This window comes from Sabethes cyaneus, chromosome 3 (genome assembly GCF_943734655.1).
Source record: "Sabethes cyaneus chromosome 3, idSabCyanKW18_F2, whole genome shotgun sequence".
In the NCBI taxonomy this organism is placed as follows: domain Eukaryota; kingdom Metazoa; phylum Arthropoda; class Insecta; order Diptera; family Culicidae; genus Sabethes; species Sabethes cyaneus.
Window position 1 is genome coordinate 81820160 of NC_071355.1, and position 71001 is coordinate 81891160.

Here is a 71001-nt window from a genome sequence, read left to right on the forward strand (position 1 = left end):
CAAAGCCGACAATCGCCACCCCTACCGGAAACTTTAGCTTCAACACCTCGTCATACATGACGTTCCACAACACCGGGCCCAGTATGGAACCTTGCGGAACCCCTGAGGTGATTGGAACGCATTTCTGACCCTCCTCCGTGTTGTAGCATAGCACACGATTCTGGAAATAATTTTCCAGAATTCTGTACAGCGACACCGGCACTTGGACGTTCCGAAGCGAGCTGGCTATGGAGTCCCAGCTAGCGCTATTAAACGCATTTCTCACGTCGAGCGTGACAACTGCGCAATAACGAATACCTGTCCTCTTGGGCTGGATTGCCACCTCGGCTGTCTTAGTGACAGACAAGATGGCATCCACCGTAGATTTGCCTTTTCGGAAGCCGAATTGGTTCCTTGACAGACCGTTTGTACCCTCCGTGTACTGTACGAGTCTGTTAAGGATAACCCTCTCCAGCACCTTGCCGGCGGTATCGAGTAGACAGATCGGCCTATATGACGAGGGGACACCCGGAGGTTTTCCCGGCTTCGGCAATAGGACCAGGTTCTGTCGCTTCCATCTGTCCGGGAAGTGGCCAGCTTCCAGGCATCTATTCATTACTGCCCCGAATAATTCGGGAGCCTCTAAAATAGCCGCTTTAATGGCCATATTCGGGATACCGTCTGGCCCCGGTGCCTTGCTCACCTTTAGGGATTTAGCGATATCAATGAGTTCCTCGTTCGTAACCGTCACTTCCTCCCCGACCTCCAAACCGCCGTCGCCCACGTTACTTTGGATGTTCGGCTGGGAGGCCGACCATCCTACGCTATGGTCTGAGATACTGGAACGTCGGCCGTGGGACGACTCAGCGGCCTGGGGCCAGGGCCTTGGCTCGTGGCGCGGAAAGAGGCCCTCGATGATCCGCTCCAGCATCTCTGGCGATTGCTCAGCGGGCGCCATCACACCCTTAGTCTTTGCCATTACGACTCTGTAGGCATCACCCCACGGGTTCGCATTGGCACTAGCACATAACCTTTCAAAGCAGTCTCGTTTACTAGCTTTTATCCCGCTCTTAAGCGCTGCGCGTGCAGCAACAAGTGCTACTCGACATTTAGCCCTGCTTTCATCCGAACGAGCTCTTTGCATAATTCTCCTCGCACGAAAGCACGCTCCGCGGAGTTCCGCAATTTCATCTGTCCACCAGTAAGCCGGTGACCTGCCATACCTAGGACGACCTTTCCTAGGCATGGTAGCGTCACATGCTCGCGACAGTACCTCAACCAAATGATCAGCGTTCGGATCGGGCATACCGCGATCACCGCACTCTCTCCGGATCGCTTCCACAAATACTTCGGGATCGAAGTATGATGTCTTCCATCCACGGGTGGTTGGAGTGTTGGCCCTACTCGCTGCTTGCCGCCTCGTTATCTGACCGACACCATAGCGGACCGCCTGGTGGTCACTGTGAGTGTAGCCATTATCTACCCGCCAGTCTCCTATCAGACCAGGACTGCCGAAAGTCACGTCGATGATAGACTCCGCACCGTTCCTACTGAAGGTACTTGTGTTGCCGACGTTGGCCAGATCTACGTTGAGCTTTGCCAGAGCTTCAAGCAAAATCCGACCCCTATGGTTCGTGTGACGACTTCCCCACTCTACCGCCCAAGCGTTAAAGTCGCCCGCCACAACCACCGGCCTTAAACCAGTCAGCACAACTGATACTCGGTCTACCATCCGCGTAAACTGCTCGATAGACCAACTCGGCGGAGCATAACAACTGCAGTAGAACACTCCACCCACTTTGGCAACCGCAAATCCCTCGTCTGCAGTTGACACAACCTCCTGAACCGGGAACCTGCTTGTTGTCCATATAGCCGCCGTCGCAGACCTATCCGAGACCCAGTTGCCGTTTCCGGCAGGGACGCGATATGGATCCGAGACTATGGCAATGTCCATTGCTGACTCAGAAACTGCTTGGTGTAACAGCTGCTGAGCTGTGCTGCAGTGGTTCAGGTTGAGTTGTGTCACTTGCACTATGAACGTGGCTTAGTCGCCGGCACACCGGCCGGGCACCTTGGACCTCCCGTTACGTGCTTTGCGTCCCGTTTACCGGTACAGATCAGGCACTTAGGAGGCTCCGCGCAGTCCTTTGCTTTATGGCTAGCACTGCCACATCTCCTGCACAACTGGCTCCTATCTGGCCCCTTGCAGTTCCAGGCTTTATGTCCGTGCTCGAAACACCGGAAGCAAGCTTCCGACTGCTTGGACACGCTCAGTGGGCATACCGACCACCCCACTTTTAGCCTAGCAGCTTTCAGGGCTTTGTTTCCGTCAATCAGCGGAAGTCGTATGGTGGCTACCTGGGTCCCGGCCGGACCCTTGCGTAGGCGAACCGCCTCGGTTGCCACCACCACTCCACTTTGCTCTTCTTCTTTTTCTGTTGGGTACTCTCACCACTGCGTCCATTATTTTGAACCACTTTGCTCTTTGAGAGCTTGTACGACCTCACGCACTTCGGTGATCTCGTCCAGGTTCTTAAGCTGGAGAGTCACTTCTGGTGTACGTACCTTCACTCCGTCCCCGAGCACTCCTTCCGCTATGGGCTTGTATGCGGAACTCTTCTTTGTGGCGTCCTTCTTTAACTCGAGGATCATATCGCCCGTGCGTGAGCGGCGGATGCTCCGTACGTCCGTAGGTACAGTGTCTCTATTTTTCTCCATCGCCCTGATAAGCGCTGGGCCGTTCATCGCTGTGTCCGGCGTGGTAGGCATACCGCTGCCTTTGCCACCGACACTAGCGCTCCTAGTTGCATCCTTCTCCACCCTTGGTGGAGAACGCTGGATGCCTCCTCTAGCGAACGGGTTTTCCACCGTATCCACACTTGTTGTATTTTTGATTTTGTCTTCCATAAGAATCCCACGAGTTGAGGGGAAAGAAAAGTCCGCCACATCAGAGCCCCTCATGATGCGGTAAGGGCTGATTACTGTGGAGGGCGCTCTGGTACTCCACAAGCTCCGTTTGAGGCTGAGTATTTATAGAACCCCCCCCCCCCCCCCATTCATCCCTCGGCACGGGTCGCATGACACCTTGGATTAGAAGTTTATCCATTCATGTTTTTACTTTTAGCCATGGATAATAGCTATTAAAACCATCCTCCTTTGGGGGCTTTGGACCCTCTGCTCAGGTTCTCGGTATTTTCGGGTTCATCGAACATGCTTCTACCGAGATCCGTCATTTGCGGGCGGAGAGTTTACACTCAGCCTTCGCATGAGTGCCCCCTTCTCTGTCCGCATACGACCCTAGTTTCCACCGGTTGTCCGATTTCCACTAAGGAGCGTATCCCGGATGGTACCACGAGGAGGTAGAGATAGGAGTTGCTAAATAAGAGGCTGTGGAACTTCGTGATAGTTCTGGAGCGCATTATTCAACCATTTACCATCCAGGGGGGTGTGTGTGTGTGGGGGGGTGTGTGTGTGGGTGTGTGTGTGGGTGTGTGTGTGGGTGTGTGTGTGGGTGTGTGTGTGGGTGTGTGTGTGGGTGTGTGTGTGGGTGTGTGTGTGGGTGTGTGTGTGGGTGTGTGTGTGGGTGTGTGTGTGGGTGTGTGTGTGGGTGTGTGTGTGGGTGTGTGTGTGTGTGTGTGTGTGTGTGTGTGTGTGTGTGTGTGTGTGTGTGTGTGTGTGTGTGTGTGTGTGTGTGTGTGTGTGTGTGTGTGTGTGTGTGTGTGTGTGTGTGTGTGTGTGTGTGTGTGTGTGTGTGTGTGTGTGTGTGTGTGTGTGTGTGTGTGTGTGTGTGTGTGTGTGTGTGTGTGTGTGTGTGTGTGTGTGTGTGTGTGTGTGTGTGTGTGTGTGTGTGTGCGTGTGCAAGGTTTCGGAAAACTCATGATTTTATCCGGAGCCTACCCCAATGTTGTGTGGGACTTTTGGCCACCAAAACCTCAACCTTGCCCTCTGCCTGGATCCCCACGGTACCACAATGAAGTATTACTTCAGGGGGAGGCTGTGCTCCTGCGCGTTACTCCTTCAGGCATATCAAGCGTATGCTGCGCTCATGCACTTTGCAGTTATCAACGCAGGCTAACGTTGCTGGTCATTTGCGCAGCTAGCTCGCAGTACCCTTCGAGACGTGTACCGATTAGAAAGTGTCGATAGTCATAACGTGCACCCCGTCACAGCCACCCTCGCGAGATTTCTTGACCTTACGAGACGTATACCGGTTAGGAAGTGCCCTCCAACATGACGCGCACTCCGTCACAGCTACCCTCGCAGGGTTTCTTAGCTATGCCTATTTGAACAAGGACCGATCTGAGTATTGGGACTATTTCGAAATAAATCCCAGCCCCACACATATGAATCCAGTCTAGGGTTTTACCACGCCCCGGATCGCGTTGCTTTGAGGCGTCATATGCGGCTCAGAAACGTTTGTTCCCTAGACCACTTTTCATCCAAAAAAAACTTAATTGACGGTGCTAGCTCGCTGTTCAGCTCTCCACTTACGCTGCAGATGAGACATGATGCGTGCGATTGCGCTATTGAAGGCATATGGAATTCAATATTCCACGAGAGCAATATTCCAAATGCTCTCTGGGACAGTCAAAAACCACATGCTCTGCTGTTTCTTCCACGCTCCCACATTTCGGGCATAAAGGCGACCTGGCGTGCCCGAACAGGTATAGTCTGAAGCAACCATGACCAGACAGGAACTGCATTAGGTAAATGTTCACCTCCCCGTGCTTCCTATTCACCCAAGCCGAGAGAGTCGATATGAGCCTGTAGGTCCATCTACCTTTCTGTGTCGTGTTGCACTACTGTTGCCACTTAGCCATTGATTCTGCTCTCATCAGTTTTCTGATTCCTCTGACCTCCTTTTGCCTATAGCACTCGTAGTCTTCCATCAGGGTGATGTCGATGGAAATCATCCCAGCGATTAGGCACGCAGCTTCTGATGAGATAGTCTTATATGCGCTCACGCACGACTTTAATGACCAGGAGTCGGACCGTACTTCTCAGTTTCGCTCTGATGCGCTGGGTTTGGAGCGCTGTAATCCAGGCTGGTCCGCCATATTGCAGTATCGACAATGATACATTGGCTAAGAGTCACCTCTTGCTACTGGTTAGTCCAGTTATTCGGCATGATCCTAGACAGTGCACTAATGACTTTCGCTGCCTTTTCGCATGCGTAGTCAACAATGCTGTTGAATTTTAGCCGGTTGTCGATTATCACACCCAGTTGGTTCAACTCGCGTTTTGAGGTTATGGTATGTTCTCCGACGGTAATCCCCACATGTTAGATTACTGACCAGTAGTATCTCCGTTTTATGGTGTGCTATTTGCAGTTTCGCGTTCTGCATCCAACTCTTCACCTTGCGGATTGACTCAGTCGCCAATGCCTCTGCTTCCTCTAGCGATTCGCCCGTAACCGTCATCACGGTGTCGTCCGCGAAGCCGACGATTTCAACACCCGTTGGTAGCTCTAGGGTTGGCACGCCGTCGTACATACCGTTCCAGAGAGATGGACCGAGTATTGACCTTTGTGGAACGCCCGCCGTGATCACGTCCGGTATACTAGCACCCGATTCGTGAAGTAGCTCTTCAGAACACGGCACAGATAGTCGGGAACTCTCATTCTATGGAGCGCTGCTGAGATGGCTTCCCAGCTAGCGCTGGTGAATGCATTCTTTACGTCGATAGTGACCACTGCGCAGTAGCGGTTTCCTCTGTGTTTCTGCTTGGACGCCTTCTCTGCTGTCTCGACGACAGTCTGGATCGCATTTAGCGTGGACCTTCCCTTCCGGAACTTAAACTGCCTTTGTGTCAGTCTGAAAAGTGTCCCTCGATTAGGCAGTTTTGCATCACCATGCGGAACATGTCCGGGAATGCATGGATTGCCGCCTTAAGAGCTGCGTTGGGGATCCGGGCCCGGCGCCTTCTTCATCTTCAGGTCTTTCGCGATTCTAACTAGTTCGTCATTGGAGATTCTTCTCTCGTCGGCGTTCTCAACCTTTAGCGCCCGGCAGGTGGTAGGGGACCAGGACGTTGGCTCGTGTTTCCGGAAGAGTCCTTCAATTATGCATTTTAGCTTATCTGGTCATCCTTCGACTGGCGTTGCTGGGACCCTGGTCTTTGCCATCACTACCTGCTCAAGGGTTGGAACCGACTTCTCTACAAAGCTCCTTAAAGGAATTTGTCTTGCTCTACCTAATCGCGTATTTCAGTGCCGCCATGTGAGGATGAGTGTCATCGATTCGGCCGTTTTGAGATTCAGTACCATTTCACCTTAAGGATTCAACGGAAATTTTACTACTTGTTTATTTTTTATTAGGAGCGATCAACGTGGAATAAAAAGCAAAATTTATTGCATAGAACGCACAAATTAATTTTAATGGCGGATATTTCAAACAAACAAATTTGTATGTTTGATGGCGTTGTTAATGCAATATTCTATCCGAATAAATTTCACTTATTTTTTACGACTATATCCAAGTAAGCTTTTTGTTGTATGATAGCTTATTAAACCCTTGTACAGATAATTCTCGTGGAACAAGTGCTTGATAAGCTATTATAAAACAAAAATATAACTTGAGTATTCTGGGGTGGTGCCTGGTGGTCTGCTAACCGCATATTCAACGAGGAACTCCATCGTCGATGTCATCGATTCGAAAACGTAGGTGGAAGTGGACCGAATACACCTTGAGAAGTTCTTGAGTGGAATCCGCAAGGACAATGAAGACGGGGCAGACGTAGAGGCTCATGGCGACGCAGCTTAGCCAACGGCATCCAGGCTGTTAACGATAGCCTGTCCTGGCGACAGGTCAGAGTCATGGCGGGTAACTATCTGCAGTGGAGTAAGTAACTGTCGGTCAATAAGTAAGTCTTAATGTAAAAGCCATCTGCCAAGCCGTTCCTCTGATTTTAATTGCCGTACAGGACAGTCCCTTGCCGAAATCCATTTCCTTGCGGTAACCTTCTGCGCGATTCGAAAGGACTAGAGAGTGCCCCGAAACACGCACTTAGCACATTACTAGCATCAGTTTGTCCCCAAAACCATTTTTATTCATTGTCTGCCATAGCTGTTCACGCTCGACGGAAATATGATGCGTTTGCACGTTAAACCTCCGATATAGTGTTTGCTAATGTCAATGCAGTCAATCAATGCGATGTAATTCAACCACCTGAAGCCATTATCAAAATCGATCCGTTACATCCTCCAATTCTTGTCACTCTTAGCTGTCCACCTCTCATTCGATACGAAGAGGTACTTGACGAACGAGAGTTTGATTTCGCACCAATTTTTCTGGCCTGAACGAAGCTCTGCATTCAACGGATTGGTCGTTCCTGGGTGGGGTTGATGTGAATATGGCTGTATCCCTTTTTAACCAACTGCTTCTATCATTCTTTCGTGACTTCGTCCCTCGACCCAGGCCTAAGCGGAAACCACCCTGGTCAAATTCATGGCTTCGTCGTTTAAAACGTAAGAGATCTGCAGCACTGAAGAAGTACTCCCGTTTACGGAACGAGATCACCAAACAAGAGTTTGTTAGAGCCAGTCGTCGATACAGAACACATAACCGCCATCTTTACTCGAGATATGTTTTTTTACATTAAATCCCAAACGTTTTTGGTCATTCGTTAACGAGAAGCGCAAGGAAACTGGACTTCCTGCCCAAATGTCACTAGGGGATCTATCTGCCAGCAATACTGAAGACATCTGTAATCTTTTTGCTCAGCAATTCTCTAGCGTATTCGTCAGCAGCAGTACTTCAGCCCTTGACGTCCAGGAAGCTCTAAAGTTCGTTCCTGCAAACGTGTGCGATATAAACATAACTAGTTTCACGCGAAATGAAGTTGAAGCTGCCTTGAAACAGTTGAAATCATCGGTGTCTCCCGGGCCGGATGGAATACCGTCGATTATACTGAAAAATTGTGCATCTACTCTTTCGAAACCTCTACAGTTTATTATTAACCAATCGCTTCTTCAGGAAACATTTCCAGTATGCTGGAATAAATCCTATATGTTTCCCGTATTCAAAAAGGGAAACAAAAACGATATTGCCAATTACCGCGGAATTACGTCGCTTTGCGCTGGCTCGAAATTATTTGAAATCCTCATTGGTGACTCGCTGCACAGAAGTTTTGCACAATACATCTCAACTGATCAGCATGGCTTTTTTCCTGGTCGCTCGATCAGCACAAATCTGGTGGAATTCAGCTCATTTTGTCTACAACATATGGAAGGTGGAGCACAAGTCGACACGGTGTATACTGACATCAAAGCTGCGTTCGATCGAGTTGACCACACCATTCTGCTTGCTAAGATAAAGCATCTCGGTGCCTCTGCTGCTTTTGTCCGGTGGTTGAAATCTTTTCTTGAAAACCGCTGTCTTTCTGTGAAATTGGGAAGTACTGAGTCTTGCGGCTTCCGGAGTACCTCAGGTGTCCCTCAGGGCAGCAACGTCGGACCCTTGCTATTTTCGCTGTATTACAACGATGTCTGCATTATACTCCCCCCAGGATGCAGGTGTATGCTGATAACCTCAAAATCTACCTTGTAGTTCGGTCAATCGCTGATTGCATCGAATTACAGAAGCTAATCGATTTGTTTTATGGTTGGTGTGTATGTAACCGGCTCAGTATCAGTGTCTCCAAGTGCTCTGTAATCAGCTACAGCCGACAGAAGGCTCCAATCCAATACAGTTATTCCATAAACGGCCAGAATATTGAACGCGTAACTGTCGTCAAGGATCTTGGTGTTCTGTTGGATACCGAGCTTACGTTTCAGGACCACTACAGTAGCATCATTTACAAAGCAAACAGGAACCTGGGGTTCATAATGAGAATTACAAAAGAGTTTCGTGATCCATACTGCTTGAGAGCCTTGTATTATGCACTTGTACGCTCATCATTGGAGACGGCAGCAGTTGTTTGGAGCCCTTACACCGGCCTTTGGACTGCACGGATCGAATCTGTACAAAAAAGGTTTATCAGATACGCGCTTCGGGATCTGCCCTGGACGGATCCAGTCGAACTTCCTCCATATGAACACAGGTGTAAGCTGCTGGACATGGACACATTGGAGAAGAAAAGGGATGATATGCGTGCTGAATTTGTTGGAAATATTTTATGTGGAAGAATTGATGCCCCTTGGATTCTGGCAAGGGTCAATATGAACGCGCCCTCGAGAGTTCTTCATTCTACTAACTTCCTCAGAATTCCATTTCATCGGACATTATATGGACAAAATGAACCTGTTACCGCTATGTGTGCAGTTTTTAACTCTGTGTTCTACTTGTTTGATTTTAATATTAGCAGTGAAACGTTCAAGTGTCGTTTACGTAATCGTAGTTCATTTTAATTTGTTAGTTAGTAGTTTTTTTATCTCAAGTAGACCTTGTTGTCAGATGATCCGAAGAATAAATAAATATTGGTGAAAGATTTGTCGGAGTGTAGAAATTTGATCTGTAATAGTATGGGCCCTCATGAAGCCCACCTGTTATTGTCCTACAAAATCTCTTGTTATGACAAAGATGACGAATAGGAACAGACGACGCAATAAGATTTGGCAGAGCACCTTATAGGCAGCGGTGATCGACGTAAGCAATCAAGCGGACTGCCTTTGTTGTAGATAGGAAGAATTATACCTTCCATCCATTTCTCGAAAGTTTCTCCTTGTCTCAAGTTCTGGAAATTATGCAATGCAGTGCCGTTTCTAGTGGTTCCTTACCATTTTTGCGGTTTTCTTCTGGAAGTCGGTCGTTCTCGTTCTCGTTGCACATTTGACATACCGTCAAGTCAAGTTTTGAGCGTACCTGTTAGGGTTGCCAAGTCTGAAAATTACAAAAACCGGCCGGTCGGTCCTGCCTTCAAAATGCGAGGGGGGGAGGGGTGGTAGCATATTAGTCGTTTTGCCTAGAATGTGTAATATGCGTTAATGACATATTATTTGAGTATTCGTATTCGACGAAAGTCGCTTGACAGTTTCCAGTATGGGACAGTAAATGGGATGAGAAGTCAGTTGTGGCAGTCGCAACCATAACGAACATTGAGTGGATTATTGAAAATAGCTAGTTATAGAGTTACAACTACTTGCTTGTGGCGTTAGTGGACAATTTAATGTATATTACCGCAAGAAGCAAAGTAATGTCACTGCAAAACTGGCTGTCTTCAATGATCTACTGCTCTGGATTGCTAATAAATGTATCCGAAAATTTAACAAATCAGGTAAAAAATACAGATCCGGCTTCATATGTCGAAAAACCGGCCTTTTTGCAGGATTGACCGGCCGCCGGCTTTGCAAGCAAAAAACCGGTCGGGCCGGCCAAAAACCGGCCAGTTGGCAACCCTAGTACCTGTAGTACTACCAGGTAATGGTCCGAGGCGAGGTCCGCATCCCATAGGGAGCGTATGTTGGAGACGCTCGAGAAAACCTACTTATCGATGAGAATGTTATCAGGGAGGCTCCATAGCCGCAAGGTTATCGAGTCTGCTTTGACAAGCGAGTGGTCGTAGGTTCGAATCGTAGTAGAATCAAGCCATTCGATGTCAAGTGACTTTAGCATGGGTTTATTCTCAGGCCCCTCCATATACCCTTCCTGGATGCTGAATTCTATATTTACCCTCTGAAGCCTCTTGACAGTGCAAATGCCCCTCCTATAGTTAAGTGTACGTACTGGTCAGAGATACGAATGAGTCCTCGCCAGGGGACAGCTATAATATGGGACAGTACTGGCAGCTAGGAATAAGTGGGTAAAGTTGATCAAGCTTTGAAGGAAGGGTAAACCCCAATACACACAAGCACGCATAAAATTTAATAGGCATATCGCTCATTCAATAGCGATTATGGTAAAAAGAAATACAGTGCAGGTCATACAGCAAACACCCGGGCGATATCACAATAGATCAACCATACTGGTCGCAGTGATAAGTCCACACATGGGAAAAAATGTTATTAATCTGGTTGAATGTACGTCGGTCAGATGATCACCAGGTTTCAAGAAACTGTAAAATTAATACATCACTGGCTGTTATCGTTTGTGTCGATGTAGAGGCTATAGGGGTATTCATATTGCGAAAGAACAAAAAAGAATCGCACAGGTCTCTAAGATTTCTCCCATAGGAATCGTGTAGTGTACAGCATTTCGGCCTATTTATTTTATATTGAGTCTTTTTGTATTTGAAGCTCACCAACAATAACTTGTGACAAAATTATTATATTTTACCAGATTTTTGAAAGGCTTCGGAATATAAAGATACCAAATATTTTTGATTTTTTTATTGAATGATTCACTTGATTTTGCTAAGCTTTAAAGTATTGTTGAAATTCAGTAAAACATAGTTAAAGCATTAGACAGTAAATGGAATAAAATAATCTGAGATTTAACACAAGCTAACTATTTTCGGAAAATTTGAATTACTTATAAATCTACTTCTTCAATTTTTAGATTGTAAACGTGCTCAGCAGTTTAGTATGCTACTTGCTCTATTCGTTATCTTCTGCTATTGAGCAAATCACAGCATGTTTGTGCTACCGGTTGAAAGTAACTCGTAATTTCAACAACACAACTAAAAGTACGTCAAGCCTTTGGTAAAACAACTCTAAACATTTAACCGCGGTTTTCCTCCTGCTGCATCAGCCAGGTGCCTTCGTCTGATGCTTTTCATTCTATGATTACAGTATACTCTTAAAAATATGGCTACAAACACAATCAGAACACCAAAGACTCCCAAATTCGAGATGCTATGCTTGTAAATCAAGCAAGACAGTAAAATGGCAATAGCTTGACGAAGTGTCATGATAATCGTGAAAACCACCGCTCCGAAAGTAGCGATAGTGTAGAATATAAACAATTGGCCAATAGCGGACGATATGGAAAGGACGACACAGTCTACAACAAACTTCGGATGTTCAGCAGCAAAATGCAGCGAACTGTAGAAGCCGCCTTGCATGGAAAGGGACGCTGCAGTGAAAAGCGTGCTGAATAGATTAACACCACACATCATTTGAATCGAAGACATTGAGTAGGTTTTGAAGAGTTCGCCCTGCCAGTTTGAAGTAAAGCTATCAAATATCATATAGAACGTCAGCAACAACACTCCTGTCAGTGTCGTTATTGCGGTCGTTTTGGATTCATCCGTTGAACCGGTGAGGAAAAAGATCATACCTACTGAAATCATAATGGCAGTTATATACTCATAGAATTCGTACTTATTGCGAGATACAATTTTGCCCATAATCATCACGGGTATTATTTTACATGATTTGGCCAACACTTGAGTCGGAAAATTTACGAACTTGAGCGCCTCATACTGAAACCATGCACTCATGATGTTAGAAAATGAAGCGTACGAGTATTTGTATAAAGGAGCACGCTGTCGCAGTTGACTTTTGACAGTTAGATAAACTGCTGTTATCAGAAATCCTAAAACACGATTAGTAAATACAAGGAACTGTGAGTCTTTGAAATGTGTTTTCTTCTTATCTGCGTTCACGTATTCTTGGGTCATGATTTTTTCTTGTAGCACACCCCAAGTTAAATAGGATCCCATCAATCCAAGCAAACAATAAAGCAGGAGAAAACAGTCCTGCATTGTCGTTGTTTTACCGCTTGATCCTCTATCACTTGTTCTGCCATCTAATCCACGTTCTCCTTCGGAGCCGCTTCCGAAGCATACACGTATTACATTTGCAAATAGTGATTTATCAGATCGCTCTAAATATTTGATGCGCCGCGTGTACTTGTAAATCAGTAACCCAGGAATAAATACGCAAAGATACCCTAATGTATTAACCGATAACCGCAGTAGCCAAGAGTATTCTTTCGACTTGCGATCAATCAACTGCGATAGTGTTAGCTCTTCTTGCTGTAATTGAATCTCAGTTCCGTCTGCAACGGCAATAGACGGAATTGCCGGCCCACTGCCTAGACTTTCATGAAGAATGACCGAAAACAATCTAAACACAGTTATGGTGATTATTAATACGAAGCTGAAATAAAAATATATTTGGGTACTTTCGTAAATTTTTGATCAAATCCACAGCACCTACCATATTATCAAATCCGGAACAAAATTCCTCATTTTGGAAGTTTACTGGAAATGTAAGCTCTGAATTCTAATTATTGCTTGCTCAGCGCTGCATTTTTGTCGTCCAGAAATATATTGCTTTAAGCAATGCTGAAACAATGCTGAGTTCCAAACTAATTAAAGTTAAGTCTAAAACAGATGAAAAATCATTTTTGCTTAAAACTATAAATTACTGTTTAGTAACTAACTTTGTACGCACTGTACTGTTGCAGACGTAACTTAAAAACTTCCACTAAGCAATGAAGAGCTGTAAATGAAACGTGCGCGCGTTTCTGTCAGTTTTCTGTATCGTGTCAGCACTTTGCAGCTGGTAATTCAGTTTTTAATCTTACTTCTTTTACACCAAAATATACTACTTTCCTTTGAGTACGTAATATTGCAAACATATGTTGCAAAATACATCAGAGTAAATTTTATGAACGCAACAAAACAGATGATCGCGCAGCGCTACAAATGTGTGAATGTGTGATGTGTGATGTGTGATGTGTCACTGTCACTGTCGCCTCAAAGTGTCAAGTGTCACAACAGGCAGAGATGCCAAACTTATCTAAAGTGGATCAGCTCGTAAAATTTCAAAATTTTGCCGAATTTAATAAATTTCTGTAACCAAATATGACTCCAGACATGCCCCCATAACTTTTTATGAGTGTATCAGATCTCAATGATTGTGAAAAAATAGTTAAGTACATTGTTTCACCTACTTGAACATTTCTAAAAATATTTTTTTGAATTTACTCATGAAAAATGCCATTTTTCATAAAACTGAAATGTTCGACCCCTAAATCGCGTCAACCAATGTTGACGCCATATAAAAGTTTTGTTGTGACACCCTAAGCTATCATTTGAAGGGTGAGCTCCCGGATTTTCTGACATAGTGCTATTTTGGGACACTCTACTGTATATGTATGTTCGATTGCTCTGTCGGCATTTAGCTGTGAGGTCGACTGACCTCACATTTAGCCTGAACACTAGCACCATCTATGATCGAAATTGCCAAATATCAAATAGCAACATGGGTATCCCTCGAAGTAGCAAGTATTTTTTATGGAGAATTCCCCTTCTTTCGTCAAAAAACGCCACTTTGACCAAAACGGAGACATTCCTAACTAAGCCCAAATTTGAAATGTCGGTTTACTCGGTACGAAGAATGGAAAACGAGTGTTATGTCTGTTTGTCTGTGGTGTAACATTATCACTAAGGCTGTGAACCATTCGCGAAATTTTTAACTTTTCAGTTAAAATTTGACAGTTTGATGGTTATTTCTCCTCGAGTGGTTAAAATCAGTTCAGAATGCGAACCATTTCATATTTGACGGATTGATAGTTTTTTTTTTGTTCAATGAGAGCCTATAAGGTGAGGATGAAAATATTGTTTATTCTGTCCGAGTTAAAATTGGATGAATTTTTGATGTTGATTTGCTTTTATTTGATAGATAAAATTCATCTCATTTCAACCCGGGTTGTTTGAACAAATTTATTATGCGATAAGCATCCATACCAATGCAAAAAAATTCCAACGAAAAATCAGTGAAACACGTCGAAGTTCTCTTCCTCACCTGTGCATATCTCATTGGCTCTGAAACGTACCATCGAACTGTCAAAACCTTGGTCAAAACTAACCATGCCAAGGGCATGGTGTGTTGCTATCTCTTTCTCATGTAGGAGTGAAGAGAGCAACTTTCAAATGGTCGTCGGTAAAGGGGAATTCCCAGCTAATTTTTTGGTTCTTGTCAAAATTAACATTTTGGTACCTATGCGTGGGACATCCAAAATGTATGAATTTGACAGCCACTTCACCCCGTAGAACCATGCTCCCGAGCAGGGTTATTTTCGGAAAACCTTCGAACTGTCAAATTTTAACCAAAAAGTTAAAAATTTCGCGAAATGGTTTACAGCCTAAATATATTACGTAAAAATTTATAACCGAAATTCAACATGCCACACCCCCTTCTGCGTTATGTAATATTTCACGGCTCCCGATCACTTTTGTTTTGCTGCACCTCATTTTCACAAATGGTATTATTATGTAATTTGTAGAACTTCTGTGAACTCGCCCACCAAGATTCTCACCCGAAAGAAATGAAAGATTTCAATTTCAAACTTGAAATCTTTCATTTTGTAGGGCAGTAAAACATGGTGGGCGAGATCCGCGTTTATAATAGCAGTGTGAATTCACCCACCATGAATTAACCACCAAAACTGACAATTTTTGCACAGCGGCACACATATAAGATAGCGCCTGAAATGGCTAGCACTAGAATTAAAGTTGTGAAGGCACCCACCAAAATTAAAAATATTCATGTTTACTGCAGTACAGACAGTGGATTACTAAACCAGAAAAATCAAATCAAAAACTAACAAAATAAAAAATAAGGTAAGAAACAAATTGCTGCAAAAGCATTATCCTATATGTATAATATTATGAGTACAATTTTAGGGATACCTATTTGACTCCAGCCAGGCAAATCAGAGAGTATTTAAGTTGGTCGACCCAAAGCATTATGTTAAAGGACTATAAAATAAAGGACAATAAACTAAATCAAATAAACAATAAAATAAAAACTAATTAAAATGAGGTAAGGTACAAATAGCTTATATTAATCATTTTAGGGATATTCAACCAACGTGCGCTTAATATGAAAGCAAATATATTTCGGAAAACCTAGCCATGAGAAAAGTTAAACTGAAATAGTTAGCTAGGAGCACCTAAAAGTCTAGACAAATGAGAAAATTTTATGATTCTCGGCTCAACACGCTCTAAATAACTAAAAAAGCACTCGAGGAAATATTGAAGACACCATATTCTTGATACTTAAGTCGCACATGGTGGATTATTCGTGACTGCCTACACTAAAACAAGAATCATGGTAAATGTTACCATATTAGAGGGTAAAATTAAGAGGACAAACCAGTGAATTTTTGCAGAAAAGATTTCTGTTTAGCTTAAGCAGTGCTCTGGTCAAAATTACTATGCGTTACTTTCGGCGTTACCCCGATACTCGATGTTTTTTGTTTCAGAGTACCGATATCAAGATTCGGTGAATTAGGTCTAGTAGCTGAGACCTCAAGCGACTCAGAAAATACTTAGTTGCTCGGCCTAAACGCCATCTATGAGCACTGAAGCAAAAGAGGAACATTTTCCATATACTAAGTACTTGAGTCACTCTATGGTGGATTACTCGTGACTGCCTACCGATATCAAAATTCGGTGAATTGGGTCTAGTAGCTGAGACCTCAAGCGACTCAGAAAACACTTAGTTGCTCGGCCTAAACGCCATCTATGAGCACTGAAGCAAAAGAGGAACATTTTCCATGCACTAAGTACTTGAGTCACTCTATGGTGGATTACTCGTGACTGCCTACCGATATCAAGATTCGGTGAATTGGGTATAGTAGCTGAGACCTCGAGGGACTGAGAAAATTCTTAGTTGCTCGGCCTAAATGAGTGCGAGCTACCAACAATTCACGTAAATGTTACATGAAAAGTGTGATGGATGAGAATTACCTATGTTTTCACGTAAACTTGACGTGCCGATTTTTTTTAGTGTATCCCCATGAAGGATAGGGGGAGTGTCCCTAGCCATGGCCTCCCTGCTTGCATAGATCACTATGGGATCGTAAAGGCAACTACACAAATACGAGCGGAGATAGCGGCCTAGAGTTGGGGCCCAACAGAAATGATTAATTCAACCAACCAACACGATGAAGAAGGAGATAGCGGCACGAAGGAGGGACCCAAGAGTATGAGTACACCTCAAAACAAAAACAGCAACGGCTGTACGCCACAGGAGGAGACGAACGTGTTTGCGAGAAGTGGAAGGCTACAACGATCACCAGTGCCGAACAAGGATATACTGACGAGTAGAAGCAGTAGTGTGCCTCCAGCAGAGCAGAAAGGAGGGCACATGACGCTGATTCAGATGCTCACGCAAAAGCCTGGAGCTTTCGCCCCTCGAGACGGGATGATGGAGATCAGAGCGAAAATCGACGAGCTCTACGAGTTCGTTAAGGAGAGGCATAACGTCCACACGCAGATCAAGCAGTTGGTGGCGAGCATTAAATCTGCTATGACTACAGTTGAGTGCGAGCATATGAAACTCGAGGCTAGAGCTTTTTCTGTTGAAAACGCACTTAGCTAAGCCGCGAAGAGAACGGCTGAACCATCATAGACGCCTAAAAGACCTCCAGTAGTGAATTCTCGCACGGACAAAAGGAAGAGGGAAACGTCTGTTGAAGAAGAGGAGCAAAAGAAAGCTAAGAACGAAGAGGAAGACAATCCGGACCAAAGCGAATGTAGTGGATGGCGTACCGTCGCAAGCAAGAAGGAGAAGCAGAAACAAAATGAAGTGGAGAATGGCGAGCAGAAGAAGCCCAGGCCTCGGCGGGAGAGGATTAAGGGTGATGCGCTGGTTGTCGAAGCGAACGCCAACGTTTCGTACGCAGCGATCCTCCGAAAAGTCAGAGAAGCCCCGGAGTTGAAGGAACTTGGAGAGAAAGTGGTAAGAACCAGGCGAACTCAAAAGGGAGAGATGCTTTTTGAACTGAAAAAGGATCCATCGATTAAGAGCGCGGCTTTCAAGGATCTTGTTGCCAAAGCACTTGGAGACGAAGCAAACGTGAAAGCGCTTTCCCAAGAAACCGTGATCGAGTGCAGGGACCTTCCAGAGTCCCAGTAAACATTTTCATATGCATATCAGAGTAACAAATGGGTTAAATCTACTTATATATACCCTAAAAAACCGTATCTGCTGCACAAAAGCAGCATATGCGTACTAATTTGGAGGCCATATACGTACTACAAAATATACGTTAACAATTCCACTTTATTAGTCTTTGTGTGCGATAAGATCCGACTTAAAGCGATTAGTTGCACAATGATATACAATTCTGTACTGGAAGTCGTAAGTCAATCACTTGTTGTCGTCAAATACGATAGAATATAAACTTGTGTGCGTTTCATTAGGCTATTTTTACGATCCTGAATTTATTAAAAGTCAATAACGATAATTTTCGTACATTGATATACGAGTTGGTGTTTGCTGGGCTGGAAGAGATCACGACAGAACAGGATGTAAGGAATGCGTTGAAGGTACAGTGCGAATTGGGCGACGTACCGATGGGAATCCGGCTCAGAAAGGCATATGGTGGGACGCAGACGGCGACGATTCGTTTCTCAGCGGTAGCAGCGCCCAAATTACTGATGAAGGGTAAAATTAAAGTTGGGTGGTCAGTGTGTGTTCTGAAAGCCATCCCTCGTGTGACCAAGGAAATGGAACGTTGTTTCAGGTGCTGGGGCTTCGGTCATCAGGCGCGTAACTGTGAAGGTCCGGATAGATCCAGATCGTGTCGGAAATGCGGCGAGAATGGCCATTTTGCAAGCGACTGCGCAAAGCCACCGAGGTGTATGCTGTGCAATAATTCAGAGAGAAATGACCACACGACGGGAGGCTTCCAATGCCCAGCGTATAAAAAGGCGACGGTGGGTCAGCAGTGATGGAGGTAACCCAGATTAATCTCTATCATTGCGACATAGCACAACAACTGCTGTGGCAGTCGACAACGGAGTCGTTGTGCGACGCCGCGATAATTGCAGAGCCGTACCGAATTCCTCCCGGTAACGGTAACTGGGCAGCTGATAAAGCAGCAATGGCTGCAATACACGTAATGGGCAGTTTCCCCATTGAGGAGGTGGTTTCTAGTTCGTATGAAGGTTTCGTGATTGTCAAAATCAACGGGATCTACGTATGCAGCTGTTACGCACCCTCAAGATGGACCATGGAGCAGTTCCACCAGATGCTGGACGCGCTGACCGAAAAACTCATCGGGCGAAGGCCGATCACCGTTGAGGGAGACTTTAACGCATGGGCTGTGGAGTGGGGGAGCAAATGCACCAACACCAGAGGATACAGTATGTTAGAAGCCCTGGCTAAGATGGAAATTGCACTGTTCAACGAAGGTACCGTTAGCACCTTTCGTAAAGACGGCCACGAATCCATCATTGATGTCACTTTTGGCAGTCCATCCATGATGCCGAACATAAATTGGAGGGTCTGCGAAGGGTATACCCATAGCGATCACCAGGAGATTAAATTTAGTGTCGGCCGACGAAATCCGGCGATAAGACAGAAAGCCAGAACCTACGAGCGGAAGTGGGAGACGACGGCCTTTGACAGGGATCTTTTCGTCGAGGCACTCCGGGTGGACAGTGGAAGATCGATCCTGAATGAGAACGAGTTGACAGATATATTGGTCAGGGCATGTGATGCTACCATGCCCAGAAAACAGGAACCGAGAAAAGAGCGGCGACCGGCTTATTGGTGGAATGCAGCAATTAGCAACCATCGTGCTAGTTGTCTCAGAGCCACAAGACGCGTCCAAAGATCCAGAACTGAAGCAGATCGGGAAGAACGTAGCGCTGCGTTTAGAGTGGCCAGGGCTGCATTGAAACGGGAGATAAAACAAAGTAAACGCAACTGCTTCAAGGAGCTGTGCTGAGAAATAGACGCCAACCCCTGGGGTGACGCGTACCGAATCGTTATGGCAAAAGTAAAAGGTCCTGTGACAATTAGGGAGTTGTGTCCGAATGAGCTGAAGTCTACTGTCTACTGGATACATGCGGGACTCCTGGACTCCTGGAGAGGATAATTCTGAATAGGCTTACGAGGTATACAGAAGGTGAACACGGTCTGTCAAACATGCAGTTTGGGTTCCGGAAAGGGAATTCCACGGTGGATGCAATTCGGACAGTGATCGAGCGAGCCGAGAAGTCGTCCAAACAGAGGCGAAGAGGAGATCGTTTTTGAGCCGTTGTAACGATCGACGTAAAAAACGCGTTTAACAGTGCCAGTTGGGAGGCCATTGCCGAATCGCTGCATAGAATGCATGTCCCGGGATATCTATGCAGGATACTGAGGAGTTACTTCAGGAATCGGACGCTTGTTTACGAGACCGCCGAGGGGTGCAAGACGATGAAAATTACGTCTGGAGTCCCACAAGGCTCCATCCTTGGCCCAACGCTCTGGAACGGGATGCACAACGGTGTATTGTCTCTGAAGCTGCCTAGAGGCGCGGTGATCGTCGGCTTTGCAGATGCTGGTGACAGAGGCGATTAGAACTATCGAGAACTGGATGCATGGTGCAAAGCTACAAATCGCCCACCATAAAACGGAGGTTCTGCTGGTTAGCAACTGTAAGGCTGTGCAACATGCAGTCGTCACCGTCGGAGAGCACATTATTACTTCAACGCGCGCGGTCAAGCATCTGGGAGTAATGATAGACGACCGGTTGAACTTCAACTACCACGTGGACTACGCTTGCGAGAAGGCGGCGAAGGCTATCAATGCGATAGCCAGAATCATGCCGAATTGTTACGGGCCGAGTAGTAGTAAGCGGAGACTGCTGGCTAGTGTGCCATCATCGATACTGCGGTATGGAAGTCCAGTCTGGATCGCAGCACTACAATCGAAGCTGAATTGTACCTTCCGACTCATGGCTGTAAGAGTTGCCAGTGCATATAGAACAATATCGTCGGAGGCAGTATGTGTTATCCAGCGGGGTGCTATCCCTATCTTAACGAACGACGTTCGACAGTCGACTTAACAAAGGGCGCTGTTGCAGGAAAAGCGCCCGTCTGACAGGTAAATTTGCTGCCAACCTTGTCGAGATGGTGCTGAGATGTTGACAACAAAAACATGGCACCCATCGCAAGCCCCTGGTGTTATCGCTGGAATGATCGCCATAAGCATCATGCTCGTGGAAGATAACGGCTGCTACGGACGAAGAAACATCAGAGGAGCCCGGAAGCTGGCGAGAGAAGAGTCGCTGAGCAAATGGCAGCAAGAGTGGGATAGGGCCGAGAATGGTAGATGGACGCACCGACTCATACCGGTTCTGTCAACCTGGTTGAACAGGAAACATGGAGACGTCGGGTTCCACTTGACGCAGTTTCTCTCGGGTCACGGTTGCTTCAGGCAATACCTGCATCGGTTCGGGCACGCTGCGACCCCATTCTGCCCGGAATGCAGAGAGACGGTAGAAACACCACAGGGTTTTTGAACGTCCTCGATTTGCCACGATACGAAGGGAGATGCCGCCCCTGACGGTGGAGAACATAGTAGGCGAAATGTGTCGGGAGGAGAGCGTGTGGAATGCCGTCACCGGCGTTGTAGCACAGATTATGTTGCAACTGCAACGACAGTGGAGAAACGACCAGCGAACTAGCGAAATCCCGATTAGCAGACAATCTTGACAGACGCATCGGTGGAATGACGAGCGTGACGGAGCAAACCAAGCTTGGACAGAAACACTACGAGGGCGGCCGTGAGAGGATAGATGTTATTTTAGTCGCTATCCCTGGATCGGTTCGCATCTTGATAGATGAAGTGGTAGTGTGGTAGCGAACTCGACGGAGCAGTGCTGAGCCCAACAAGAAACCCTGCGAGGGTGGCCGTGAGGAGATGGAAGTCATGACGGTCGCCATCTTTGAATCGGTATACGTCTCGACAGGTGCAAGGAAAGTGGACGGTGAAGGAGAATGTAGTAGCAACAAGAATGGCAAAACCCTGCGAGGGTGAATGTGAAGGAGTGGACGTTATGACGGTCATCTCCGGATCGGGGTGTACAGACACAGCCTCCCCCCGAACGCCCCCGATACTTAACGGTAGTTCCGGGGGGTTAAGGTCAGACGCCCGTGAGGTTTTTAGTGGGTTAGAGTCTCACACTGTGCCACGTGATGTAGCAATATATCATTAGTGTGCCTGGCATTTTACGTGAGTTTCCTCCCGTAAAAAAAACACACACACACACACACCCAAATGTGATTCAATATAAATATCGGTACATATTTCCCATTTTTCACTTTGATATACGTAAGAAAATGTTAGCTGGCAACTCAAAATGACTTTTTAATTTTCCGCTTTTTTCCCGGTTTTTTCGATATAATTTGTTTGATTTTCCCGGTTTTTTAATCGCGAGAGATAAGAAAAATATTTTTACTTTTATTTATTTTTCCCTGTTTTTAAGAATTTGTGCAAAGAAAACAATGTTCAATTTTTTAAGTCGATTTTTATCGAGCATTGCGAATTTTTTCTGTGAGAAATTTAGCTTTTTGCTTTCTATCACGGAGTGCAACTACGGGCAGTTTACCTAAGCTAAGCTAATACGTGTATCATTCAGGACGCCTCTCGTATTTTTTCGCTGCCGGCTGCCTTTTTTCGTTGTCTGCACATTTTCAAGTTTCAAATATCAGGAGACCAGCAGCGCCTATAGTTTGTTGTATTAATCGACTTAATTGAAGTAGCAGTCAAAAGTATGAAATACAATTAAGCGCCAGGGATGCACTGCATTTCAGTCGAGATGCTGACCCACCTTTATCAGTGCCCACAGATGGCGTTTAGGCCGAGCAACTAAGTATTTTCTGAGTCGCTTGAGGACTCAGCTACTAGACCCAATTCACCGAATTTTGATATCGGTAGGCAGTCTCGAGTAATCCACCATAGAGTGACTCAAGTACTTAGTATATGGAAAATGTTCTTCTTTTGCTTTAGTGCTCATAGATGGCGTTTAGGCCGAGCAACTAAGTATTTTCTGAGTTGCTTGAGGTCTCAGCTACTAGACCCAATTCACCGAATCTTGATTTCGGTAGGCAGCCACGAGTAATCCACCATACAGTGACTCAAGTACTTAGTATATGGAAAATGTCCCTTTTATGCTTCAGTGCTCATAGATGGCGTTTAGGCCGAGCAACTAAGTATTTTCTGAGTCGCTTGAGGATTCAGCTACTATACCCAATTCACCGAATCTTGATATCGGTAGGCAGTCACGAGTAATCCACCATAGTGTGACTCAAGTACTTAGTGCATGGAAAATGTTCCTCTTTTGCTTCAGTGCTCATAGATGGCGTTTAGGCCGAGCAACTAAGTATTTTCTGAGTCGCTTGAGGTCTCAGCTACTAGACCCAATTCACCGAATCTTGATATCGGTAGGCAGTCACGAGTAATCCACCAAAGAGTGACTCAAGTACTTAGTGCATGGAAAATGTTCCTCTTTTGCTTCAGTGCTCATAGATGGCGTTTAGGCCGAGCAACTAAGTATTTTCTGAGTCGCTTGAGGATTCAGCTACTATACCCAATTCACCGAATCTTGATATCGGTAGGCAGTCACGAGTAATCCACCATAGAGTGACTCAAGTACTTAGTATATGGAAAATGTTCCTTTTATGCTTCAGTGCTCATAGATGGCGTTTAGGCCGAGCAACTAAGTATTTTCTGAGTCGCTTGAGGTGTCAGCTACTAGACCCAATTCACCGAATCTTGATATCGGTAGGCAGTCACGAGTAATCCACCATAGAGTGACTCAAGTACTTAGTGCATGGAAAATGTTCCTCTTTTGCTTCAGTGCTCATAGATGGCGTTTAGGCCGAGCAACTAAGTATTTTCTGAGTCGCTTGAGGTCTCAGCTACTAGGCCCAATTCACCGAATCTTGATATCGGTAGGCAGTCACGAGTAATCCACCATAGAGTGACTCAAGTACTTAGTGCATGGAAAATGTTCCTCTTTTGCTTCAGTGCTCATAGATGGCGTTTAGGCCGAGCAACTAAGTATTTTCTGAGTCGCTTGAGGTTTCAGCTACTAGGCCCAATTCACCGAATCTTGATATCGGTAGGCAGTCACGAGCAATCCATCATAGTGTGACTCAAATATTTAGTATATTGAAAATGTTCCTCTTTTGCTTCAGTGCTCATAGATGGCGTTTAGGCCGAGCAACTAAGTATTTTCTGAGTCGCTTGAGGTCTCAGCTACTAGGCCCAATTCGCCGAATCTTGATATCGGTAGGCAGTCACGAGTAATCCACCATAGAGTGACTCAAGTACTTAGTGCATGGAAAATGTTCCTCTTTTGCTTCAGTGCTCATAGATGGCGTTTAGGCCGAGCAACTAAGTATTTTCTGAGTCGCTTGAGGTCTCAGCTACTAGGCCCAATTCGCCGAATCTTGATATCGGTAGGCAGTCACGAGTAATCCACCATAGAGTGACTCAAGTACTTAGTGCATGGAAAATGTTCCTCTTTTGCTTCAGTGCTCATAGATGGCGTTTAGGCCGAGCAACTATGTATTTTCTGAGTCGCTTGAGGTCTCAGCTACTAGGCCCAATTCACCGAATCTTGATATCGGTAGGCAGTCACGAGTAATCCACCATAGAGTGACTCAAGTACTTAGTGCATGGAAAATGTTCCTCTTTTGCTTCAGTGCTCATAGATGGCGTTTAGGCCGAGCAACTATGTATTTTCTGAGTCGCTTGAGGTCTCAGCTACTAGGCCCAATTCACCGAATCTTGATATCGGTAGGCAGTCACGAGTAATCCACCATAGAGTGACTCAAGTACTTAGTGCATGGAAAATGTTCCTCTTTTGCTTCAGTGCTCATAGATGGCGTTTAGGCCGAGCAACTAAGTATTTTCTGAGTCGCTTGAGGTTTCAGCTACTAGGCCCAATTCACCGAATTTTGATATCGGTAGGCAGTCACGAGTAATCTACCATGTGCTACTTAACCTTCTGCGGCTGTGGTGCCCTAATCTTAACGATTGTGCTGACGTGGTGTTCTACTGGACACCGCAACTTAACCTAGTAATTCTTAATCTTGAATTATGGAAATTCAGATCTTAATTATTTTAGAATTCTGTACAATTCTGTCGGGAAGACGATGCAAACTTAAAAATCAAAATACAACACTTGACGCACATGTTGCATTTTTCTGATTTCTGGTGTCTGTCGGACTACCACCTCAACCGCAGAAGATTAAGTATTAAGAATATGGTGTCTTCAATATTTCCTCGTGTGCTGCTGTAGTTATTCAGAGCGTGTTTAGCCGAGAATCATAAAATTTTCTTATTTGCCTAGACTCCTAGGTGCTCCTATTTGTTTAACTTTCCTCATGGCTAGGTTTTCCGAAATGTACATATTTGCTTTCATATTAAGCGCACGTTGGTTGAGTATCCCTAAAATGATTAATATAAGTTATTTGTATCTTACCTCATTTTAATTAGTTTTTATTTTAATTTGATTTAGTTTATTGTCCTTTAGTCACACGTAATGTTTTGGGTCGACCAACTTAAACTCTCTGATTTGCCTGGCTGGAGTCAAATAGGTATCCCTAAAATTGTATCCATATTATTTGAGGATAATGCTTTTGCAGCAATTTGTTTCTTACCTTGGTTTTTTATTTAGTGAGTTTTTGATTTCAATTTGTTTGATTTAGTGATCCACTGTCTGTTCTGCAGTAAACATAAACATTTATTTTATTTTTAATTTTGGTGGGTGCCTTCACAGCTTTAGTTCTAGTGCTAGCCATTACGGGCGCTACCTTATATGTGTGCCGCTGTGCAAAAATTGTCAGTTTTGGTGGTTAATTCATGGTGGGTGAATTCACACTGCTATTATAAACGCGGATCTCGCCCACCATGTTTTACTGCCCTCCAAAATGAAAGATTTCAAGTTTGAAATTGAAATCTTTCATTTTTTTCGGGTGAGATTCTTGGTGGGCGAATTCACAGAAGTATTTGTAGACGGTCCCCGGTAAACAAAATTGTGGTTTTTAAATTGAAACGTCATTCAAAAGTTAGTAAACAGTCATGTTATATGAAAAGTTTTTACGAAATTTCATTTAATATCATGTATATAATTCAAAATACATTACTGAGAAATTCGATATCCGTAAGATCGGTTCTGCAGTCCAGCTTTTTTCGTAGTTTATGCAGCAATGTTCCAGAATCGAGCGATAATGTGCGAGTACGTTTCGCACCCAGCCCAACCGGTATGTTTATAAGTTTCTATGTAGTGTAAATTGTTGCATCATAAGTAATCTAAATATAATTCCGTATTAAAGGTTTTATGCATTTGGGAGGGCTGCGGACCGCTCTGTTCAACTATCTTTTTGCAAAATCACATAGAGGAAAATTTATCCTTCGGATAGAAGACACAGATCAAGAACGATTAGTCGACGGAGCAACCGAAAAAATTTACCAAGATTTGAAATGGGCAGGTTTAATACCGGATGAAAGTCCATGGAACGAAGGGTCATACGGACCTTATGTACAAAGTTTAAGATATGACATATACAAACAAGAGGTCAAAAAACTAATGGAAGATGGTCGAGCTTACTACTGTTTTTGTTCGGAACGGAGATTAGATTTGCTAAGAAAGGATGCCATCCGACTGCGACAAGTACCAAAATATGACAATAAATGCAGACATCTGACGCCGGGTCAAATAGCCGAGCGACTAGCTAAAAACGATAAATTTTGCATACGATTCAAGCTGGATTCAAAAGCGGACGAATTCCAGGATTTGATATATGGCAAGATAGTCTACTTTTTAGCGCAAAACGAAGGAGATCCAGTGATTATCAAATCGGACGGTTTTCCGACCTACCATTTCGCCAATGTAGTTGATGATCATTATATGAAGATAACACACGTTTTACGCGGTGTCGAATGGCAAATATCGACTCCCAAACATATCCAAATGTTCCAGGCTTTCGGATGGAGACCACCACAATATGCTCATTTACCGTTGGTGATGAATTCTAACGGATCTAAGCTAAGTAAACGTCAAGGAGATGTACAGCTAGATCACTACAGAAACATTGGAATATTCCCTCAAGCTTTGTTGAATTTTATTACACAAAGTGGAGGCGGATTCGATCGAGATTTAATAAATATTGACGGCCCGCAGTTAAAGGATCTCGTTGAAAATTTCGATATTAAAAAAATCAATGCACACTCTAGTCGGCTCAACCCAGATTTGCTTTGGCAGTGCAATCGGGAGGAAATAGCCTACCAACTGCAGCACTCGCCGGAACAAGCGGATGCCCTGGTGAAGCAAGTGATCGGGATGCTACGAAGCGAGCACAAAGACCACCTCAAAAACTTAGATTTAGATGAAAAGCATGTTCGAGAAGTGTTGCAATGGGCCATCACAAGGATCGGTTCTCTGCAGGATTTAGTCAAGGGAAAACTTTCCTTTTTGTGGGTGCTACCTCAGCGAACAAAAGACACAACAATAGATGGCGGTGAGTGCGGAATGCCAAAGGTATCATTATCTGTAACATAACTTGTTTGATTTTTTTGCAGATGTTCTCGAAGTGCTGGCCAAAAACTTTGCAAGCGAAACGGAAATTCCGTTTACCAAAGCCGATATCAGCAACTTTCTTAAGGCATTTGCCGAACGTAATAGCATTGCGTTCGATCAGTTCATGAAATCCCTGCGTGGAAGTCTTAGCGGACTGCGGGATGGTCCCGGTGTGGCTGAGATGATGGAAATTCTCGGACGCGACAAAACCATAGAACGAATTCGTTTGGCTGCGAAAAGAAGATAGGCTTCCTTTGTTCAGGGTTGGAAATGGAACCTTTATTATCAGATTGAACGTGTTTGGATAAATATTGCATTTTATCGATTAGCATACTAGGAGACTACTTGTATGATTAGTTGTAATAGAGGTAAATTCAATCTGTTCCTACGACAGGTTTTTGTATTCGATCGATTTTGCTCTTGTTGAGAAAGTTACCTTATTGATAACAAACAGTTAAATGGGTTGATTAATCGCTAATAAAACCTTACTCTCTGGTAATTTAACACTGACTTTGGAAAGAATTACTTATATCTTGTTGGTAATTTTGCTTTAAAACATTCAGTTAAATTCACGGTCTGTTAAAACCATCGGTGCTACCAAGGTCCAGGCGTACAGTCCTACGCAGAACCAGCTCGAAATGATTTTTACCCACATAGAAGCAGCGTTGGCATTCAAAGTGTCCAACGACGAATTTGGTCTGCAAAAAGAAAATAAGTCAAATGTCGTGATTATATTACCGATACATTTCTGCGGTTTACAAGTTAGCTATACTTACTGGTACCAATTGGTGAGTGTCATCATCACATACAGAGTAGCGGTGATGAAAACGACATGGAACAGTGACCATGAATAGGCCACCGCTTCTTCCTCATTGTCGCGTACCTCATTCGAGCCACCATGATGTCCGCCGCTGCTGGATCCGCCGTCATCACTTAAGGTTGCTGCTAAGACTATACGCATTAGCAATCGTTTGAATACATAAAATGAAGTATACGGCAATTGTGTGCAAGTTCACCGGACCACCGCCGATTGGTTAGATAGAAGTAGTAGAAGAAGGTGCAGGTTGTTTGTTACAGAAGCACAAAGGAAGATATTAATCGGTAAAACATTGTTTTAGTGTGAATCAAAATGATCGGTGAGGATTCAAGAGGTTGATGTTAAAACAGCAGGAGGAAACGATAAGTTTTAATAATATTCACACTAATGTTACTCAAGAAAGTTATCTAAATTAGCAAACTCAAGCATTAAAATGTTTCAACTCATCTGTTGTAATACATGCCCAACAACAGAAATTATTAACGTCGTTTCAAGATTTGGGATTTTGATGGATAGTCGGCACTTTTCAGATATCGCCGCCAGGACCTTTTGGGGCGCTAACATTGATTCGGACCACTACCTAGTGATGGTTAAGATACGTCAAAAACTACCTATTGCGAACAATATACGATACCGGCGCTCGCCGCGGTATAATCTATCACGAATTACCTCTCGAAACCGCACTGCTGGAAGAAGGTGAACTGGACAAAGCCTCTTTTGAGGACTTTTAGCGTGCCGTGAAAACAGACAATAACAGTCTTTGGACGTGTTGCTCCGATTCGACATCACGAATGGTTTGACGAGAAGTGCCAGCAGATATTGGATGAGAAGAACGCAGCGCGGGTACAAATGCTGCGTGGAGCCACCCGTCAGAATATGAAGCGATACAAACAGAGGCGGAAACAGCAAACCCGATTCGTCCAGGAGAAGCACCACCAGGAGGACAAGGAGTGCAAAGAACTCAAGCATCTGTACCACTTTTACGACACACGACAGTTCTATCAGAGACTCAACGAATCTCGCAAAGGCTTTCTGTCGCGGGCCGAAATGTGCAGAAATAAAGATAGAGGTATTTTGACTGGCGAATGGCGTGCAGGCGAAAGACCATGATAGTGGAGAAAGTGACTTCACTGGTGCAGCAAGCGCCGGAAATGTGCCACCCCCATTGATAAGCGAAGGCAAAAAATCAGAGAGGTTGTGTACAAGACACGACCGCATATATAGGTGACGCAGGACTACGTAAGTCTCTTTGTAGTGATAGTAGTATGTATTCATGCTTGTAATCATTCGGTTCTTCATGTATACATGCTATATGCAACATGCTACATGCTTTGTATGTAACGTTTATCAAAGTAGTAACATCGCATACGTTCAATTCTCAAAAGATTGTGAATTTGAAAACAATTTAACAAAATCAAGAACAAAAACTATTACTTTCCTGCTACCTTACTGAAACTAAAGATTGTTTTTATTATCCATGGTTTCCCACATTGAAGGGATTTTACCAATTCAATCCTATTTTATTAACAGCACATCTTTTCACTACACTTCTTAATGAAATGGCAAGCATGCGTATTCATACAGAGTCGTATTATATCCGGACACTACAGCTGTAGCACATTTTTCCAACACAGATATCAAATTCGCCGAGGTTTAATCGTCTCACAGTAAAGAATTTGCGATCTGTTGGGACAACGAACTTGTGTCATTTTTTCTGGCACACTTCCCTAACACAGACATCAGATTGGACTAGGTTTAATCGCGTTCGTAAGAAATCTGTTAGCTCGAGGGGGCTTTGTCACTCTCTCTGGCGTACTTCCCAAGCAAGGATATCAAAATGGTCTAGGTTGAACCCCGGTGTTAAGAAATCTTGTTGAAATGAGGAAACTTTGTCACTTGTTTTGGCTTACTTCCCAAGCACAGATATCAAATTGGTATAGGCTTAGATCATCGTAAAGAATCTTTCAACCAATCACGAAGCGATAATTCTGGTAAAACATAGGTTCATTATTTTCAATTTTTCAATAGTTCAACATCAAGAATCCATACTTTTCTTCATTTGGGTCAATTCTTAGAAGATTTTTCGATCGATTGGTGTAAGAATATTGAAAATTGATCGGAAAATCGCTGAGCTATTAGCGCTCAAAACCTTTCATTTTTCGTGACGCTCGCATTTTTCGATTTTTTAGAATGACACCCTATCTCAAAACTTGCCGTAAGACGTAGTCCTACGTCAAAAGTCTTCCAGCGGTTGAAGAACAACAAAGCAGCAGCAAAGGATGGCGTTGGAGCGGGCCCAGAAATTTGGCTAGTAGTTTATTGATTCAAATAATCAATTCTTCGCGAATTCTCCAACCACTTCTCTACATACAAAAACCCGAATGTTTAACTCAAACGCTAAATCCGTACTGCTGTATGCCTGGGAAACGTGGTGCGTCTAAGCGGAGAGAACTCAAAAACTGCAGGTATTTATTAATTGGTGCCTGCGATATACCATTCGTGTCTGGCGACCTGACAACTGGATATCCAATGTAAAACTCCAACACCGATGCCATCCACAGCCGATAGCAAGAGAAATTCGTGAACGTAGGAGGAAGTAGATCGGACACACCTTGAGCAAACGAGCGAACGAGATCTGCAGCGTAGAAGAGGCAGACTTAGAGGCTTATGGTGCCGCAGCTTAGCCAACGGCATCTGGGATGTAGACGAGAACCTGTCCTGGCGACAGGTAAAAGGCATGGCGGCAGTGGAGATCTCTGATATCATCCCTTTGTTCTGCCGGGTCGGCGGACATGGACACATGAGTAAGTAAGCAAGGACAAGTTGACCAGCTGTTTGAATCAGTTGATTTGCAGACTAAGACGCTCCAAAAACAGTCAATCAGTTAAATGCCAACATCTGGAATACGAACGACTACCGGAACGAGTGGAAAGACAGGGTTATTTACCATATCTACAAAAAAGGCGATAAGCTGGATTGTGAGAACTATCGAGCAATCACTATCCTGAATGCCGCCTATAATGTGCTTTTCCAAGTCATCTTCCAACAACTGTTGCTAAAAACCAATTGATTTTTGGGAAGCTGTCAGGCCGGCTTCATGGAAGGTCGGTCTGCAACGGACCAAATCTTCACACTGCAGCAGATCCTCCAGAAGTGCCGCGAATTCCAAGTCCCCACGCGTCATCTGACCCATTCAGCGGGGTGCTATCCGTATCTTAACGAACGGTGTTTGACAGTCCACTTAACGAAGGGCGCTATTTCAAAAAATGCAAGAAATAGCGCCCGTCTGACAAGTAGATTTGCTGCCAACCTTTGTCGAGATGTGCTGAGATGTTGGCAACAAAAACATGGCACCCATCGCAAGCCCCTGGACCCATTCGAATCTTGCATGGGATTTCGACCAGGAGATGATTTTTCTTATCTGCTATTCAACATTGCGTTTGAAGCTGTTCTAAGACGAGGCGACGATCGAATTGCGGGGCACGATTTTCAATAAATCCAGTCAATTTATCTGCTTTGCTGACGACATGGATGCTGTCAGCAGAACATTTGAGGTGGTGAAAGTTCCGTACATCAGACTAAAACGCGAAGCAGAGATGATTGGGATTTGCGGGATCGAGCGCGATAGGGCCCGTTTAGGCAGTATTATGGTAATCGATGAGGATGAGTTTGAGTTAGTTGACGAGTTCGTATGTCTTGGGTCACTGACAACACCAGGCGTGCCTACTGCGGACTTCACAAACACTTTCGGTCAAACAATATGAGCCTCCGTACCAAGTGCACATTGTAAAGCAAAGCAAAGCCTAGGTGCAACATTCCGTTATCGAAACTTGACTTTCTGCCTTTTATACGACAGACTTCGCAGCCAGCTAGTTAGAGTGCAGGACAATTGTGGGACTAGTGCTACGATCCTATTGATTCTAGCAGCCTCTCCAAACCGGGATTCGAACATACGACAACTGGCTTGCTAGACCAACGTCGTACCTCGCCAACTGGGAGTGCATATTGTACAAAATGCTAATTAGACCGGTTGTCCTCTATGAGTATGAAACGAGGATACTGCTAGAAGAGGATCTGCGAGCACTCGGAGTTTTTGAACGGCGGGCGCTAAGAATAATCTTTGGAGTTGTGCAAGAGAACGATGCATGGAGGCGAAGAATGAACCACGAACACGTGCGTCTCTACAGTGAACCCAGCATTCAGAAAGTGGCTTATTTTCTTTATTTTACAATTCATCTGCAATCGGTTCATTGCGGCCAAATTCAGTGCGGTGAAAGCGGTTGGTCAGCAGTGAGGATGGTCGCAAAGTCCTTTGTACTGCGCGAAAATTTACTATCGATAGTATAATTGGGGCGAATTATTCTCACCGTGTAACAGTTTTGTTTCAAAGAAAGCTTGTTAGATGTTGCATCACCGTTCTAAGGTATCTAGACCAAGAAAGCGACAGCGATCGAGATACGGAGGTAGACTTTCGGGGTCACGCAAAGGCAAACTACGCAGGGCCAATCTTATGAACCTCCTCTGCACTCGTTCAATTCAGTTTTGTGGGAATTTATCAAACCGGCATCGTTGAAGAACGGCACATGCTCCAAGAAGGCCGGGAATACAAAATTCCCATGCACCATTTGTTCGTTGATTTTAAAGCTGCATATGATACCATCGACTGAAAAGTCACTGGAAGCATCATCGGCGAGGACGGCTTCTCCAAGAAGCTGATCAAACTGATCGAATCTAGGATGGATGGTACACAGTGCTGTGTTCGGATTTCGGTTTGATTGTCGAGTTTGCTCGAATCACACAAAGGGCTTCGTCAAGGTGATGCTCTCTCATACCTGCTATTCAACTTATCGCTACTAGGTAGTATGAACCGAGCGGATATCAACAAACGGGGCATAATTTTCAACAAATCTAATCAAGAATCATCTGGACACCAGATTAAAGCGCGAAGCAGAAAAGATCGGGTTAAAGGTAGTGTAACGACCGATGGCGATGAGTTCGAATTGTCGAATTGGTCCATCTTGGCTTACTAGTAACGGCGGACAATGAAGGGCAATACAATCGGGGGATGGGTTTTACAAGGAAGCGGCCGACCAGACTAAGCCCCCGCACAAAGTGTACCCTGTACAAGACGCTCATTTGACCAGTTGTTCTCTACGGGCATGAAACGTGGATAAAACAATTGCGGTTTTAGTTTTCAAAAGGTCGCATAATCAACCCTTTTGCATGCATTATGCGACCTTTTGAAAACTAAAGCCACAATTGTCTAGTTTTTCACATTATTTTCCTTAAAAATTACTGTTTTCAACCGAAAAAATATGTACCTATAAGTAGGTAAAACTATAAAAAAGTATAAAACTGCAACGTGCTAAACTATAAAACAAAAAAATCGCTATTTAAGAATGGATTGTTAGGAGATAGGAGATGAGGCGAATAATACATGTACCAAAAATTCCACCTACCTTGCTTTTCGGGATCTGCCAGACGGGAAACGTTGTTGGCCGAGCGTAGGGTCGAATAAAGAATGCACAGCATCCAGATGACCAAGCCGATGATGCTAGTCTTGTCGAAATGAACTTTGTTATGTTTATCACCGATGATGGCCAAAAAGCCCGGATTGCATTCGGCATCAGGATTGTTGGCAACCGCAGACCAAGTCAGATAGATGGTATACAGGGTCACCATCGAACTTTGTAGTAGTCCAGATTTCGGCGAATATTCTTGAACTTTCGGCCAGATCGATAAAATGCTGACTCCTAAGCAGATGATCATATTGAAGGTAATGAAAAACTTGTTCAGCGAACAGTCGTCAGCTTGCGTGAAGTACACGTAGAGCAGAGCGATTCCGGTCAACGATAGAGCAAACTGCAGCCCGGTGACGCAGCAAAGCGCCGCAAACCATCCGCGTGACTCCTCTTCTTCGTAGTTGCTAACCCATGCTTCAGCCCATTGATGTGCAAAGTCAACAATATAGACTAGCTGGACGAGGATGAAAGCAAATCCTCCGATTAATCCAACCCACATCCAGGCTGGACCGAATCCCGTTTCCGGAATAAAGAAAGCTCCTATAGCGATTCCAGTGACGATCATAAACTTGATACCCCAGAAGCCATTCTGTAGTGCGGCTCGAGGATCTTTGGATGAGCGAACACCGACCATCAACACTGCCCAAAGAGCGAAAAAGCAGCACAATGCAAAACAGATGCGGTAAACGGCAAGATAGCCAACGGCGGAGCTACAATCTATAGTATCAGATGTTGGAATCAGATGTCCAGCGGTGGAGGTTGAGTTTGCACAAAATGGCACTTTTTGCAAGAAATCCTGCAAACCGGGAGCCAGCATTATGGCTCCTACGATGGCCCCCAGTAGCAGCATCAGGGCATACATAAACCGAGTTGCCGTCGAGTTGGACTTGAGCGACGACGGACATAGTGCACAACAGAGCGAACAAGCCGTACCAGTACAGCAGCAGGCAAGCTGTGGAAAAGCAAAGACAATACATTGATTTTGCGCTAAATACTTTTGTCCTCCGCAAGATGTGAATCATCAACTGTTTGCTAATCAAATTAAATTTTAAAATGCAGTTTGTCCTTCACTTGGAATAAAATAGGAGTTACTTATAAGACTTACATTAGCTGCCGAAAGTAGGCCTAAAACGGCTCCCATTTTGTGGAAACAGTACTGACTTGCACTTTTAGTCTCTAATTATTCGAATGCACCAAGAAATAAGCACAAAAATCAACTTTTGCGTTTTTACTTAAAAATTTTTCGCTTTCACAACAAAGATTTGCACCAAAAACACCATCAATGGGAGGCGATGCAAAACACAATGACTAAAAAATACGCATACTAGCGTATTAGATGCATCAAAATGTAAAAATTCTGACATTTCATTTTCACATAGCGATGGATTAATCGCATCAGACGATACAGCGCTGCCTTTGCAGCATAAAACTCATAAAATATAGGGCTATAGGGATGCCAGGTGATTTTTTGAAAAGTCTTCACGAACCAAGGAAAAATGTCTTCATTTGTCTTCCTTCGGCTTTCCGCCCATTTAAACTGCATGGTGAAGATAATATATGTCTTCACATGTCTTCAATAGAGTGACTATATACAGAGTGGCGACAATGTCAAAATTGGAATGATAATTGGGTTGTTTAATGGTATATGGGTTTTAATGGCATATGACGCAGATTGGCATAAAAAATAAGAAAACATAAACCATTTGGTTTTTTTTTATTGTATAAACGTCAAAAAAAAATTTTTAATGTTTATTATGTCAGGTTAATATTTAAGACTACATGCCATCGAAAAACCATTCGCGACATTCACTGCTTGATTGCCTGATAGTTTGCGACAACCTTACATTCAACATCAACTATAGTCCGCCGCGTTTGCGAAAGCTTTTGACATTTCTTGATGTCACAGTGATGAAATATTGTCCCTGTTGAAATCATCTTACGTGTCTTATGCATGTTTTCCAACGTGACTCACGAACGTCATTATATAAACGCAAGTGTCTTTTAATAAAAATTTAAAATAATGTTTTTTATAATATCGAAGCTGTAGACAATTTAAATGCAAAAATAAATTTTGTTATCTGTTCCTGGAGGTGTTCTTCGTGCATAAATGTGTCTAAATGAGACATTTCTCATGCACTAAACAACCCAATTATCTGTCAGTGTCATTCCAATCGAGCAGACGACCTATCCAACGCGTATGCAGGAAAGAGAAAGAAAAGCCTTGAAAAAACCGCAATGCATACATTTGGGATGACTTGTCGCCACTCTGTATATAGTCACTCTAGTCTTCAAGTTCGCTATGACGGCGAGTATGCGTGAAGCAGAATAGCGATTTGTTAAAGAGCGCAAACGACAGAAATATGTCGGAAATAATTTTCACGCATTCAGCTACGGGCAGTTCTGTAAGTGGAAAAGAGGTCGTGCGGTGCCGTCATTGCAAAGTGAAGACATTTCACTTTTTTGTAACAAAAATCAAAATGAAGACATGTCTTCACCTCTGGCATCTCTGAACTATAGTTAAAAAATGTGGTCAGTGATGCCAAATATGGGTTTTTCCGTTGGAATAGTGATTTTGATGAATAATTTTATTGATATCCAAATAAAAAAAAGGACAGTTTTTTTTTCAAAATATATTGATTTCGGAATGAATTATGCAGAGTTTTGATTAATTTTTATTAAAGTGATGAAATGGATGAAATCAAGGGCTGGCAACCCTATCCCTACTCAATGTGTTTCTGTTTAGCCAACATCTACAGCCGGCGTGGGTATTATTTGCAAAAATCTGGCTAAGATGAAGATCTGCCATCTGCCAGCTACGGGGTGAAGTGGCTGTCAAATTCATACATTTTCGATGTCCCACGCATAGGTACCAAAATGTTAATGTTGACAAGAACCAAAAAATTTGCTGGGATTTCCCGTTTACCGAGGACCATTTGAAAGTTGCTCTCTTGACTCCCACATGAGAAAGAGATAGCAACACACTATGCCCTTGTCTGCCAGTATACCAGCTTTGCAGAGTGAAACGAACAGAACGTATAGCGGTGTCATGCTGTTTCACTTACGCAAATGGTTAGATCTTGACTGCAAAAACATGGCTGCCTGGACCGTGGATGACAGGGATGATGAATTTTGTAGATTTTCGAACTATAGAACTTGCTAAGCCCAGTGCAAAAGGCTACAAAAATTTATCGTTTTTACTCAAACGTATATTTTTTACCGGGGTGTAACTGGGGGAAAACAAAAACAAAATCAATGTAAAATCTAACAACAGCAACAACAAACCAAGCGTCGATGTGTGCGTACGGTAAACGTCAGCAAGCTCAATGAACAACACTCGACTAGAGTGACTATATACAGAGTGGCGACAATGTCAAAATTGGAATGATAATTATCTGTCAGTGTCATTCCAATCGAGCAGACAACCTATCCAACGCGTATGCAGGAAAGAGAAAGAAAAACCTAGAATAAACCGCATTGCATACATTTGGGATGACTTGGCGCCACTCTGTATATAGTCACTCTACACTCGACAACTTATAAAATACGGCATCACTGATGATGGCAGCATTCATTAATTTGGTTAATTTGACGTTCCGTTTTGAGAATCTCGTTCTCGTTTCTCGATTTCTTCAGCGCAGACGGGCAGAAATTCTTTGGCTGTACAGTTTCCAATCAATAAGAGCGTTTTCCTGCTCAAATCCTAGTGCTATCGCTACTAATTCGCGCTGTTTGACAAAACCGACTTCAAAATTATACGTTCGCCTAAAGGACACAATGACCCGGTAAGTTGAAGTGTGTTATAAAATTCGTGCTAGTTAGTGAACCTCTGTGCTGCACAACTAACCTCAAAAGGAAGTTTTCTTCGTGCTGTAGTTTTCAGCAATACGGCGCCCCTTGCAGGAGATTTTTTCACTTAATTTAACATGCCTTTGCAGAGCTAACATTGAACTGGGCGATGTGACCCACCACAACCTGAAGCAGCTGAAGAAGATCAACACGGTGGTGCTGCCGGTTTTGTACAATGACAAGTTCTACCTGGATGTGCTGGAATCGGGAGAGCTAGCCAAACTTGCCTACTATAACGACGTGGTTGTCGGTGCGGTCTGTTCTCGAATAGATACTACCGAAAATATGCGAAGGTTGTATATTATGACGCTGGGCTGTCTGTACCCTTATCGACGGTTGGGTATTGGTAGTGTGATGGTCAAGCACATATTAAACTACGTAGAAAAGGACGGTAACTTTGATAGCATATTCCTGCACGTCAAGGTGGATAATGAAGGAGCGATCGAGTTTTACAAGAAGTTTGGATTCGAAATCGTCGAAACTAAACAGCACTATTACAAGCGTATTGAGCCGGCAGATGCGCACGTTTTACAGAAAACCTTGGTCAAGCGATCCGGGCATCAACAGCACCATCATCATCACAACGGGATAGCCTCTGGAAATAATAACAACAATCAGATCAATCAGAGTAGTCAAAGTATTCAGAATTCGACTTCCCAGCAGCAGGCGCCAGAAAAGAATCGATAAGTAGATCTGTGTCTGATTTTCAACACGCTGAGGACGAGGATGGGAAGGTGGAGATTTTTTTTGTGTTAACTTATTGCCTTCTGATTGAATGCTGTTACGACGATAAAAAGTGTATCGATATAGGCATATTTAACAGTTCAGTTTGCCGCGCAACAGCATATGTGGTTTAATATAGTTTCTCTTATGGCAGTGTTGTGTTTAGCACCAATGATGTAGATGCCGTGGCAGGAAACCGGGAGGACGTTAGATGAATCAATATGTCACTGTGTTTGCTAGAAATCCAATAAAATTAAGCGTAGAAGTGAATTCTGTGTGTGTTGAATTGAAAAAATTTAATGGTACGTAATTTAGCTTTTCAGTTCTTTCCTTTACAAACGAGTACACAACGATTCCAGACAAATTGTTAAACCATGAATAGCCCGGTATTCTATAGGTAGCTTCATTAGTTGTACAAGATAATGATGGCTCTAAAGTACTAATTGTCGGTGTGTAAAGTACTTCTCATTGTTTAAAGTACTTCTATAAGTTACACATTCAACCCTATTCTTGTTTTTGCTCGAATCAGTTCGAACTTTTGAACGTCTCTTCTTTCTCGTCGTTTAATTTCGAGAATGCGACTCCAGTTAATTCGACCCAATTTATACTTACAAGGATAAAAGTCCTAAACGGGAGAGACTGCAAGAGTCGGTAGGATCGTAGCACTAGCCTCGCAATTACCCTGTACGCTAAAAGCTGGCTGCGAAGTTTGTTGAAATTAAACAAAATGTTTGGTTCCGAAAGCGGAATGTAGCATCTAGGCTTTGCTTTTATTAATTTTATTTTATTTATTAATGTAACCCGGTAATAGTTTGCCGAATTTGCGTAGCAAATTTACCGTAAAGGACAAACGCAGTCGCAAATAAGTAAAATTTTTAGGGCTAGATGCCAATATGTCTGTATTCTATATTTATGCAGAATCATATGCATTCTATAATGATTTTTTGTTAGATAGTCTGTTAGCCATATATGCGATGAAATACTTCTAAGCACTGCTATGTTTGAAATTACTCTTCTAATCTAGCACAGTTTGAGCTTACGTGACACTCTGCCCCGTTTTACTATGTTGGGCATGTCTATTATATCACATCTTCCTCCTTCAACAAAACCCCTTACGCTATTACCAGAATGTTCATTTCGATAATCATTAATTCTTTCGTTCGCAAAATAACTGTAAATGTGATTAAAAGATATACCGATCTCGGTAAGTCTGATCTATTAAAAAGTAGAGTTGATGCTAACATTAATGGGCAAAGCAATGAAGTTGCGTCCTCAGCTCAGTCATCCTAAGTTTCTACCTAGCGCCTCCATGTGGTCATACCCGGTAATGCTCCTATCCTCAAGATTGAGTAGCTAAGCTAGGAGGTGTGATGTTGCGTGGTTCCCAGCTGCCTGATATCAAAATTGTGGTACTGGACAGACAGCTGATCCACACGGCTTTGCTGACAGGTAAGCCCTAGCATTAACATATTAGGTATGCATTATATGATAAATTCAAGGGAGGGTCAGAACTCAGAATACAAGGACATTATATGAGTGGAAGACTGGAGGATGGAGTGAGTAGTCAACTGGAATCACTAAGAGGAAACTCCTGAAGATCTGAAACAATATTTGTGTTGCACTCTTCGAACAAACAAACCATCACGTGGGTTAAAACTAGTGCAGCGAAATTGAAATTTGGTTCAAATCCGTGAAGGAAATTCATTTAACAATTGACAATTTGGACGACGGGAAAGCGACAGGAGGAAAAAGTTACGTGCCGTTATGACGATTGGACAATCCTGAGGTGAAAAGGGTAGTTGTCGAACAACTTGAATCCAGAGCCTCGGAGTTGCCACCTGGTGGAATTGTCCAGTGGCATCAAAAAACCCTTCATCACGATCACTGACGAAGCCCTCTTGGCGATACTTGAGAGGATAATCGACTAGCGGAGAGCCCCGAAGGCTCTGGCGCGTACCCGAGGGACTAAGACAGCTGCTCGTCAACGTTACGCCGAACTGTAAAGGTTGTTAAACGAACTTACAGGCGGGACAAAAGAGTCCGGACTAACTCCTTAGGCGAAGAAACAGAAGCCGCCGCCGACAACTGTGATATTCGTAAGCGCGATAAGTGATGGACTGAATAGTTTAAACTACATTTTCGTGCTGCAACTAACTTCAGCAGCGCATGATGCCAACAGTTCGTCGCAATAATCGCGTCAACTCTGAGGCGCCATCACTAAATGAAATGGAATTGACCCATATTTGTCAGCCCTCATGATGCATCAGCTATTCAGCAAAATATGGGGCATATTGGTCAAAATTCCAAAAAAGGAGACTGAATACGATAACTGGCGTGGCATCACGTTGCTCTGTATTACTCTTATAGTACCCTATAAATTAATCCTCGGAATGCTCCGGCAAGGTTACCGAATCTGTTTTGACAAGCGAGTAGTCGTGGGTTCGAATCTTAGTAGAATCAGGCCATTCGATGTCATGTGACTTTAGACTGGGTTAATACTGAGGCCCCTCATTACCTTTTCTTCATGCTGAATTCAATATTACTCCGGTGAAGCCTCTTGCCAGTGCAAAAGCAGTTGTATATATTAAGTGTGCTGGTCAGAGGAATGCAATGAGTTAGAATATGGGATAGTACTGACAGCGAGGAGCGAGAGGGTAAAGTAGAGTAAGCTTTGAAGGAAGGTTAAACCCACAAGCATGCCCAAAATTAACTAAGCATATCGCTCGCTCATTGCGATTATAGCAAAAAGAAATGCAGTGCAGATTATACAGCAATCACCATATCACAAAAGATCAACAATAGTGGTCACAGTGATGAGTCCATACAGGAAAAGAAAGTAATCTTCAGCCAGATCCTCCAGCGGCAGCAAGTTAAATTCCGTATTGGCCGATCATGTGGTATAGTACAACGCTCCTCATTGTATTGGAGCAGATCAAATAATTCCTAGGACTCATCTGCTGGTGTTCGATGACTTTGAAAAAGCTTTTGACCGACTTAAACACGACGCACTTAGGCGTAAATAAGTTCCAGATAAGCCAATCCATTTTATCAAGGCTCAGTAAGAGGCATTCTCATATCAAGGTGTTGCACAATGGCGTCATTGATCAGTTATTACAATTACTGACTACCAATTCCACCACCTTCACAGCAGCCAGACAACAGGTTGAGCAGGTGGAAACCTTTCAATAACTTGGTATCCTCACAATGCGCAATGATAGTACCAAGAATGATCAGGAAGGCCAGCCGCAGGACTCATCGAAACGTTCGTAAAGAAAACGTGGAAGAGGCAGACCCAGAGGCTCATGACAACGCAGCTTCGCTAACGACATCCGGATTGCCGATAACCTATCCTGGCGATAGATGAAAGCGTAACCGTCGGCAGTTGGGTTGGGATCACGGATTTTACACCTTTGTTCTGACGAACCGGCGTAAATGGACCAATAAGTAAGTTCAATCATGGATAAGCAGCGTTAGAAGCAGTGGTTCTAAATTACTTACCGAAGGGACTTCGAAAAAAATCGAGAAAGCTGCAAAACGAACCATCACATAAACCTCACTTTGTCGTCATCGTTCAGCATGGGTGGTGTTGGAGCAGTCATCTCCTTTTAATGTGAGCTCGGGCCTTTACTGTGCATGTATTTGATCTTCGGTGCATACATTTTTTATTCAATCCTCTAAGTTTAAGTCTAAGTTGCCTGCTTCAGTTCGCTGTCATACCATTGAAAGATTCAAAAAGATTGGAGTGTCCCCGAAACGTTGGAAGCTATCGGAAACAGTTGGCGTAACAAAAATTGGGGAAGTATCTTGTAAGCGATTGTTAACAATGGCATATCGCTCTAGTTGCAGCAGTAAAGCCGGTCACTCTTTTTGTAGACGAAACAAATGTATCGTTTTCATATATTCCTTCGATAGTTTCTCGTCCAAACAGAAATTTCTCTGTCTAAACCGTCTGAGAATGACACAAGATATCAATTTGGACAAGAAAACACGGGCACGAATTGGAACATACGTTATACTGATCCTTGCTCAGCAGGGCAATCTGGCTCAATTTATAAGGGGAGCCGCCAGGAGCACCAAATCCTAAGACTAAGCGAGGTACGCTGATCGGGTACTGGCGAACACAAGACATCATCCGGGCAAGTCTTGTTCTACTATGGCGTACGAAGTGAAAATGCTACTCGAGAGCGAGGTGTTGGATTCCTACTGAGCCCAGAGGTACATGCGGCCCTGATAAAGTGGGAACCGATAAACGGAAGAATAATCGTGGTTAAGTCTGAAGATGGATCTTACTGCAGAGCTATACGCCAATAGATTGCCACTTGCAGGAGAAAGAGCGTTTCCCCAGCCAGCTGAAAGTGGATCGGACACACCTTGTGGCAAGGAGCGAACGAGAACTGCAGAGAAGCATTAGACTGCAACCGACAAGTATAGCGTAGAAGAAGCAGACCCAGAGGTTCCTGACGACAGGTGAAAGCCATGGTGGGTAATCGTCGGCAGCAGAGATTTCTAATTTCTACTTCTTAGTAGGAAGTAAGTGTGTTTTTGTGAAGAACGAACATTGGAAGAACTGGGAAAAATGATATACTGTGAGAAATAATGAACAATCCCACCTGGACATTTAATTATTTTCACAGTTTGTAAATCATTTTTCCCTGTTCTTCCAATGTTCGTCCTTCACAAAAACACATTTACTCCCTAGTAAGAACTACAAATTAACTTGAATAAGTCAATATCAAAAATGATAAAAAGTTGTATCTTTAATTTCATCTCTTTAACTTTGATTCCATCCTTTTGACGGACCGGCGGATATGGACGATATGAACCAATAAGTAAGCCCTTTAATATGTATTCCCTATCGGCTTGATTCGGCCTTGCATGATTTGTGCTAATCGTTAACGTAGAAAAGTTATTTTAGATCCTCCTTCTACTTTTTTTCCTCCTTAAGATCGTGGCTAGCGATGCGGCCGGCGCCTGTTCTGCCCCACTTTTCGCAGAGGAAACAAACAAAATTCACCAAATACAAAAAAGACTGTGTCCAACATGCTCTTCCTCTACTCTGCGCAAAAATTCCCGGGCACATGCGTTTATAGACTTCAAGGCATCGTATGATTCCGCTAAATGAAGTGAGGGAGATTATGCTTGAAAATGAATTCCTAACAAAACTGATTTGGCTTATACGTTTATACGACGGTTCCACAGAATAGCGAGTCAGATATATTCGTTCGGGACTAAGATATCACGTCTTTGGGCTACGCTAACTGAAATATGGAGCAATGTTGCAAATCGAGCGAGAAGCCAACGATGCCTACTTTCATGCGAGAGGTTATGTGAACCATAGCATTCAACGCTTATGCCGCTCACGCAGCGTAAGACAAACATCCGCCATTGCTGTGTTCAGACATTCTGCTACCCACACACTCGCGAACGTACAGTTTCATGTCGCCTTTCTGCAAAGTCCACTCGCGAGTCAAATAACTCGTTAGCAACTAGCTGGCCGTGAGGGCTAGTGGCGCATACAAAAAAAATAAGATTTTGCATATTTTCTTTTCCTTTTTATCTTCTCCCTCGATTCTGCTCATGGGGGGGAGTACAAGCCCTCGCCAGTAATCGGTATCAGTAGCTCGGGCTGCAATGACGAACGAGAGCGATGACCGTAGCTGTTAGCTAAATACACAAGCGGAAAAACTCGACGCAGTGCATGAATAAATAAGAGTGAGAGTCCGAAAGGGATGGTTATATGCCGGCGTGTTCGTTAGAATGAGCAGGGTAACCAACGTATTTTGGACCCCATCAGCAGCTGGACATAATTTGGACACTTACAGTAAAATCAAATGGATCCAAATTATGTACTTCTACTGATGGAGTCCAAAATAGGTTGGTTGCCCTATGCGTGTGCGAGAAAATTAGACCACATGAGTGTATGGAATATGTCACTCTTGACACAATACTGCGGATATAACCTGGCAAACAAACGCAGCTGACTGTAGTTCATTGGACTTGTTGCAATTGCAAGAATGCCGGAGGCATGGCGACAAGGAAACGATATATTTAGCAGGCCATACGGCTAGGATTCCATAACGCATTAAATTGAATTATTTTAATTTATTGCATGTATAATTTACGATTTATACAGTAATATATTTAATTCTATTTAACACTGAAAATATATCATGTAAGCTGCATTTTAATTAACAATAGTTTTATTTGAAATGTTCATTTCATAGGTACACCCATTAACCTTTGATGATTTGGTTCGTATATGAAAATTAGAAGGATTGTAAATATGTCAAACCAAACAAGTCGTTCGTATATTCAGAGTATACATTTTTAAGAAAATTAATAATCAAAATTCGATACGATTGCACTTAATAAGTAGATGGAACATTTAGTTGTCACCGTTGTATATCTTTGGTTTTACTCTTCTATTCTTATAATTCAAAGCAAATCAATTTAACACTAAAACAACGAGATTGTATAACAGCCAATCAGACAGACACTTTAGTTAACAACGATATCAACCTTGAGTATACGAAAAATAATGTCAGCTTCAGTTCTCTACTATGAGTCAGTTTCAGTTATTATTGATTGTGAGCACAACTCATGCGTCAGTGGTTCAGTTTCAGTTTCAAGTTAAATACTTCAGGTTTGTTAGCAGAATTTCTGGGAAATCATATGAAGGTTACGCTTATATGCCAAGTGCCATGCGCTGTTTTAAAGCTAATTTTGTTTTATCGTGCAGTTGAGCTAGTTACATGAGTGCTTTGTATGTTTCTCGAAATTGCTGAGGCATTAAGCTCAGGGATAATCTTATTTCTTTGCAAACAATTTGGACCCTAAGCGAAGGCAAATGATTTTCGGGAAATCAAATTTCCATTCATCATCAAAGTTTTTAACTTTTTTCTGCTGTTTCGTAAATATTTACTAAGAGATAACAAAGAGCTAAGTTTTTATTATAATGAAAAACAGTCACTATCGTGATTGCACAAAGTTTTCGGTTGTTAGTCTCAGTAGACAGTAACTTCGGTACGCTTTGCAAAATTTTAGGATCATCAATTTAACAAGTATAATCTACAAACTGCTACAGCTGCTTTAAACGTTAGCAATACGCTCACTACCTTTGCGAAACAAGTGCTTTGATCCGACGAGGCAGCCACTGAATCGCTAACAACAGTTTTTCGAAGCACCGTCGTCGGGTGGCTGGTCCGATTGTTCCAGCAACTCGGCAATGCGTTTAACGCACATTTTCGAGCCTTCATGTGCTTCCTTGGAGATCTACAAACAAGAAAATGTATTTGTAAATGTGTCATTGAGACAAAATAACATCTTTGGTACTCACCGAAGCGAAATTAAGAAAACCGTGCGGAAGCCCCGGCAAGATGTCTAACGATACTGGATTGTTCAAATTCTTCAGTCTTTTCGCAAACATTACACAATCATCGAGACATGGATCCAAAACCACAGTCTGAAAACAGACGTTTCAAGTATATGAACATAAAAGAATGGAAGTAAAAAAGAAACAAATGCAACCGTACCAGTATTTTAGTTGGGGGAAATTGACTCAGCACCTCGTCCGTTGCCCAATATGGAGAGAGGTGAGAATCCTTCGGCACCTCAAAGATGAATTCATCCGAAGGACTGCGAGCAATTAGGGCGTCCAAGTTGCTCTGGAACTCCGATAACGAGTCGCTGCTGCTGATTGGTTTCGACATGGTGATGGCATTGAATGTGGACGATACGCGATTAACCAAGCTGCTGGCAACAGTTGAAACTCTTTAAGAATAAAAATTGTTAGTGCAGATTCTGCTGGCTTCCGCAAACGTTGATTGTCATACTTTTCTTGAAGATTTTGGACGCTTAGTGTTTCCCTTCCAATGTCCAGTACAACATTTTCTTCAGATGCAGTGCGAGAAATAGGTCTTAGGATAGGTTCCAATTCGCCAGCAGCGTTCGTAGTTGTGTCTAGGACATACCTGTAAAAGATGCCATAGTCAATTTGATCTTATAGCGTGTAAGCTTGTCTATCAAACCTTTCAATAAAGTCGGAAACGTTTTTATTGGTATTTTGCTCCGAACTCATATCGCTGGGTAAATCAATATCGAGATCATCAATGACTGTGACATTGCTTTGTTCGGTTCCCAAATTGACCTGCTGCAAAGTGATCGGCTGAGAATCTTCTTCTAGCGAAGTAATGGTATTGCTTTCATCCGGGCTCATAAGATCGATGGTATTCCCAACTGTTTGACTTTTCAAAGCCAGCGTGTCACTGATGGTGTCACTTACCGGACTTAAATGCTGATTATTGAGCTGAAAAAGGAAAGTTGAATTTGAAAAACTGTATTGTAATTTTGATAGTCCAACCTGTACAGTATTAATGCTATTGAGCTGATCCCAAGCGGAATTATCTGGAGATTCGGAATGATCTGATCTGGCATCATCTAGCACTGCTTTCGCATCGGATTTTTCTTCCGCCTCGCGATTCTGCTGAACCAATACGTAAGAAGACGATGAGTTGTTAGCCGTAGAACTACCAGCATTAACAATTGCTTCTCGCTCCTGCAATCGACGACGGTTATGTTCCAATACTTCACGGCTTGGACAGGCATAAGCTTTCAGGCAGCGCATCATGAATCCGAATGGCAATAGTGGATCCATCAGGCACAACATTCTAGCAGGGCTAGGGACGAAACTGATGAGCACTGGACAATAGGCGAGAAAAATTCCATCCGGTCGCCGCACTCCCATTTCTATACATCTCATGACACAACCCAAATTCAAATTGGCTCCAGCGGAATCACCGGCAAAGATAATCTTTTCTGCAGTCGTTCCTAGCAGTTCACAATTTTTGAGTGCCCAGCAATAGGCGTAGAATACTTCCTCTAAAGCCCGAGGAAACGGAGCTTCCGGCGCCAGACTATAATCGATCGAGAGGATCGGTACGTTAAGTTGTACTGCCCACTCTCTTAAATAGCTCTCGTGAGATTTGGAGCTCTGTGCTACAAACCCTCCTCCATGGCAATGGAATAGTAAACCCGGCGAAGGTGGATGAATTGTGCTTCGTGTGTTCACTTTTTCGCCTATCATTCCTTTACGTTTGACAGCACTGATCAGTCTTGCACTAACCGGACCAGCTCCGCTATAACTTTTTGGTACCGGAATTTCAATAATTCTGTCAGATTTTTCGGCTTTAAGAGCAATAGGTTCAGGAGGAATAGTAATAACTCGGCTAACTTTAACCTTAAATCCAACGAACGATGGGAGCGAGTGCATCAATTCGGACTCAGCAAGAAACCAGAAGGCTTTGCAAAAGTCCACATTTGAATTCTGCGAAATATTAACAATCCGGCGAGCTCGTAATTCTGGATCTAGCATGTATTTGGTACTGGTGTACATAAGGCTGGTGGCCTTCGAGATTCTGCCGCCTTCGGAGTAGTATCCCTCGGAAAACCCTGCCATTCCAATAGAGATAAATTTTAACAGTGGTCTCATAGACTCACAAAATTGAAACCCGAGACAACGTCCGTAGAAGCAAAATTGATTTATGGTTTCGGCTTTGCCGAGCAGCTCTTCGACAGAACGTGCCTCAGGAAAAAGTTCTCCAGGTTTGCTCCATTTCCGAAGTGTATGACAGTGCTTGAGACAAGTACACAAACTTGCCATCAGATGATTATACGCTTCCACTTCCTTCACATAGACAGATTTTCGAAACAGGAGCGATCCTCGGTTTTCCATCACATACCTCGCTAGCTTCAATGTAGTTTTAACGCAACTATCCATCACATACAAAAAACTTCTAAAGCCATTCCCTGGACTCGACTCATCGTAATCGTATTCATGAACGAATCCTTGCACTTCCGTTACCAATGGCTTGGCCGTTTCAATGTGATCTATCAGTCCTACAAAGGCACCGTGAATCCTCAATCCGGACTCTGTCTCGTCCTCCTCAAAGTATTTGATATTATTTTTGCACAGCTCAATTAGCGTGTCAAACAAATACAGCTGATCGGTACCTTGCTTTAACTCCGGTGCCAAATCTGGTTCACTTTCCGCATCAACTTCCAGCAGGACGGCTCCGTCATCATCGGCATCCGGATTATTAGCCCTGATTGAAGACGTTTCTACCGGTGAACTCGACATGATTATGTACACTTAAGGTGCTGTAACCCACTTGATACACACCGCAGCTCTTTCACTAGTGATTATTGAACAAACGAGATAATGCTGCGTTTCTTGCTCTTATCATGCCGTTACCGGATACTGAGTAATCGTGAACTTTGGACGTGGTGTATTGATTTGACTATACAATGCACAATTTCTTTTCGTTTGGCCACGTAGACGAAAATGACAGGAGATAAACACAATATTTCCAAATTTCTTTGCCGAAAGCGCTGCTGCTAATCAATTTTATGGTATGCCAGGAACATCACTATCATATTCTACCATTACCACATCTTCAACAAAAACATTGCATCCACAAAACACGCATCCAAAACACTACCTTAGTTGCAAGAGCAGCAAGCTTACAAGAATTGTTCAAGCATGATATATGATCTAATGGACGTGAAAAGCGTAAAGCGCAAGGAAAATTTGAAACTTGAGAGCAATGGAAGGCAAAGGCAGAAATTTTTCCCGTGAAACCTTCCTTGGCCGACAAAAACAAAACAAAACCTTGCTTTTCCCTTTCTGCTGAAAAACGCTATACCTTATGACTGACAACTCAAAGAATGTCTTACCAAGGTAAACTGTTGCACACGTATTTCGCGCTCGAGTGCACGATGAAAAAAATCTTTTCCATTTTTCTCTCATACCTATAGTGAAAATTTTTATGAAAATTAAATATTTTTTCAAAATATTTTTTCTGGATTTGGTTATTTTAATGATATTAGTTTTGATGACATGGATAATGATAATTTTGATCACTACTCAGAATTGCTAATAAATTTATCAGAAAATTTAACAAATCCGGCAAAAAGTGCCAATCCGGCTTCATATGTCAGAAAGCCGGCCTTTTTGCAGGATTGACCGGCCACCGGCTTTGCAGGTGAAAAATCGGTCGGGCCGGCCAAAAACCGGCCACTTGGCAACCCTAGGTTGGTTTAAGGCGATCAAAGCTGCATAAAGTAAGCACTTAAATGGTGTTTAAATAAGCGATGTTTAAGCTACTGCCAAGATGGCTACCCGCCATCTTTTGATCCATAGCACTCACCGTATGATCCGCCCCATTTGCATCTGCAGAACAGACAGTGAGAATATCTTTACATCTGAAGCCTAGCCCGCCTAGCCTGAAGCAGTCGATAATGTCGATAACTGACAAACTTTTGCTGTCAGCCGAATTGCGACATTCTATGATCTGACAGTATGTGTACTGTGAGCTGGAAGAAAACTTGGTAGAAGTTTGTAAAGCCACTTAAACACCCTTAAGCAGCCTTAAAGTAGTTTGAAAGCTGTGACCCTAATGAAAGCTTCCACTCTACAATTTAACACTTTTAAGCAGTCGTAAAACGGTTTGATGTTTATGGCTGTTTAGAAGCAGATTGTTTAGCAGAAAAACCCGCTATTAAGCTTATTTATCAGCTTTTGGGAGAGAACTGGTTTGAAAAACTTAAAGTAGCTTAAACATCGCTCATTTAAACAACATTTAAGTGCTTACTTTATGCAGCTTTGATCGCCTTAAACCAACCCGTAAACAGTCATTACTCTTGCAAATCAGCTACCGTTGTTACTTGGGGTATACCGTTTTTGCATACCTTCATTATTGTGCATATAAATACTTCATACTTTCTTACCGCTAAATCAAACTTGGGATTTTTTTTTGGGTTGTTGAGTATTAGTAAAGATTAAATGAACGTATTACATGTTATGTTTTATGATAGATATCGAAACATTTGGGTTGGAGACCATCTTTGCATTAGACGCATAGTATTCAGTTTGAATGCTAAATGCATGTCATCGCAGTTGATTAAATGCCTACCAACACGAAAGGTTGTAACACTAAATTTGATTCCATGAAACTGTCGTTGCTGTCACTCAATTCCACCAGATATTCCGAAAGCAAAGTTACTTGAACGATTTTATTACGCTATTATAACAACGGCTGCTCCATCTGCCATCAGTGTTTGAAGCTGCGAATTCTATTAATATTTTTTGAAACGTTGGTTCTACAATTGATGAAGGGACGGTAGGGAAAGAAATGAAAATTTTTTTGGTGAAGGTGGGGAAGAGCGGAAAGGAAGGGGGGGGGTATTGGTAGCTATGCTTGACAAGTAGTCATTTTGACTCCTACCTTTTGTCCAATACTGGAAGGTGCATGAGTCGAACCAAGTCGAATTCTATGTTACGTAAACTTTTATCATGTTTCCGGGATATTTTGAATAGGCGAAAGATAACATTTACATTCGTTTGTTTACTAAAAAGCAACGACATCAAATGAAACACCGCTGCGAACGAACGAAAACAAACGTTCCCGTTGCAAATTTTGAATATCGTTTCTTCCTAGTGTTGCGTTTTCGCAACCAAAGCTTAAAACCTATCTTAAAATTACAAAAATAATCAAAATTATGAAACAAAGTTTTTTTTTGGCAAGCAACCCATTCTTACTAACACTGATTAATAGGACAGGCGTTAATAGAGATAAAATCGAGCATTTATGAGCATTTTTCCTTAACTGTCTGAAAAATAGCAAAACCTGTTGTTTTGTCACAGTAATTATGTTATATGTAACGTCTGACCTTTGAGCAAAAACAGGTCGATTAGATTTTTTGTCAATTTTTCTTTGTTTTTAAGGGTCCAAGTTGATATCTTAAACCGGGCCTCCTCTGGAATCGAGTGAAAGTGCGGAGGAAATGGGTTAAGCTCGTTCGCTTGCTTTTAAGCGGCTTGCCTTTTAATTGTTTGCGAATATCCTTTTTAAAAATGAAATAAATTAAAAATATGGCCGCTTAGATCTAACGATCTAAATTGTGGGGAGCTCCGTATCCGCAAGCTTATCGAGTCTGCTTTGACAAGCGAGTGGTCGTGGGTACGAATCTTAGTAGAATCAAGCCATTCCTTGTCAAGTGACTTTAGCATATTTACCCTCTGAAGCCTCTTGACAGTGCAAATGTCCCTCCTATAGTTAAGCGTACTGGTCAGAATGAGTCCTCGCCAGGGATGGCTATAATATGGGATAGTACTGGCAGCGAGTAATAAGTGGGTAAAGTAGATCAAGCTTTGAAGGAAGGGTAAACCCCAATACACACAAGCACGACTTTTAAATACTGTTTTCGTTTATTAGTCTATCGAATATATCACGTGCAAAATTTTATAAAATAACTGGAATGCTTCTATATTTTTTACATATTTACGTACTTCATTGTCACGTCTGCTATATAGTCGTTCATTGACTAGGCTCTATCAGTTCCTATCAGACCCCATCAATCTGAAAAAAGATTATGTTACTGTTGACTTTGTATGTCTTTTTATGGCTAGTAACTGTTGACAGTGTTCACCGAATTATTAACGGTTAGATTAGGTCAAACGTGATTGCGTTGATGCCCTAAACATCGGATTTTCTTTAGATTATATGCTTTTACCACATATCTACGCAATTTCAATACCCTTGATACCACAAATTGTTTATTATAACATGGATCCTTTTTTTTGCCTGACAAAGCCAAACTGAATTTATGCAGGAATTAGAAAAAGCATACAGCTCTTCAATGTTTCATAGAATCGATTATTGAACTATCGAAGCATATAAAACTCTTGTAGTCAATGATAAACTTCGTGTCGTGAACACATGTTTTCATTCAAAATTTCTTCTTGTACTGACATCGAAATGTAGAAAGCGAAATTTATTATGTATCACGATAAAAATGCTGCTGATAAACGATGACATCTTTAGCTAGCAGTAATTAATTTTTTATCAAAATTTGCGATATATCTCCACCGGCACAGTATAAAATTGGTTTGTAGATTTGGTACCAGTCATTCCGTTGTGAGATACACTGCATTTCGTTTACCGACCGCGATTCGTATTGACTAAAGATTCAAAATGAAAAGTGAGTGTTTCTGAATTTTCGAGTAGTTTCCTAGAAATAATACTTTTTCCCGAACAGCTTTCATTCTGCTCGCCTTTCTGATCGCCGCTTGTGCCGCACAATGCGTCCGTGACGACAGTGATGGTCGTCCGGCCTGTAATGCGGCGGAAGTTGCCCAAGGTAGATGGAGAAACAATTGGGACCCCACCGCTTTCTGGCAGTGCACCACTACCGGAGTAGAGGCCACGGCAGTGCGATGCCCGACCGAAGGAATGTTCGACCCAAATACACTCACGTGCATCAACTGGTCCGATTGGGTTTGGCAGCCAACTTGTAAGCCACCCAGTAGGGTGTAAAACAACTTCACGTGGTGTCTTGTGGAAATATACCTATTTAGTTTAAATGGCGCATGATTTTGACGAGTTTTCATTTAAGTTTCCAAGTGGAATACTATCTTCAATCTGACTCGGTGTACGGTCACTAGCCGTCAGTCCCGCAGACACTCGGTGCTTGACAGGTCTCCTAAGGAACACTTTGGTTGATTAAGAGTTTATCAAGCTCTTGTTTAACGGGTATTAGCTATACAATAGTCGAACCAGCTACTGTTAAACAAAAATGTTTATAGACCATTTTACTAACTAACAACATTGCTGATATTGATATTGCTTCCCCGTGGGGTCATCTGTGGATTGTCAAAGTACCAGCACGGGAAAGCGCAATATCAATATCAGCAGGTTACCTTGTCGCTTGTCACATTAAATGGTTCATTGGGCTTGCTCCATTTGGTCTTGTCACCTGGCTTGTTGCGCACCTCTTCGTCTTGTTCCTATTGATTTGATGCGGAAACCATTTTGCGGATTAGTTGTTAATTTCTAAATACTTTCGTATGGCAGAATATGGCTCGTCCGTCGTTTCCATACTCCATTCTTCTGCACATCACCAAAGGTGTTTAGTACCCGTCCTCTTCGAGTAAAGTTCATGTATTATTACCTGCAGAGGACAACTGACCTTATTAGCTTTGTGACCGTTCAATCTAATCTGAATTACTTATTATGTTGTTCGCATTCAAGGATAAATCGATTAGAACATTGTTGCTGGCCCAATTTAGGGAACAGCTTACCTCATTGATTACAATTGCGGTTCATTCATTTCACAGTTCATGGCACACTGTGGCTCACCTTTTTGACATTTAAATTTTGAATTGTTAGAAATTGGCAGCCAATGTTTGTTATTGTCAAAACGATCAAAACAGTCTGGCTGGGTGCAGGCGAGTTTGACAGGTTTCACACGAACAACACCTCAACGGCACAGTAAGGCACAGACTGAACAAAATGTCTATGAATGAGGAATGTTCTCAGCGACTTACCCTTGTTCGCACCTTAACCTTCTAGCAAAACCATTCCATCAAGAAGACTGGCAACTCTACCAAAAGTCGAGACACAGTAACAGCAATGCTATCTGCCGAGTTGAAGATGAACTACCACATACTAGTGTGTGTATTAGAATATGGATGTACACAAACACGTATGCAATGCATTTCCACGCCCGCACACATCTTTTCCCACCAATACATGTACACACAGCTTCAACTTTTGTCGGGAGGGGTGCCGTTGCTTCTGTTACTTGTCATTTGTATGGGCACGAGTAAGAGATGCCAGTCTTTTTGATGAAATGTTTATGCTTTTAGTGATGTCGATTTTCTTAATATTTTTATGCAAGTTTGAGAAAACCTTCCAAAGACAACACCTCCACGGTGTTGTGTATGATTCGGAAGGTGCCAACTTGTGCCTACCTACTAAAAGCTCTTCTGCTCCTCCTGAACCACTTTCGGAACTACTGTTAGGTTTTACTTCAGGAGGGAGGCCGTGCATATGCACTACATCGATGTCGTTTTTGGTGTAGGTTTAAATATCACCCCCTGTCATGCCACACGTCACCAAGGGCCTGGGCTAGCCACTCAGCCCTTTATTTGATCCTAGTTAAGTTATGTCAGGCCTTGTCGTTGCACGCGTTCTAGTCGTTGAATTCCGTCATCACGTCCGTCACCGTCTTATCGACGGCGCCCCACACGCACTGCTTCGCGCACATTCTCTTGACGATGTTGTCGACGATGTGTGCCTCGATACGCTGGGAGTTCTAACGTTCTTCTGCCGATGACACTCGATATCCTTACCTAGAAGTATGCATATGGGAATCATGGCTGCAATGACCCGGATTGCATCCAGCGATATAGTGCGGTTCTCACACGCTACGCGCAGCGCCATCAATCTGAACACCTTGTTTAGACATGCCCGATTGCGCTTACTACCCAAAGCCGAAATCCAAGCCGGTGCACCATACTTCAACCATACAACTTAACCGCCCAGCTAGCTTCGAGGTACGATGCTGGTCTAACAAGCCAGTCGTCGTATGTTCGAATCTCGGCTAGGCGGTGCTTGCTAGTTAGAGTCAGTAGGATTGTTGCACTGGCCCCGTAATTTTCCTGTACTCTAACAGCCGGCTGCGAAGTCTGTCGATAAAGAAGGGTAATGTCTAAAGACGGAATAAACCCATGGCTTTGCTTTTTTTGCACCATACTTCAGCACCGACATGACAACACTGTCCTTCAGACGTCTCTTACTGCTGGTGGGTCCATAGTCGTTCGGTATAACCGAAGACAGCGCAGGAAACGTTGTTGATGCCTTACCACAAGCATAATTCACATGATTGCTGAAGTTCAGCCTGTTTGTTGTCTGCCATTACACCCAGCTACTTCACATTGCATTTAGAGACAATCAGTTGTCCCCCTACCATAATTTTGGCATTTAGAGTCGTATTGCGGGTGCTGATCATAACCGCGTCCATCTTGTAATGTGCCAATAATAGATTGACACCTCTATTATGGTCATGGCGTCTGATGCCAGCATTTCCACCTCTTCAAGAAATTCGACTACCACTGTTTGGACGATATCGTCGGCGAAATCTACGATCTCGACCCCAAAGGGCAGTTCGACCCTCAACATTCATCGTACTTGATCCTATGGAATACCCGCTGTCACTTTGTACTTCTTCGCCCCATCAGTAGTGTCGTACACTAGCGTCTGGTTATCAAAGTAGCTTTTAAGCAACTAGCATAGGTGTTCCGTTTATTTATTTATTTATTGATTGACTGATTGATAGGCTTCGCCCGTTATCATCATTAAAACTAATTATTCATCACATAAAATTTACATAAAACAATCTAAAACTACACTTAATTTGCTGATTTGTCATTAGAACATTAACAATATCGCGATAATTATTAAATATGGACATCATTCTATATACTGGTTCGTTTCTAGCATAGTTAGTAGCATAGTTCCGGAACCCTTATCCTATGCAGCGCTAGCGCGATCGCATCTCAGCTAGCGCTGTTAAAGGCATTTTTGACATCGATAATGACTATGACATAATGCCTGTCACCCCGCCTGTTTTGTGTTCTAGGCTTCTTCGCCCTCTCAATGACGGACTTGATGGCATCGACAGTGGACTTTCCTTTACGGAATTCAAACTGCGTCCCTGACAGCCCGGTATCGCCCACCACAATGGGTGTTAGCCAGTTTAGGTATAACTCACTCTAATAATTTGCCGAACCGGCCTATACGATGAGGGATCCCCTGGTGGTATCTCCGGCTTCAGTAGCAATACCAGTCTTTTGCTTGGAAATTCGCATACTTCTAGGTAGTTCTGAAGCGTTTTTCTAAACATATCAGGATATGCTTAGATCACTGCTTGGATCATGACCGAAATGAAGGTGTCATTCGCTTGACCGTACGGGGTCGGAGGCCACCTCACTGGATCGTGTTGAGGGAATAACCCTTCCACGATGACTTTCAGCTTACGTGCACCCGTCATCATTTTCATCACCACCTGACAGGCGGTATAGCTCCTGAAAACAAGATTTCTTGCTACATCCAACCTCTTTGTTGAGCGTCAACCTGGCCGCTCTAAGCTCTACGCCACGGGCTTCGACATCCGCCTAGGTTCGGGCCCTCTTCATACGTCTTCTCGCTCTGTAGAATCTGGAGAGGAGGAGACCGGTAATCTCGTTCCACCAGTATACCGAGCGACGATCGTTCGTTGGCTGCTCAGTCCTAGGCATGGTTGTGTCACATGCCCGTATTAGGATGTTGGTCAGCTCATTGGCACTCAGATTCAAGCGATTGCTCACTGCGCTGAGTGCTTCAACGAACGGGTCTTTATCGAAGGCCTTCACTTTCCATCTCTGCCCGGTCGACTTCAACCTGCGTGACCGAGGCATCCGTCATTCAATCGTGCACCGTATAGCTTGGTGGTTGCTATACGTGTACTCATCGTACACCCTCTAGCTCATGTTAGCTAACAACGTTGGGCTGCAGAAGGTGCTATCGATGACCGATTGTTGTAGCCTCCTGCTAAAATTACTGACGGAACCCACGATTGCCAGACTCACATCCAGCTTGGCGACGTTCAAACGTTCGTTTGGAAAGCCGAAAACATCGTATCGACGTTGTTCGACGTAATAGAGAACAATTGCGATGACTTTGCGGCGTTTTCTGAAATTGGATTTGCCCCGCTTCCCGTATAAGCACAAGTTGTTGTTGTTATTAGTTCATTGGGACTTTTTAAACGCAAAGCGTTCATTCGAGTCCTAGGCACAAGTAATTCAATGGTTATTACCGCAAAACATGTCAAGACATTTCGAGTATGCTAATTTTATTGCGAACGCAAGGTGTACCGACAGTGAATTTTTTTGTAAACATCATATAAGCAAAGAAACTCAACCTTTTTGTCGAACAGGGCAGTAAATAAACAAAACTGTCACGTCTTAGCTCATAAAACCCCTCACGAGACATTTGAGGAACTTCTTCGCGATCAAAAGATTAGTGTTTGATACACGATGTCGGTTAGAAAGATTAACGGGTCTTATTTCTTCATGGACAACCGCCCGGTTAGCTTTGATGTACGATGCTGGTCTAACAAGCCAGTCGTCGTATTTTCGATTCTCGGCTAGGCCACATAGAATCACTAGCTTCGTAATTGCCCTGTACTCTAACAGCCGACTGTGAAGTCTGTTGATAAAGAAGGATCAAGTCTTGGCAAGATGTTTAAGCCCAGGCCTTACTTTTTTTCTTCTAGGTCGACAATAGGAACACCGCTACCATCATTAGTATAACTAGCTTTGTATAAAAAACTTTGTTTTGCTAGAAAGCCATAAAAATTACACGGAACGCGTTTGGTTCCAACAGAAATCTATACCTATAAAAATGGATTTCTGTCTGTCTGTCTGTCCGTATGTTCCTTATAGAATCGAAAACTACTGAACCGATCGGCGTGAAAATTTGCGTGTAGGGGTTTTTGGGGTCAGGGAAGGTTCTCTCGATGGCAAAAGACCCCTCCACCCACTAAGAGGAGGGGCTCCCATACAAATCTATGCCTTTAACCGTTATGTGTGCGACAAAAAAAAACACCTTTAGCAGGGCGACAAGGGTACCCGGGTACCCAAAATTGATATTGTTATAACATCAACAATTTTAAACCGATTTTTATGAAATAGGTGTCATTTGATTCGTTAATTAATCTAGTTTTGAATTACTTGGCCATTTGGCCATTAAAAGACATACGGGGCCCGAAAATCCGGAATTCCGGCAGAGTGTCCGCTGTGAGGTAGAGAACTGATTGTATTGCAGGAAAATCAGTCATGCGGATATAAAAACTCTAAAAATTCATACAATGAACTATTTCATATAATGAGATGAATCAGGTTGGCCATTCCGGAGTAGGTTCCTATGGGGTCATGGGTGGCCAGTCTAGGATTGGAGGCAAAACCAGGCAATATGGGTATCAAAGTTCTTGGAATTAGTTCGGTAGGTGATATTTTTTACATTTCGATATATTTTGATTGATTATTTCGAAAATGGTTTCTTCGGGGTCACAGATGATACCGCAGAATTCAAGATAATGCATTTTCAGAACAGTTTAAAACGTAGAACCATCCGTTATACATTTGGAACCAGTTCCAAAATTATTAATCAGTACTAAACTGGCCATATCGGTTCAAAACGTCTAATAGATCCGCTAAACCAATTCTAATATTGGATTAGGCACCCAACTGGCCATCTGTAACCCTACAGAAACCCAATTCTGGAATGGCCAATGCAATCTAAAGTCACCAATTTAAGATGAAAAAAGAGTCCACAATGTCAAGTTCAAAACTAATAGCTTTACTGAAGGCTAATATTCTTTCAAAACAAGCGGCTTCCCTCGTTTTACCGGACGTTGCTCCGGGATTACCGATTCCCGGGAAGTATATGTCATTTGATAGCCAAATGCTTTATTTAATCAAAACTAGACAAATGTACGAATCAAATGCCACTGGTTTCATCCAAATCGGTTCAAGATAGCCAAAGTTATGTACATAGCAAATCATGGGTACCCGGGTACCCTTGTCGCCCTCCTACGTAATAAAAAAATTCAAGTGCCTCTCATGGCTAATCCCCTTTATGGATATGCACCAAAAATACCTCAATTACTTAAGATCAACGAGTTTTACGATGTCGCAAAATTTCAATGACGTATGTTTTAAACTGAATGAGTTATAACTATTTTAAAACTGAAAAGGTACCCGGGTACCCTGTTGCACACATAACGGTTAAAAATGGATTTCTGTCTGCCCTATGTTCCTTATAGAATCTAAAACTACTGAACCGATCGGAGTAAAAACTTGCATATAGGGGTTTTTGGGACCAGGTAGGGTTCTTATGATGGTTAGAGATCCCTCCCCCCACTAAGAGGGGGGGCTCCCAAACAAATGAAACACAAATTTCTGCATAACTCGAGAACTAATCAAACAAATGGAACAAAACTTTATATGTGGGTGTTTTTGGAGACAAGAATTTTTTCTGTGGTGAATTGAGACCCCTCCCAACTTTACTTTGCTCCTATACAAATGAAATACAAATTTCCTCATAACTCGAAAACTAATTAATCAAATAGAACCATATTTGGCATGTGGGTGTTTTTGGAGGCATGAATTTTTTTTATGATGATTTAAGACCCCTCTCCCTTTTTAAGAGGGGGAGGGGCTCCCATACAAATGAAATACAAATTTCCTCATAACTCGAGAACTAAGCAAGCAAATGGAACCAAATTTGGCATGTGGGGGGCTTTGGAGGCACGAATTTTTTTAATGAGTAGGACCCTGTGGTAGGACTCTCATACAAATAAAACAGAAATTTTTGCGTAACTCAAAAACTAATCGAACTCGAGAAATTTTAGACTCTTTCATAAAACATTAATCAATAACAAGACCACCAAAAACTATCAATAGAAACATTAGATAATTCAGCGCGAGACGGCCACAGACTGCGAGTATTGCCGGCGACCTGCCGTCGTACGCGCCGGCCACTGCGGGGGCAGCCCTCCGTAGAGATCACCTCTATCTAGGTTTATTTATTTTCCTAGATCTACTGACCTCTATTACTTTCCTTCAGATGGGTCACCCCTGCGAAATGGTACTTTCTATGAAAAGATTTTCCGTTAAATGGTACATACCGCGTACGGTTTTTCGCGAAATGGTATTCTGCGAAACTCTATATTCCGCGTTATGGTCAACCGAGAATTGGTGTTCCGTAAAATGGTATTCGGTAAATTGGTTTGTAATGATGGCGAATATTTAAATGCTATCCGCTTTATTTTATCAGGCTAAGCAATGGGAGGAGTTGTTTTCTACTTTACTGTGAGGAAAATTTGTATATTAAAACACCCATGAGCTCCCCAGAAACTTGCAAAACTCAAGATTGTGACAAAGGTCATCCTAGATTCACGATTTATGTACAACACAGTTTAATTTCGTAGCAATACGAAGTTTGTCGGGTCAGCTAGTGATATCTAAATATAGTGATTTTGACTGGATTCCTCGCTCGCCCGATTCGACGCATTTGGGCATTGGGTCATTTTCAATCTGGGCGCACTGTTTATTTTACTGCAGCGCTCCTAGTCCTAGTGGTCGGATATGGCATGTTTTGACAGCATTTTGTTTTGCAATGCTTCATATTTCAGTGCTGTAAAGTTTGTCATAATTAATTTTGTTTCAAAGAAGTTATACTAAATGGAAGCCGCGATCCGAGACTTAATTTAAAACTCACTTCGAAAATCCGACGTGGTCAGGTTGAAAAATCGCGAAGTCGTTGAAATTGACTGCATCGCAGTGTTTCCAAACATGTTCGTGAGCGGCATACTATCGATCGGCAGGATCATAGTGCGGGTCGTAGCGGAACTAAGGATCGGAAGTTGCGCCTGAAGGTATTGAGAACGCATTAGGCGCAGTGGTGCCCAGTCAAAGGCATAGAGCGGGCCAAATCAGACGTCCCATGAATGCCGCGGGCCTCAATGACCTCTGGCCATTCCTGCGCATAACAAAACGTAAAATATACGACAGCAAAAATCATTCTCTAGGAATCAACACAAGATTTAACCCGGAAAGCAGTCAGATCCACAACATGCACGATGCGTTACGACTTAACCGCGTGGGCCCTGCGTCTTCAAAAAATTTACTCATACACACTTAAACGATTCGGTAAAATTTACCGAAATCTAAACAGCTGAACGTTCGGTAAAATTTTTTATTGCACCAAACATTACTAATGATCTGTAAACGTCGATTGGCACCATCGAAATTTTTACCGAACGTTCAGCTGTTTAGATTTCGGTAAAATTTTACCGAATTCGGTGCTTTTTGTTAAGTGTGTAAGTCCACCCCACTATTCAGTCTGCGGGGCGCACGAATCAACCTGAAGGGCCGCAGTTTGCCCATCACTGCATTAGGGCAAACCCAGGACTGTCGGATATCGCTAAAATATTCAATGACAGCCAAAGCACCGTTAGAAGGATTCATTTGCTAGAAGGATTTTGATTTTTTCAGGCCAGTAAGCGACCAAACCGGATACTGAAGCAGAATCTAGCAGCCAAAAGACGTGCCCGGAAGTTGTATAATGAGGTTATTACAAAGTACGATGCATCGTCATAGACGATGAAACGCATTATAGGCTAGGCAGCTTCGCGGACAAAGGTCAAAAAGACAAAGGTCAAGGTGTTGTCCCTAACAAACAACTTTAAATTCGTTTTTGTCGATAAATTCGCAAGAATGCTTTTGATCTGGTAAGGTATTTGAGGCTGCGGAAACCCAGGTTTTCGAGACAAACAAGACTATGGATTCCCAAATGTACAAGCAGGAGTGCCTGAAAAAATGTATAATCCTATTGTTTTTCAAATCGATGGATCCGTCTTGTACCGGGGGTGGGTAAACGAATCCATTCCTTATAATTTGTTGTTCAGTAGAACTGGCTGTAATTTTTGCTTTGATACTCTACCTGTTGCTAATCAAATGTTATTCAAATTCCATATAACAAATTAAGTCATTGTAATTTTTTTGTAGTTATTTAATGTTCGAAATTACAAACACTTTACAGGGCACTTGGCGGTTTGCAGGTTGCCTGCCAAACCCAATCGAACCAATTGATGCACGTTAGGCTGAGCGGATCGAACATTCCTTCGGTCGGGCAGCGTCTTGCCTGGGCAGCAGTTCCTACGGTTGTGCACTCCCAATAGGCGGTAGGATCCCAATTGTTTCTCCATCGTACCTGTGAAACTTCTGCGGCGTTGCACGCCGGACGTCCGTCCGAGTCATCACGAACGCACTGAGCCGCCGCGTAGGCGACCAGCAATGCGAGTAGAATGACCGCTGGTAATTTAAATAAGGATTTTTCAATTATACATTTTATATGTTTTTTTAAGAGAAATATACTTTTCATGTTAGACGACACTTTTTGCGCAGCTTTTCTATTGAAGGTGTTGATGACAGAGAATGTTTCGACTGAATGGAAGATAACTAATTTAGAGCACTAATTATATACTACGAGACTTGCCGAAATATTGCGCTGATAACAAATTAACTCGTAAATTGATGATAGTAATCAATATATTTAAAAATGCATAGTCTAAAAGCTTTTTCTTGCTATTTTTCATGTAATTGAAGGTCTTGATGTATAAGTACATGGACAGATGCCTTGCCTTGTGCTTAAATGCATTTAATAGATAAGTAGAACTATTGAGAGGAGGGTGTGGTTGAAAGAGAAAAACAGACCATTTTAGTGAATTTTTCTTGGATCATCGATAAATTTAGTAATTTGAGTGCAATTTCGAGTTAAATTTCGCTCCGATTTCGATCCATCAGTTTGCAAATAGAGACTGGATGTTCGCTTGAACTTATTGATTTTTTAATTGTAGTTGACAGATATTTTTTTGTTTTCGGTAGAAAAATTCCAAATACATCATTAAACAAATGTTTCAAATAAAATCAACTAAATGAATTGTAAATAAACAATAAGTAATTTCAGTTCATAATTCGTTAACTAAAAGTAAAGTATGCGGAAGCCAAGAAACGATTTGGTGCTAAGCAGCTCCAAAAGCGCGGATTAGTTTCTATGGAGAGTGTTGTTGTGCAATCTTCATCTCTTTTATAGCAATTTTATAGTCATCGAAATGGATTTTATTGTTTTGGAAACTATTTTATATGCAGAGATCGTTGGTATTTTTAAAATATTTTAATAGTCGAGAAAGCGGCTTTCCGGACGGATAATTACTCTAGCTATATTTAGAAATAGAAATACCGATTCAATGATCTTTGCGTGGCTCTGGGAGGCAACAGGTGTTTGGTATAATTTTGGCTCGAACGAGAATCGATTGATAGAAAATACATTTTTGAATTAATTTTCTCTAGTTTGCGTAAAAATAAAGCAAATAGATTTGAAGTAAAAAGCGACTTCAGAGGAATTATTCCGTAAGAAGTATGTAGAAACTAATTAAATTGAAATTATTTACTAATTTTAATTTCTAACATTCCAACAATATTATCGTACAAATTTTAGGAACATTACGATTGAAATAACTTAAGAATACATGCTTAATCGAATAATTCAACAGTATTATTATGGACAGGATGCCGATCTGAATCACATTCCTTATTTTTCAGCAAACATGTGAAGTGATCTATTCGATAAAAAGATACGTTGATGTTTCAAAAGCGAATCATACAGTAAAAATGCATCAGACAAGGGTGCGTAAATGGCATTCGTCGTCAGTGTCATTGATATCTTTTGACCTTCAGGACAACTGGCCAGTTAGCCGCCGCGGTTGTACACCGGTGCATTAGAGCAAATTGAGGAAATTAATCAACATGTCACGGAAGCGTGCTTTCACGATGTGACAGTTCTTTCATTTTAGGAATGATGTCATTAGATAGTGGATTCAGTATTCGATTGGTATTTTTCAAGTGCTTAATTGCAACGAACATCGATTGGAATTGTTGACCGTCAAAATTTTTGGTACGTTTTAATGATAATAATAGACGTTTTACTGATAGCGAATTGTTTCATATGATAGCGGAAACTGAAACATTTTTGTTTTCAACTTTAGTATACAGTGAACGTTAGTTGACGCATGGCTTTCATACCTGGTTACATTATAGCTTCTATAAAATATATGTTATAATAATTAAACGTATGAAAAATTACATAATTATAACCAATATGTTTCTAGTACTAGTATATATTCCTGAAAAGTGTCAAATAAATTCTCCAGAATAAAACACAGTGTATGGTATTGGATTCATGAACGAATCAGAAAGATAAGCATCTGCTATTAAAACTGTCCAAAATTAAATGTTCAACACTGAATAGTTCATTGCTAAGGAGCTGCTCTAGCGAAGCTGAATGCAATGTAAAATTATCATTATAGGTATTTCAAAACAAAACGCAAACACAGAAAAGAGGATTTCGTTCATCGTCATCACCTCGTCTTAAATTTTTTTAAAACACTGTTTGTAGTTTAGTCTCGAGTTGAAGCACTTAAAAACTGAAGACAAAGAAGGAAAACATTTTTTTTAAGTTTGGTCAATTTTCAACTTATTAATTTTGAAACGTTTTTTGAACTAAAGGCTTCAAAAACTCGGCGAGTTTTTTAGAACAGTGAACTAAGACTAAGTAGCGTTGTGATACCAGTTTATGGAAATTTCTAGTTCTTCAACTGTTAGCTCATTGTAATTGTGATGTTATAGATGCATTTATTCATTCAATCCGTCTTCCATCAGGAGCTAAATCAGGGCAACCAATCGTAATCACCCAAGCTCAGATCATTAGCGGTGGCACTGAGCTGTAATAAACTTAACCATTGCACATGTCTAACAACTACGTAGAAGAATAATTTTAATCATCTGCCTAGCCCTATGTTTATGTTTATACATATGCAATCGATTTCGATTGCCCGTTGAATTATTTACAGTTTTGTATAAAAAATATTGTTTATATCCTATGCCAGTGTTTCAAAAGTTACATAAACGTCTTAAGGCTCTTTTAGAGCGTACAGCTGCTTGTCAATAGTTTTATTGTTTGTTCTCGAATGCTAGTGGAAACAATAGGAACTCATCAGAATCACATCAACAAGTGTTATAAAGCATACGGAACACCCATTACCAGTTTTATATAAGACTTTAGTTTTCAACACTTTTATAGTAAACATGCTTTACTTTCGTCGCTTCAACTCTGACACTTTATGTCAGAAAACAAATTGTAGGAAAGTGCAGCAAAAGATTATACGTACATCAACTTCAACTACCATCGCAATACGTCGCTCTGGGTTTTGATCATTTAAAAATTATTGAAAAGGTGCTTTAATGTAAGGTTCCCGCACAGACTAACAGACGTAACACTGGAGTCTCATGCCATCGTCAATAAAAACGATCATTTCAAATTTTCGCTTAAGCCAAGACTCAAACAACAGTCGCTGCGCGAGAACGCCGCTCGCCTGCGTTGGCGCTGTTGTCAGGTAATATACAAGTAAATTTATAGCATTGCTAAATTTATAGCAACTTACTCTGCGTAGCGCGAAGACTGCACCAGGTGATGCTAGTGTTTTTTCCAAGTTTTAGGGGTGTCATTGAAACTATGTTTTGTTAGAAAATTTGTTCGAGGTGTTACGTCTGTTAGTCTGTGGTTCCCGTATTTTAACGCATTTTATTTCAGATCGTCGATTAAATGTTGGTGAATTTACGTTTCGACTTACTCTTTTATTATTCTCCAACAAATATTTTTGTTGTATAAGAGCTTATGAAGCGTCGGTTAACCGGTAATTAGCTATACAACGGTTGAATAAGGTACTATTCAACAAAAATGTTTGTTGGGTCAGCCATCAACAGATACTTGAAGGGACATAGGAGTTTTTCGGCTTTAAAAAATCGTATATTTTTTATTAATAATTTCAAAAAATGAACATTCTGAGAATTTTTGTCTGTAGTCGTTGGAAAAATTCCAAAATCACGCGGGTCACGATCTTCAAAAAATCTAGTCAAGTCGTCCGCTTTACCGATGACATGGATATTATCGGCAGAACATCTGTGGCAGACTAAAGCGCGAATCAGAAAAGATTGAGCTACTGGTAAATCCGTCTAAAAAAAGGACTTGCTGGCCAGCGGAACCGAGGCTGACCGACGCCGCTTGGGCAGTAGTGCAATGATCGACGGCGATGAGTTTGAGGTAGTCGACGAATTTGTCTACTTTGGCTGACTGGTAACGGCGGACAATGATACCAGCCGTGAGATTGGGAGGCGTATTATAAGCGGAAGTCGTGCTTACTACGGGCTTCACAATCAATTGCGGTCCAGAAGACCAAGTCCCCGTACAAAGTGTACCCTGACGGCAAGCTCATTATATCGGTTGTTCTCTACGGGCATGAAACATGGACAACGCTCGAAAAGGACCTGCGAATCTTCGGAGTTCTCGAAAGACGAGTGCTAAGGACGATCTTCAGTGGCGTACAGGAGAACATAGTATGGAGGCGGAGGATGAATCATAAACTCGCACAGGTCTATTCCAAACCTACTATCCAAAAAGCGGCTAAAATTGGACGGATACGACAACTGCCCTGACTAAAATTCGGTAAAAACAATACAACCAAATCCAAAAATTTCTATACGAATGCTGCGATTGAGAAATGACCTTTTTCAAGATTATTTGGATAATCCGATATAGCTCTCTCAAGTTGAAACTCTTTCCACTTGAGTCTATAGTGTTCTTAAGTTGACGCTGCGTGATCATCGAAAACCCGCAACAAATAGTATTTAGCTGACTTGACTACTCCATCCCATAGCCCTCCGAAATGAGAGGCAAAAAAGCAAAGAAACAACGGGCTAGTGCAGGATCGTTGCACTGTTTTTAGCAGCACCGCTCAGCCGATATTCGAACATACGGCGACTGGTTTGGCTTTTTAAACCAAGTTTGGGAGTCATCTAGGTCTTCACAATTCCAGTCTCGATATTGATTGGCACCACATTGGTGCCACCTAGGATTTAAAATTCAGTAAAATAGCTACAGTTTTTACCTCTGAATCCACGGTTCGTACATAGGCTCGATTCGTATGCTCGCTTGTAAACACCGTTACACAGTGTTGCGATTATCGAAAAAATCGTTTTGGTTTCGTCAAACTAGTTTAATAAGACAAGAATCTTAAATCTGAGTTTTTGGAACGTTTCTGTTGAATTGCTAAATAAGTCCTAAAGTATTCACAGCTGAATCTAACCCGTGTTCAACCTATATTTATCGCTGCTAAGACATGGTACTCTACTGTATGTCCTATAATACCGTAGGACATTTTGATGTCCAATTCCTAGTCTGAAAATCGCCCTTCTTCGACTTTTCCATGAATTAAATTCGCATCTTCAATGCTATCTTGGAAATGATCCAAAATTAACTGAATGAAACCATCACTGGATCGATTTTAATTGATGCTGTGCGTAAAACGACCGCAATATGAATAAAGACACTAAAAATTGATTCTACTCATGTTGCCGAACCTCCTAGATCCTACTTGGAAACATTTAAATGGGAAGTTCCACCCACCCGACATACTCGCCACAAATTACGCTGTCCGAGCGTTACTCCTCCCGTACGACGATACGTGGTTTAGCAGATCAGCAATTCGTCTCATCTAATCTTTACCAGCCGAGAGCTGGGTAGGGTCTTGCCGTATCAAGAATTCCTCTCTATTGTAATCGGTTCTGGGTTACTGGTCGCCAATTCGTTGCGCGTCTCGACACACGCAAATCGGCTTCAACCTGGTCGAGACAATTAGCACGTTGGGCCCCTCTATTTCTGGTACCGGTGGGGTTTAGGGATGCTATACCGGTTTTACCGGTATTACCGGGCTATTTTCCAATACCGAATTACCGGTTTTTCCAAGACCAAAAACCGGTATTTTCGATATTTTTTTGCATGATCAAATAACAACTCAAGAAGCCTGAATCGCTAGTAAAACTTTTAAAGCACGGGGAAACTTAAATTCATGATTGAAGGTTCTACAAATAATAACTCAATTATGTAGTTCTTCCAAAGGGAAAACCCTGAAATACCTCACCACTGTCAGCATAGAATCGGAGTGCCTCATGCTTTTTAAGCAGTCGTCTCCATTCAACTCGTTCCAATCCATGGGCTACTCGTCGCCAATTTCTCAGTCGTCTCAGAAGTTGCAAATCACTATCGATCTGATCATGCTATCTTGCATGTTGAGCTCCTCTGTTCCTGGTGTCGATGGGGTCGTTGAAGAGAACTGTTTTCGTTGCTGAGAAATAAGGATATGCCAAGGGGTCGGTCACTCGGCACAGTCGTTTTTATCTTAGGCGACTTGAAACAAGCTGAACTGTGCCGATGCTGTACCGAAAGTGCCGAACTGCAAGATTTGTTAAATTCGTTATAATCTGATAGATCTGGCAACCGTGCGAGATGATTTTGACAACTGGCCGTGCTCCCATTTCATATGTAAAATTGAACCGGAGGTGTGTAAAGCCCTATAAATGTTATTTTTATAAGGCTTTAGAGGTGTGCCACTTGATATCTCTGGAGTACCGCGGTACAATGTGCTGAGTGTCCTACCCCTTGGGATATGCTTTACTTAAGCGATGAGAAATTCATGAAGAAATAAGAAATTGTCGCAGTGCTAAGAACCAGCCTGGCTGCTGTACCGGAAAAAATTGCAAACTCTTCGAACTACGAACTCTAAAAACTACTCTCGGAACACCTTTCGAGTTAATGTATTGATAGAAGTTCGTGTTCGAGTTAATGTATTGATAGAATTTCAGAGAGAGTTCGTATATTTGAATTTATTCGTTTTATAATTAGCCGCACTATGTGCAATGACTTTGTAATATTCTTCAAGGCATCAAGGATGTTTTATTATTTTAAAAGTCAATGGAATAAACTCAGAAACCGAGCAGGCAGAGGAACCAAATCAACTGAGCCTTCAGTTATAATTTATCATAAATGTCAGTATCTAAGCAGCTTATTAAAAGCTCTTGAACAAGGGTTTTCCTACGCTACATTTCTAATTTATCACAAGGAATTATTCTTTCTTTCTCTGTGGAGACCGAATGAAGATTCTCTGCCTCCGGAAGTTTTTCATTGAAATTTGTTCTCGTTTAAAAGATGGCATGGTAAATTCTCTTCGCATTGTCGAATATTATTTTTTAATGAACTAGTCAATGATCTATGCGACAGAAATTAAGAATCGTTGATTATAGAACGATCTTCTTCAAATTATATGATTTTTAAATATAGTTTTCAAGAGTTAACTTTTAACGGTTTTTTACCGGTTTTACCGGTATTGCATTTATCACAGGGGTAGAAATTTGATCTTCGAAACGAACAAAATGACTCATGATCCCAGGTTTCTAGCTCATGATTTATGAAAATACACCATGAATAAAAATCATGATATCACGAGCTTCTTCCAGTACAACACAACGCAAAACCATGAACTATTATTCATGATTCTGTGCTGTCTGATATGGCAGTTCAGTCATGATTTGACATGAATTCACATTTCATGATTTCATTCATGGCATCGGAATCAAATTTCTTTCCGTGCAATACCGAAAAACCGGTTTGCAAAATACCTCCCGGTATTGGCATCTCTAGTGGGGTTCTTAAAAGGGAACGGATTTTACTGCACAGTCGTCCACTATCCTTGCGATGTAGGGGGGCGCCGTAGCCGCAAGGTTACCGACTCTGCTTTGACAAGCGAGTGGTCATGGGCTCGAATCTTAGTAGAATCAAGCCATTCGATGTCAAGTGACTTTAGCATGGGTTTATTCTCAGGCCCCTCCATTTACCCTTCCTTCGTGCTGAATTCTATATTTACCCTCTGAAGCCTCTTGATAGTGCAAATGTCCCTCCTATAGTTAAGTGTATACTGGTCAGAGCTACGAATAAGTCCTCGCCAGGAACGGCTATAATATGGGATAGTGCTGGCAGCGAGGAATAAGTGGGTAAAGTAGATCAAGCTTTGAAGGAAGGGTAATAACACCAATACACGCAAGCACGCATACAATTTAAAATAAGCATATCGCTCACTTAACCCCTCTAAGGTCTACATCATTTTTAGCACCGCAAAATTTACTAAAATGGCCGTAACTTTTTTATGTTTCAATATTTTTCCACCAAATTTTGGAATTTTGCCGAAAATATTTTCTATTTTCATAATATCTATAGATAATGGCCATATGGCATATGGTCCCTGAGTTATTCCGGGGTTCCTTGGGGGACCGAGTTATGGCTTTTTTAGATAAAGTTGCCAAATATCTAAAATTCGTTTGAAATCTGTTGATTTTTGTAAACATATCATCGACTGTGGACATATCAGTTATTTTGCCGCAGTTAGGAGCCATGGTGCGCGCCATCCGGATCCTGGGGGACACTATAAATCCGGAACCGGTTCCCGTAACGGGACATTTCAGCATCAGCAAAGCATGTTGTGTCGCATATCAAAAAACATCAGCATTCGACAAAATAGCGATTGGTGATCATCTCATGTCTCTCAGAGGCCGTATGACCGGTTCCGGGTCCGGGGAGGGTTTCTTTTGTGATTCAAGCACGGAACGGATTTCGGAGGAACTTGTCCGGGACCTGGAATCGGTCATATGGCCTCTGAGAGACATGAGATGATCTCCAATCGCTATTTTGTCGAATGCTGATGTTTTTTGATATGCGACACGACATGCTTTGCTGATGCTGAAATGTCCCTTTATGGGAACTGGTTCCGGATTTATAGTGTTCCCCCGGATCCGGATGGCGCGCACCATGGCTCTCAACTGCGGCAAAGTAACTGATATGTCCATAGTCGATGATATGTTTACAAAAATCAACAGATTTCAAACGAATTTTAGATATTTGGCAACTTTATCTAAAAAAGCCATATCTCGGTCCCCCAAGGAACTCCGGAATAAATCCGGGACCATATGCCATATGGCCATTATCTATAGATATTATGAAAATAGAAAATATTTTCGGCAAAATTCCAAAATTTGGTGGAAAAATATTGAAAGATAAAAAAGTTACGGCCATTTTAGTAAATTTTGCGGTGCTAAAAATGATGTAGACCTTAGAGGGGTTAATAGCGATTATAGCAAAAAGAAATGCAGTGCAGGTCATACAGCAAACACCCGGGCGATATTACAATAGATCAACTATACTGGTCACAGTAATGAGTCCACACATGGAAAAAAAATCCTTGCGATGTGGCCGGCCTACCGTAGTCTCCCAACTTTCGCCAGGTGTACGATGGAAATCTCTTTAAGTAGCGCCTGCAACTCGTGGGTCATACGCCTACGCTACTCTCCGCTATCCGTTTGTACTCCGCCAAAAAAGAACCCTTTCATATCATTCTTTCAAATATGGCAAGTGCACGCATGACTTCCATAAACAAAGTTACTGTCTCAAGTCCGTAGAGGAGTACCGGTCCGATCAGCGCTTTGTACATCGTCAGCTTTGTGGTGTGACGCATGCTGCTTGATCGAAGCGTC

At 42.5% G+C, this 71001-nt stretch overlaps 6 protein-coding genes across 9 annotated transcripts; 3 read left to right on the forward strand and 3 right to left on the reverse strand.

The window, feature by feature from the left end:
* Nucleotides 1–11257: 11257 nt before the first annotated feature.
* On the reverse strand, nt 11258–13446 carry LOC128741472 (adenosine 3'-phospho 5'-phosphosulfate transporter 1). 2 transcript variants are annotated; one of them, XM_053837313.1, is made up of 3 exons: nt 13253–13446; nt 13016–13182; nt 11258–12955 (listed from the first exon to the last, which is right to left on the reverse strand). In XM_053837313.1, exons 2-3 carry the CDS (start codon nt 13045–13047, stop codon nt 11566–11568), a joined length of 1422 nt encoding a protein of 473 aa, XP_053693288.1. In that variant the 5' UTR covers nt 13048–13182; nt 13253–13446; the 3' UTR covers nt 11258–11565. The 2 variants fall into 2 exon arrangements, with proteins under 2 accessions (XP_053693288.1, XP_053693287.1); XM_053837312.1 differs by having other exon boundaries at nt 13242–13446.
* A 5099-nt stretch (nt 13447–18545) lies between these two features.
* On the forward strand, nt 18546–19547 carry LOC128739783 (uncharacterized). Its single transcript, XM_053835286.1, has one exon. The coding sequence runs from the start codon at nt 18546–18548 to the stop codon at nt 19545–19547; it is 1002 nt and encodes a 333-aa protein (XP_053691261.1).
* A 6147-nt stretch (nt 19548–25694) lies between these two features.
* Nucleotides 25695–27665, forward strand: LOC128739208 (probable glutamate--tRNA ligase, mitochondrial). Its single transcript, XM_053834644.1, has 3 exons — nt 25695–25860; nt 25933–27117; nt 27179–27665. The coding sequence occupies exons 1-3, from the start codon at nt 25719–25721 to the stop codon at nt 27421–27423; spliced, it is 1572 nt and encodes a 523-aa protein (XP_053690619.1). The 5' UTR covers nt 25695–25718; the 3' UTR covers nt 27424–27665.
* Nucleotides 27434–34798, reverse strand: LOC128739209 (serine incorporator 1). 2 transcript variants are annotated; one of them, XM_053834646.1, is made up of 4 exons: nt 34621–34798; nt 33453–34467; nt 27953–28118; nt 27434–27874 (listed from the first exon to the last, which is right to left on the reverse strand). In XM_053834646.1, the coding sequence occupies exons 1-4, from the start codon at nt 34654–34656 to the stop codon at nt 27736–27738; spliced, it is 1356 nt and encodes a 451-aa protein (XP_053690621.1). In that variant the 5' UTR covers nt 34657–34798; the 3' UTR covers nt 27434–27735. The 2 variants fall into 2 exon arrangements, with proteins under 2 accessions (XP_053690621.1, XP_053690620.1); XM_053834645.1 differs by having other exon boundaries at nt 27953–28127.
* Nucleotides 34799–37141: 2343 nt separating this feature from the next.
* Nucleotides 37142–38471, forward strand: LOC128742867 (probable N-acetyltransferase san). Its single transcript, XM_053839351.1, has 2 exons — nt 37142–37297; nt 37451–38471. The coding sequence occupies exons 1-2, from the start codon at nt 37290–37292 to the stop codon at nt 38046–38048; spliced, it is 606 nt and encodes a 201-aa protein (XP_053695326.1). The 5' UTR covers nt 37142–37289; the 3' UTR covers nt 38049–38471.
* A 5736-nt stretch (nt 38472–44207) lies between these two features.
* Nucleotides 44208–48737, reverse strand: LOC128740774 (hormone-sensitive lipase). 2 transcript variants are annotated; one of them, XM_053836341.1, is made up of 6 exons: nt 46450–48737; nt 46112–46389; nt 45917–46054; nt 45617–45854; nt 45421–45546; nt 44208–45356 (listed from the first exon to the last, which is right to left on the reverse strand). In XM_053836341.1, the coding sequence occupies exons 1-6, from the start codon at nt 48217–48219 to the stop codon at nt 45246–45248; spliced, it is 2661 nt and encodes an 886-aa protein (XP_053692316.1). In that variant the 5' UTR covers nt 48220–48737; the 3' UTR covers nt 44208–45245. The 2 variants fall into 2 exon arrangements, with proteins under 2 accessions (XP_053692316.1, XP_053692315.1); XM_053836340.1 differs by having other exon boundaries at nt 46444–48737.
* Between the last annotated feature and the right edge of the window lie 22264 nt (nt 48738–71001).

What these genes read in the sequence shown, in the direction of transcription:
- LOC128741472 (XM_053837313.1), bottom strand. Translation starts at nt 13,047, where the DNA reads ATGAGGAATTTTGTTCCGGATTTGATAATATG. An exon ending in GTTCCGGATTTGATAATATG is followed by an intron (nt 12,956 to 13,015) that starts GTAGGTGCTGTG and finishes TTTTTATTTCAG; the next exon opens with CTTCGTATTAATAATCACCA.
- LOC128739783 (XM_053835286.1), top strand. Translation starts at nt 18,546, where the DNA reads ATGGAGGTAACCCAGATTAATCTCTATCATTGCGACATAGCACAACAA.
- LOC128739208 (XM_053834644.1), top strand. Translation starts at nt 25,719, where the DNA reads ATGTATATAATTCAAAATACATTACTGAGAAATTCGATATCCGTAAGA. An exon ending in TTTCGCACCCAGCCCAACCG is followed by an intron (nt 25,861 to 25,932) that starts GTATGTTTATAA and finishes TCCGTATTAAAG; the next exon opens with GTTTTATGCATTTGGGAGGG. An exon ending in AGACACAACAATAGATGGCG is followed by an intron (nt 27,118 to 27,178) that starts GTGAGTGCGGAA and finishes ATTTTTTTGCAG; the next exon opens with ATGTTCTCGAAGTGCTGGCC.
- LOC128739209 (XM_053834645.1), bottom strand. Translation starts at nt 34,656, where the DNA reads ATGGGAGCCGTTTTAGGCCTACTTTCGGCAGCTAAT. An exon ending in GGCAGATCCCGAAAAGCAAG is followed by an intron (nt 28,128 to 33,452) that starts GTAGGTGGAATT and finishes TAATGCGTATAG; the next exon opens with TCTTAGCAGCAACCTTAAGT. An exon ending in ACACTCACCAATTGGTACCA is followed by an intron (nt 27,875 to 27,952) that starts GTAAGTATAGCT and finishes TTCTTTTTGCAG; the next exon opens with ACCAAATTCGTCGTTGGACA.
- LOC128740774 (XM_053836340.1), bottom strand. Translation starts at nt 48,219, where the DNA reads ATGTCGAGTTCACCGGTAGAAACGTCTTCAATCAGGGCTAATAATCCG. An exon ending in ATAGCATTAATACTGTACAG is followed by an intron (nt 46,390 to 46,443) that starts GTTGGACTATCA and finishes TTCCTTTTTCAG; the next exon opens with CTCAATAATCAGCATTTAAG. An exon ending in GTTTTCTTAATTTCGCTTCG is followed by an intron (nt 45,357 to 45,420) that starts GTGAGTACCAAA and finishes TCTTGTTTGTAG; the next exon opens with ATCTCCAAGGAAGCACATGA.